Genomic DNA, 69,937 nt, shown 5'->3' on the forward strand with positions numbered 1-69,937 from the left:
GCCATCCCTCATTCTCCTTGAGGGCAGGAACTGATTTTTTTTCCTTTATCTTTCCAGCACCTACCACAGGATCTTGCCCATAATAAGCATTTAATAATGTTTATTGGATTGAATGGAGTCCAACGCTTGCTGAAGGTCAGTAGTGTTAATCAGTGTAAATGAAGTACAGCTCTTATCAAGTCTGGGGGCATTGCTGCCAGCTAGCCAGAAGATTGAGGGGGGCAGGGGGGCTGTCCTGGCCAGTATAAACATTCAGACTATAAACTTCTAGTGGCTTCAGCTGCATTTATCTGTACACAAACTTGCTAGGGCAAGAACTAAACATTCTTTCCCTGTGACCTTTGTGTGAGTTGAGAGCCTTATGAGAATATGAAGCTTAGGCTTTCTCATTGCATGACCTTATTGGCCTTTCCCTAACTACCATGTTTGGGAGTTATTTTTGTTCCTATAACTGGTTTATTAGTTTTCCCTATAGCCTTGAGGCTCTGCTGAACTGGGATAAATGAGTAGAAGGAACCCGCCCTCCAACGCCCTAAGATGACTCCCTACCAAAAAATCAGAGATCTCACACCCAACAAGTTACATCAAGACGGAGCCCAGATAACTGAATGAGCACAAACGATATCCTTGGTTTCGGCCCCTCTGTCCAGTTCCTGAAGTTGCCAGATGCGAGAGATGGGTGGGAAGGACCCTTTTCCAGTTGTGTGGAGGGTAGCAGAGTTGAGTGAGGTGAGAACATTGCCCGCTCTCTGTCAACAGAGACCCATGAGACCCACTGGCCCAAGGATAATGTCAAAGTATCCCTCTCCTATTTGCCAGGCCTGCCACCTTGCCCTGGTAGAGGCCAGTGACCTGACTTAAGTTAATTTCCAGTCCCATAGGATGTGATTTTCAAAGTTTCTCATGTTTTTGCATAGTGATGGTTGTTGGGTAGTAATGGATGCCTTTTCTCTGGAAATTAGTCTAGAAAAACTCTTTTCTGTTAAAATACACCTTTTGTTTTTCTGTACATTGGAAAAGACCTTTTCAAATATTTATTTTTGACTTAAAGTTTTGCAAATCATGTCATTAGAGAGAAAAATAGTTTGATTTCATACTGTACACCTTCATCTCAAAATCTTAGTGATGGACATGTGTGACTCCGTTTGAAGTTTTCTTGTCAAGATCCAGAGGGGCTTGCCATTTCCTTCTCCAGCTCATTTTACAGATAAAGAAACTGAGGCAAAGAGGGTGAAGTAACTTGCCCAGGGTCACACACCTACTAAATAACTGGCATCACATTCAAACTCAGGTCCTCTGGACTTCAGGGCCACCAATAGATAATCTGTCAGGATATGCAACATTCAGCAATCATCATTTTTCCCATCTCTACAGAGAAGTGTGTTTGTCATTTGTCCTTTGGAACTAATACTGCATTTTTTTTTTTTTTTTTTTGCATTTAATCTGAATTCAGCTAGCTTTCAGTATTGTTTCTATTTATGTTACTACAGGTATTATTCTTCTGGTTCTGAGTTCTTCACTTTGCATCCATTTGTATGTCTTCTCAATTTTCTCTAAAATTTAATGACTCTATTTTTGGAGGAGAAAAGATTTTCCCTTAAAATCTTTATATTTTTAGATTTGGCTTTCATTTAGTGTTACTTAATGGCACAAATTGAATTTACATACTATGCTATTTCCTTAGCATAAAAGTAGTACCAGTTTTCAAAGCAATATATCAAATACACTTGCTAGTAGTAACATAATTTAGTCTTTCTTTCTCAATCGCCTTGAGCTTCTTTTAAAAAAATCTATGTTAATGCCTTTTGTTCTAGCATTTCCTGATATGTGACCTTAGCCTCAACCAAACCTTTTATTTTAACAAGATCAGTTAGCAAAACCGGTGGTCAAAAATAACCTTGTCTGACAGCCTGTGTGGCTATCTGCATCTGAATTGAGCAGCTAATGACAGTAAATGATAAGAGTGTTGGGCTTGGAGTCAGGAAGACTCATCTTCTAAAGTTCAAACCTGGCCTCAGTCACTTCCCAGCTGTGACCAGGTCACTTAAACTGCCGGCCTTAATCTCCTAATCTGTAAAGTTAGCATAATAATAGCACTTCCCTCGCAGGGTTGTAGTAAGGATCAAATGAGGTTATTTGTAAATCAGTGTGCAAACCTTCTTATTAGGCTTTTTTACATGTTTGTTGATTGTGAATTAAATGAAGCTTCAGGTCTTAGCTTCCACCTGTGAATTAATGAAATCTTGCTGATTCTTTATGGTCTCTTCTCTCTTTTCTTTTCCTGAGGCAATTGGGGTTAAGTGACTTGCCTGGAGTCACACAGCCAGAAAGTGTTAAGTGTCTGAGATCACATTTGAACTCGGGTCCTCCTGACTTCAGGGCTGGTGCTCTACCCACTGGGCCATAAACCTGCCTCTCACTTCTCCTTTTCTAGATGTTCACTAACCATCCCTTTAGTAACACATTTCAGAGTGTGGCTGGGAATCCAAATCAAGCTCCATGACATATGTTTTGCCAGCTCTATTCTCTTTATTTGCCTTTCTCCAGTTATACAGTAACTTTCCTGTTTCTTTCAGAAATCCCTGACAGGAGCTCAGCAGTCCTATTTGCTGGTTCTCTCAGTACCTCAGGATGTAATTTATTTGGCGCAGGTGACCTGAAGTCATCAAAGGCAAACTAGCTGCTGTCTCGGGTACCCATTTGCTATTAGCCATTTTTGTTCTGTCCTTTCCAGTCCAGTGACCATCATCCTCCTTGGCAGGGAAATGGGGCAAGCTGAACAGCTCTGCATTTTCTCTGTTTTCAGTGAACATTATATAACTCACCAAGAACAGGTACATACACTACTTGTATAACTCCCTGCTTGCTTCCCCCTGACTACGTTAGCTCAGCACTTGGTCATGTGAGAGCTGAAGGAACTCCTTTTTGCTCCCAACTAGCTATGGGTGATTCTGTGCCTTGGGGATGATGAAGCAATTCATTCATTCATCCGGTCATTCATCGAGTTAGAAGAAATGCTAACTCAGTAGAACTTCTAAATCTGCTCTCAGTTGTTTTTTTAATGACCAGCTTTATATCGTGTCAGGTTTATTTGAGCCTCTCCCATGAGAGGATCCCTTCCCCCATCCTGGCCACATTTCAACTATTCCCTCATGACAGCTGGAGTAGATCCTAAGGGCAGGACTTACTAAACTTGGGCTTTGTGGACACCAGCTGCATTTTTTCTCATTTGTGATCTCCTTCCCTGAGAGCAGGTGACCAAACTGTGATTCTGGGATGGATAAGTCCCGTTTTAGAAATAATCTTGTGAGTTCAAGAAGTTGAAGATCTCAGGACCATTGATTGGAGCTTAAGAGCAATAAACAAAATTTTTACCCTTGAAGAAGTTAACTGCCAGCCAGAGAATAAGCCAAATCCCTAGCCTGACTTGCTAGAAAATATGAATTTTGAGGGAATCCATGCAGAGATAAGATGAAATTTAAAATGTCTCATCGGAATCTTTTAAATTACTTTGTATTTCAAAGTTTAAATCTCAACCTCCAGGGAGATCATAACATGATTTAAGTTTCTGTCCATGTGCACGGAATATAATAGTAGTTATAAGTTAATGAATCCTTTAAGTTTGTCAGTGTGCACTTGTGGGGTTTGTGTAAATTATGCATTTCTTTTGTGTAGAGGAAATAAATAAAAGCCTATACCTGATTCATTCTGTACATTGAGTACTTTTGCATTCTACCCTCTCTTTGGAAGTCCTAAAAATGGATTATAGTCTTCAAGCAATTTTTCTGGGGGCACCATGATAATGAATGGGTCTGGAGCAGAAGACCCCTTAGTACAGAGGAAGAGATAAGAGTGCTCTAGCAGCTTCTTGGCTCCAAGTCAAATCAACAAGCATTTATTAATTACTTATCATATGCCTGACACCGTACTGAATGCTGGGACTACAAATACAAGCAAATAGAAAGATAGGTCCTTTCCTCAAGATACTTCAGGTAACACATAAAAGAAAGAGAAAGGGGATGAGGAATGGGAAAGGTACCTAGTGAGCTCATAGTGGAGAAAGAAATCTCCACTTTTGGATTCTTTTGGGGGGTTTCTTTTGAATGGAACCCAGAGAGGAATGAAGGAATGAATGTGGCTGGCCTGTACCCTTCCTTAAAATGGAGGTGCTTAAAATGGGAGGAAGAGATCAATCAGAGGAAAAGGCAAAAGGGGCAGAAGGATCTTCCAGGGGAGAAGGCTTCTGTGACATGGTGGAGAGAGAAGCAGAACCTAGAGAGCAGTGAAGGAATAAGGTCGGAGATGGCAGTTCTAATGGTTCTGCTTGTTTACTCCAAAGTCTGTTGCTACGAGCAGCAAATGGCTTCTGTTCCCAAATTGCTATAGTTTCCAGAACACTTCCTTACACAGGATAGAATAATTTTGATAAATATGTATACATAGATTTTTAGCAGTAATTTTAACTGATTTCTTTATACCTCCCATTTTCCATGTCTTACCATCTGAAGTACTTTGAGGCAGCTGCATCACCACTATTTGGCCTCTAGAATTTGCCAAATTCGTTTAGAACATCTGTATAATTTTAAAGTGTCCAAAGAAAGACAAGGACAGATCCTACTGAGGACAGAGTCCATAATGGATAATGAATATCTGATATCTTTCTACCCAATAATATATAAGCCCGTTGGAACACAACCCAGTTTATCAAACCAGACAAAGGAACACAATGATTTCTTAAACCTCCAGATTAAGTTATCTCCCTTTGCCCCTGGAAGCAAACCTATCATGGAACATGCTAACAAGCATATCAATAACTCTTGGAACTAATTTTATCCTATATTTTATTTCTATATTCCTATATCCCATCATATTTTTCAAGTAATATAAGCTGCAGATCAAAAAGCTTCATCCTATATTTTACAAACTTGTGACTTTATTCCATTTCCCTTCCTTTCTTTTGTTCTTTCCTTCCTGCCTTCCTTCCCTCCTTTCTTTCTGTATGTATAGTTGTGTATATATGTAATATAAAAAGCTATATATTAGATACATAAACAAGTTAGAAGCCAATGCATTTAATAGACAAATGTAGTTTATCCATCCATTCATTTAAGAAATATTTATTGAGCCCCTCTATATTAAAGGCGTTGTGTTAGGTGATATGGACCACTATCTCCATGGAACTCTTTGGATGCCTGCATATGTACAAATGAAGATATAAATATATATAATTTAAATATAAAATTTTAAATTGTAACAAGGTCAAAGACAGGTGGCCTGCTGGTTCAGGGGAAGAAACTACTCTGGCTCAGAAGAAAAATCAAAAGAGAAAAAGTTGAGTGTCCTGGATTCCTCTTTCTGTAGAGCTACATAGTCCTTTAAAGATTACTTATAAATTGAACTGAACCAGCTACACCCAGCGAAAGAACTCTGGGAGATGACTATGAACCACTGCATAGAATTCCCAATCCCTCTGTTTTTCTATTTTTGTCTGCCTGCTTTTTTGATTTCCTTCACAGGTTAATTGTACACTATTTCAGAGTCTGATTCTTTTTGTACAGCAAAATAACTGTATAGACATGTATACATATATTGTATTTAACTTATACTCTTAACATATTTAACATGTATTGGTCCACCTGCCATCTGAGGGAAGGGGTAGGGGGAAGGAGGGGAAAAGTTGGAACAAAAAAAAGGTCTTGCAATTGTCAATGCTGAAAATGTACCCATGCATATATCTTGTAAATAAAAAGCTATAATAAAAAATATATAATAAAAAAGAAACCATATTATTCCAAAAAAAAGATTACTTATTACCAGCAATGTGTAATTGTATAATTTCATTACATAAAGCACCTACCTAATACCATTTGTGCTTTCTAATGGGCTTGGATTGGGGAGAAAAGAAAAGGAAGGGGAGAGGTCAGGTAGGGCAGTTGTTTTGCCACATGGTCACTTTTACAAAGCCAGTCACACACAACCATGTCCACATACTGAGAGTTTCTAAAAGACCTTGGCAACAGCTGCCAGGGCTCCTGGGAAAGTTCTATCTATCCAGGATTCCTGCTGTCTTGGCAGCCCCTCTGTTCCCTAGGGACTTGTTCTTCAAATGGACCCTTGTATCAATCAAGAACAAGAACTTAAAATATAACTTAGCAAACAGCTGGCAAGCTATTATGAGAATCTAATTAAAAATTGCATCTGTGTAAGCCCTGATGGATTTCCCTAGGGAATTCTCCCTCCTGAGTTTAACATTTAATCTTTTTTTTTTTAAATCAAGGTAATTTCTGAGTCCCATCAAGTTAAAGGGCAATGTTACAAGGTGAAGCTGGATTGCTCTTCGGACTTGTGGCTAATCCAAGGAAGGAAACATCGTCTTGATTGTCAGAGTAATTTAGCAGATAATACTGAAAGATTAGGATTTCTAAAATAAGTGTTCAATCTTTCAAAATAATTATAGAAATTTGTGTTGTATCAACACTTTCAGGATGCTGGTCCATTTACTTAAGAAGTGATCAAATGCATGAGCTGTCACTCCTAAGATGGAGGAGTAAAAGCTTTTTGGGGTCACATTCGTACCACTTACCACACCCAGTAGTTATGAGGAAATTGCTTTGTAAATTTTTAAGTGCTATAGAATTATAATTATTGTAAATTTACCCACCCTGACCATAAATTCTGTCTGGACACAGTGTCATCAAATATGTATTTCAATCAGTAGAGAATGTTCTGAAAAATATCAAGTGTTTACAAAATAAGACTAAGAGGGAGCCCTATACTGCATGCAAGATTTGGAATGGGAGGAGGGAAAGAAATGGAACAATGCAGAATTCTATGGAAATAGAAATTTTTAATAATAAGTTCATGAAGTGAAAGGAACACCAGGAATGGGGGACCTTTTGCTTGGACTAGGGAAGAGTCAGAGTGAAAATGAAAGTTTTTGATTATTTGAAGAAATCTCATTAGTTGTCTTCCTTGGTGGGTGGAGGTGGAAGGGTAGAGGGGTAGTTCTGTTAGACCCAGGGCAGAACCAAGACCAATGGACAGAAGTTGCAGGAATATAGATCTCAGCTCAATAGAGAAAGGGGGTGGGGAACCTTCCTAATAGAACCACACAAAAATGAAGTTTGCTGCCTGGGAGTAGTGAGGTCACTTCACTGTTACTATGAGGATCTTTAAATGGATCTTAAAATCCTTTAAATAGGATAAGCATTTGGCAGGATCTTGTAGATGGGATGTGGACTATGGTTGGAGTACAACGAGATGATCTTTAAGGATCTACCTGTAAGGTTTCATAATTCAACCAACTGGGCCTTTTGCCCTCTTCTTCCCTCCTAGAACTGACAACAAAAACATTGTTTATTTACCTGTTACTAACCTATTAACAATGACTCTTTGTTGGGTTGCCGAATGGGCATATATGCAAAAGAGATGTCTAGTGGACCTGTTTTGACACCATGAGAATGGTGAAGGTTTCTTGCTCTTGGGCACTGTGGTGGAACAGAAGGAGGAGTGATTTATCACAGGCAAGCTTTTTAGAGATTCCTCTAGAGGATTCCCCAATTCAGATATATGATATTGACACCAATACCATTATGGGGTTGGATCAAGTCCAATATATTTTGAGTATTCTCAGAAGGAGATAGGAATGGACTGTGCAGTAATCCCATGAGGGTTGAAATAAAAGAAGGTAAAATATCATTGCAGTCACTCACTCTGTAGCAATTTCATTTGCATTATATTGTATTTCATGGAACAGAAGGGCCAGGCATGACACCTACCAAGAGCATAACTGGGAAGGCGATGAAGGTCTTCTCTTCCTTCGCCTTCCTCCCCATCGGGTGCTTATCCTGTGCCATTTTTTGTAGAGCTATTTAAAACCCAGGACAGTTAATTTCTAACAACAGAATTTCAGGCTAGTAGGAACGGTGAAGGGCTATTAGCAATAACCCATCCCATTTAAGTGGTATCTAGTTAGATTGCTACTTGCTTCTAAGGGTAGTCCTGGGGGCAGCAAAACTCTAGAGCAACCCATAGTATCAGGGGGAAATAAACATAGCTTCCTCCTTCCTCTTTTTTCCATAACCTCCATTGTTTCTTCTAAACTATTCTTTACACTCTGGTTGTTATACAGTGGGAACCCCATTACTTTCTGGGATACAATACAGCTAAGGACAAGCCTCAGCTTTTTTCCTAAAAGCTAGCCCCAATTATAATCAAATTCTATATTTCTCTAAGAAATATTTTTTTACACTATCAGCCTTTTTTTTTTTTTTGCTTTGGGTGGTTCAGTAGGTCAAATGCTGGGTCTGGAGTGGGGAAGTCCTAGGTTCAAATGTGTTATTCTAGGCACCTCATTTTACCTTTGTCTGTTTACTATAAAATGGAGATAATGGCACCTCCCTCACAGATGAATCAAACTAAATATAAAACACTTAGCCCAGTGCTTAGCACATAGTAGGTAATGTTAATTATCTCATCATCCCAGACACCATTTCTGACGTCTCCATCGTCAGAAAATCCCAGCGGTAACTGGCACAGCCTGAGGGAGGTCCCAGTACTTGGGAACACAGGTGAACCAATTCTGGGCAGCTCTGTTTCTCTTGTCTCTCTCTTAACCTGGTAACTGATTTTTGCCATTCCTGCTTCCACTATCTTAGTCCCATCACTCTTAACACCTGAATTCTACAAGTCCAGCTTGTTTCCTTTCAACATAGCCATACAACTTCTCCCTCTCCCCTCCCCTCTTTTACTGGCTTGTATGTCAGCCATAGTTACTGTCATTACCTGCTAAGTAGAATTTCTGTAGCTCTTACTTAGCTTGGTCCAGGAGCTCCTCACTACTACCATATTACCCAGTAGCCACTGCTCCTGTCATCACCACCACCACTTACTTCCCCCCCCCCTTTTTTTTTAAACCACTCTATAATGGTTCCTCAAAGCAAGCTCCCTCGAGGACTTCCTATTTCCCTATGCTCTGTATAGTGGAGTTGGCCTTCCACCAGGTCCTACTGCACGTGTCTGTCATTTTCTATAGGGTGATATATTTCCTCTGAGAACATGGTTCCTTACAAGGTTGCATAGTTCCTTGGAGAGATTACATGGGGGCAATTAGATGTCAAAGGGAACAAAGCACTGTTCCCGAAGTCAGGAGGACCCGGGTCCAAATCTGACCTCAGATACTTTTAAAAACTTACTATATGACCCTGAGCAAGTCACTTAATCCCAATTGCCTCGCCAACAAAAGAAAAATTATATGAGTGTTTCAGCCTCTCTTCAGGGACCTAAATCTGTGTGATTTCTCTCCTTCCAGCTCTTCCTAGGTCCTTGCAATGTATCTTAAAGGCCAAGGATTTAAGTGAGGTTCATAAACTAGTCATGGACTTGAATTCAAACCAGAAGGAAGACTCCATCACTGGAGTAAGTCAAGACAAAAATTACTTTGCCTACAGAATTCACAAAGGATAAATTAAGTGTCTTGATAAATGCCAACATTTGGGGTTTAGGGGGACAAAGCATTAAGGAAACAGAAAAAGTTGTCATAGTATTAGGAAGAGAATCACAGAAGAGTTTTCACCAGAACCCTGATGAGGAGTTCTTTCACCTGAAGCAAAATGTTGGGATTAAGAGTGCAATGAGGCAGTCTGACCACAAAGTGATGCTCAGAAAGGAGAGGGAGGATCACCCAGAGTACTGCGCAGCTTTGCATCCACGGGCATAGGGAAGGAGTCACATAGTGCAGGCTGAGGCAGGGAGACCAAAGTCACTAAAGCCTCACTGGGAAACACCTCTCCCAGATACAGGTCCCTTGGGGCAAAGCACTGGTCATCCTGCTCAGCTTATTGTTCTAATTATCAAAATGAAAGAGAGCTTCATGGTCAAAGGGTATCAGCTGTAGAATAGCCGTCAAGGAATAAAGTGCTAAGCAGAAAACACTTAATTTGATTAGTAACAGTTGAAAGAGCAATCACAGTATAGGGTGGTAGGGGCAGAAGTGTCTGAGCAGTGCTAACAGCGTTTATATCATGCTTTAAAGTTTACAGAGCACTTTACATATATTATCTCATTTGATCGGCATAACCAGTTTGGGATGTAGTGCTATTATATCCCCACTTTACAGATGGGTAAATTGAGGCACAGCACTTGCCCAGGGCACACAGCTCAAGCAAGAGTTGAATTCCAGTCTTCTTGACTGGTACTTTACACACTGCACCACCTAGCTGTAATCTTCTTGTCTAAAATGTAATCTTCTCTGGGAGCAGGTTTCTTGGGGGGCTTCTGGGGGCAGCCTTCCTTTCAGTTCAGTAATCACCCCAAGTGCAGGCAAATCCTTTACTGTCTCCTTCAAAGTCTTATCTCCTTCACTTGGGGCTCGGCTTGTTTTCTGGAGGCCTTCCGGATCTTGGTTTCAGTGCTCTCCACAGGACAGCCTGCCACCTCTTCTCTGTCTTCCTTAATTCTGCCCGACTGAATCCTGGTTAAGGCTCCTAGCTTATATATGCTCTCCTAAAGGTGTGAATCTTGCAGAATTATAATAAGTACTAAGTACTTCAGTACTAAGTATTGAACTAGAGAACTGCTAAGCACCATGATAAACAACCATTGTCTCTATCAATTCCACTGGCTTAGCACCTTGTTTCAAGTTCTGGCCCATAACACCTAGCTACCTGGGTTTAGCAGGAATTTGTCCGTTGACAGGTTTAGCACTAGTAGGGTCGATGCAAAAGTGGGGAAAATTCTATCAATCTCACTGATAAAATATAAAATGTGAAACATGCTCATTTGTTGAGATTGAAAGGCAGAAGTAGAACCGGCAGTTTAAGGAAAATGATGAGGGCTGGAAATGCTGCTATATGAAACATATACTTGGCATAGAAAAGGAAGGTCTTAACCCCTAAGGTGCTGTTATCTAGGCCCTGGGACACACTGGAGAGGTGGAGAATATGGGATGTCACTAGAAAAAGTATTCATGATGTGAGGTGTTCAGAATCTACAGGATCTGGATGACAGCTGATTTTCAGTGAGGAAAAGAGGCCTGTCTAGTTCATTAATACGTTATCACTCACCGTATACATCTTGTGCCTAACATGGATTTCAAAGAGTTTCTTATCTTAAATATACATGTAGCTTTATCTGGTAGAGTCATGTACAGTGAAGCCCTCATATAGTGTTCAGGATATGAAAAAAAAAAGTGTCACAAGAAACTCATTAACTGGATTAATTAACTCAATTAACATTTATGTTTACTTAGGGTCCTTTTCAGGGCTACAATCTTGTAGTTTGTAGCCCACGTGAGCAAAACTAACTGTTGACTTACCTGGTTAGATTCTGCCCCTCAATAAAAAGCCTATCAAAATTTTATTATGGAATAATTTCTGACATATCATGCCCATCACTGATGAACAATGTGTGCACCCCACTGGCATTGCAATAACAAAAAAATGCAACTCATAGCATATTGAATGGATCTGCTGTGGTCAACTTATAGGGGGGGAAGGAAGGAACAAAGGATCCACAGGCAAAACAGGCCTGAACGAGCTGCAAACAACCTCGTGGAAATGTAGGGAATTCAAGTCTCTCTCAAGGAGGTCACAGGATCACAGATCCATTAGCACTCAGAACAGCTTCTCATTTCATATGCCAAAATGCATCAGATCAACCTAAAAAACGGTATAGGTTTGGCGGGTGAAAGTTCTCAAATTAAATCTGATTGAAGAAACTGGCCAACCATTTGGTGGATATCTTGCCCTGACTGGGAGCACTGACCAATTCGATAAAGCCTGTCCCATTGTCTTATGAGGAAGAGAGAAATCTATATTACAGGCTGAGGGAGAGAAGAAATAAAACATCTTGGGAAAAGAGGCAAATTCCTATTTTAGTACCATTTAAACTAAGCCTTTCTCCACAAAGTTATTCTTATGGCAGGGTAAAGGGAGTCAGCTAGAGATGAATAAAAGGATTGTTGAGCAAAGAGAGAGGGCCCAGCTGGTTGGATAGCAAGGATTTGTATTGAAAGCAAGCAGTACAAGGATGGGACTTCTCCAGCTGCCAGGGAATGGGAATGGAAAAATGTTGGGTCTTATCCAGGGTCAGATTTTGGTGATTCAGGTATAGCAGGTCACAGGATCCTTTCCCAAAAGCCATATGAATGTTTAATCCAATTTAAAAGGATGTATACATTTTGGCATTTGTCTTTTTAACACAGTTGTTAAAACATATTAACTAGTAAGTGGTCTTCCGTTTCTTGTTTTTCTCTCCTTTACTTTTGTTCATCTCATTTCTCCATTTATCTTCTCTACTCTCAATTCGCACAATTCTTCCTGATGACATTTTTATATCTAAAATCATCTTTCTCCGCCCACCTGCCAGTCAACTATTTCCTTCCCTTGAGGGAAGAAAAAGCCTCATTCCTTTCAGAAAGGCCCCTGGACCACCAGTCTGACAGGGCCCGGCCACAGCCTATCCTTGTTAGCTATGGGGTCTCCCCCTCCCCAGTCAGGAACAGTCTGATACTGCGCGTCTCGTTTTCTGGTTGAGAACAGGAGCCTTTAGCCAGTATCTTTTCTTCTGTTCCCATCATTCGGTATAGGCCAGCACCCACTAAATGTTAAACATGATTACGACCTCTCCCGGATGGCCGCCTGACCTAACAGGCCCCGTGCTAATGAGGTTAGCGAGCTCTGTTTTTCATTTTATGGCTGCCCTATAAGCCAGATCCCAGGGCACATTTTCTGATTGTATTTCAGTCACCCCCTGCCCTTGGCTTTCCACGTAACTTTTTAACCTGCCTTTCTCCTGTTTCTAAAAAATAATTTCCCAATAGCAGTTTCTCCCAACAGATAAAAGCTGTGACGCCTCGACCTCCGTTCCATCTGCACAGTTCTGTCTCGGCACGCAGATGGCCTTTCCCATCCCAAGCCGATTCGCTTGGTCACCGGATCGTTGGAAAAGGCCAAGTCCGTCTCAGGGGACCAGCAAGCGTCACACCCGCCGCCGGGCGTGCTCTCTTTCCGCTCCCTTCTCTCAGGCGCGGCCCGTCTCCGCAGGCCTTCCCCAACCCGCCCTGCCCGCGCTCGTTTGCAGAACAAGGACACCCAGGCTGCACGGGGGGCTCTTCACCTTCCCGGCCCCTGGATCATGTATTCCCGCGGTCCCCAGCCCTCCCACGTTACCGCCGGCGAAAGAACCCCCGAGGCCGGCGCAGATCGCGCGTGAGGCACCCGCGCCTGCCTCGGTTCGGAGCCGTCTCTGGATGACCCAGGCCCACCCTTCGCTTTGTGACGGCCGCGGGCCGGCCCGGAGAGGGAAGGCGGGAAACGCGTCCCCGCCCGGCGCTCCGCACGCTGGCTGAGCCTTCCCCGAGGCCGGGCGCGCCCGCGGAGCTGCCCGCTCCCGCCTCCTCCGGCCTGTCCCGGGAACGGGGCCGCCCCTCCTCGGGCACCTCCCGGCCCCCCGCAGGCCGCCTGGGAGCGGGGCCCCCGGCTTCGGCTCCGCAGCCGCCACCGGCGCAGAGGGGAGGGGCTTCGGTAGCCGCACGAGCCTGAGTAAGTGCGAGAAATGACGCGGCCCAGGCCCGCCGCCTCCCGGGGACCCGCAGCCCAGCTTGCTTCGCGTCCTCGTGCCCCAAACGAGAACCACGAAAGCCCTCTGCCTCATCACAAAGGGGGACCCACGGGGCAGCCTGGTGGGAGGCCGTGCCAAGCAATGCCCGTGCCCTGCCAGGCGGCGGGCACGCGCCGCCAGGGAACCTGCTCAACCGCTTTCTGTCCCTTAGGGAACCCGGGGGCGCGGCTCTGGCCCCTTCCCCCTGAGGCACTCCGTGCCCGGACTGCGATCCCCGCCGTGACCTCCGCGGCTGCTCCCGCGGGGGCACCGGTGCCAGCCCTCCTAGTGACCGGCCGGCGTCCAATGGGCGCCTACTGTATGCGACAGCGCGGGCTCGGGCGCCCGTGAATCGCCGGCCCTTCCTTAACCAGAGGCAGGGGTGAGGGGAGCCCGGACGTTTATGCCCACGCCAGGGCCCGGCCTCATGCATGAATTGTTTAATTAGCCGAGCAAAAGGAAGCGGCGGGGACGGGCCCACGAGGTGTTTCCCCTTCTTTACCGCTACGTCAACCCCTGGAGGCGCGGGCCGGAGGGCGGGGGTCCGGGGCTCTGTTCGCGCAGCCCGGGATGAGCCGGAGGACGCGCGTGACCACGCGCGCCTCGCTCCCCGGGAGCCGGGCCCGGCCCCGGCAAGGGGGCGCGCACGAGGTTTGGACTGAAACGACCCCAGAGAGGACGGACAACGGCGGGGACGACGCTACGCGCCCGGCTCCCGGAGAGCCGCCTGCGTGACGTAACAGGACGCCCGGCCGAGGCAGCCGCGAGGGCTCCGCTAACCGCCAGTGGCGCAGTGGAACTCTTCCGAAGGGGGGAGGAGGCGGCGGCGGGGCGGCTGTCCTTCCCGCCCCTCGCCTCTCCTCCGGAACACTTGGGGCGGTGACAGGCCTTTTACTGTCTGTGCCTCCCCTGGTTCAGCTTGGCGGAGAATAGCTCCCGCGAGCGGGATGGGCGGAAGAGCTCGGGCCCGACTTCCCCACCTCCGTTTCGTCTACTGGTTCGGCCCGCGGCCCCGCTCCCCAGGCCCCGCCCCCCGCGGGTGGTGCATTGGCGCGCGGCGGAAGGAGGCGGGGCCGAGGAGGGGCGCGAGCCGCTGCACGACTATAAATACGGCGAAGCACCGCCTGGCGCCTCGTTCCGCCTGCGCCACGGAGAGGATCCTCTGGTTCGAGTTGTCCGGCTCGCGCTAGCTCGGTCTCTCGCTCGCGTCCTCGCCGCCCTCCGCGCACACTCCGCCTTCTCCGGCTCCCATTGCCTGGCACTTCTTTCTCTCTCGCAGCTATGAACGGGCAACTCAACGGCTTCGACGAGACCTTCATCGAGGAGGGCACTTTTCTCTTTACTTCGGAGTCTGTGGGTGAAGGGCACCCCGGTGAGTTGGGAAGGACGTGGGGGGGGCCTGGGCCCGGGGAACCGGCGGAGTCCGGCCCGGGCAGGGGAGGTCTCGGTTACCGGCGCTGCCCCCGGCTCTGGCGGGAAGCGCCACGGCTGCCGGGGCCAGCGAGCGCGTGGGCGCCCCTCCCCCACCCGCGGCGCCCCTCCCCCCGCCGCCCCGCCCCGCCCCGGCCGCGCGCCCCGGGATCAGGAAAATTCCAGAAACCCCGAGGGAGGGGGGAGGGATGACAGCGGAGGCTCCGCGAGGCGTCGGGACCCAACGACCTCCTTTGGCCGCGGCGCGTCCGGAAAGCCAGGGCGCGGGAGTCCCCGCCCGCCCGCGGTGGAGGCGCGTGCCCACCCCGCGGGGGCGCGCGCCCCGCATTGCAGCCACAACCACGTGCCCACCGCGTGTGGCACGGCGGCCAAGGAGTGGGGGGAGGGAAACCCGGGGGGGGGGGTGGTGAGGCGGCGGCTGACAGCCCCAGCCCGCTGCAGCCCCGCCGGGGAGGCGTCCCCGAAGCGCCGCGGTGCGCGCCCAGACCATCCCGGCCGGCGCTTTGTCCGGACGCCATGATGGGGGAGAAGCCGGCGAAGGAACAAAAGCCCCGTGGACGGGCGGGGACGGGCCCCGGGTGAGCGCGCCTCCCCCCCCCCTGTCACCCGCCCGCCGCGGGGGAGGTTCCCGGGGGCAGCGCGGCGGCCCCCGAGGCCCCGGCTGACCCCGGGTCCGCGCGCTCCCTCTGGCGGGCCCTGGCTCTTGCGCCCGTCTCCGTCTGCCGGGAGGGCGGCCCTGCGAGCCCATGCAGAGCAAGGGTAATTCAGTTAACGAAAAGGAAAGGATTCTTCATAGAATCGCGTCCGAACAACTCCGAGCTTGGACCCGGGCCGCCGGGGAACAAATGGCGCCCCTTTTAAAAGCGCAGCGGGGGCAGCGGGAGGTGGGACTCCGGGAGGGGTTTTCGGAGCGGTCTTTAGGTCGGAGGGCAAGCGGGAAACAAAGAGCTATTGTCTCCGGCAGGAGCCGAGGCTCGGCGTTTTGTGGCACAAGTAGCGGCGCGCCTTCCGAGCCGGCTCCTCGCGCAGGTAGTGCCCCTTTGCTCCCAGAACTTAAGCCCGGGAGCGGAGCTGGCTGCGGCCGCTGCGTTGGCTGCGGGACGGAGACCTCCGAATGGCCCGAAGCACGCCTTGTAAGGGCTTTCGCAGGCCTACAACTAGGTCACGCCGCTGAGGTAGCGCTCCGCTCGGACGCGTCGGCTTGTCAGACGTGAGCGCCAGCCAGTTGGGGCCAGTGGCGCTGGGTAGATCCAGGGTTTAGGCGCAGGTTGTCTCTTCCCCTGCGTGGTGACGGCTTGTGGGTTTTAATGAGCTAAATTCCTTTCTCCAGATAAGATTTGCGACCAGATTAGTGACGCAGTCCTTGATGCCCACCTTCAGCAGGACCCTGACGCCAAAGTCGCTTGTGGTGAGTGAGGGGCCAGTCGCTAACTTAGCTGGAGTGTGGCTCTGCCTGCCGGAGGGATTGATGTCTTGATTTCCCCCCCATTAGAAACGGTTGCTAAGACTGGAATGATACTGCTTGCTGGGGAAATCACATCCAGAGCTGCTGTCGACTATCAGAAAGTGGTTAGGGAAACAATTAAGCACGTAGGCTATGATGATTCTTCTAAAGGTGAGTTTTATGATTTCATGTCTTAAAACCACTGGAACCATTCCCTGTGCCGCCACTCTTCGAGAATTTCCTTTGCTCTTTGTCATTTATATTATAAATATAATGCTTTGTTTTACATTGGGGCATTAACTCCCAAGTATCCTTGAACTTACTTGTCTCCCTCCCACGTATTCCCATCTCTAATAGTTAGTTTTATTACATATACACACTTAATGCTCTTGGATGAATTTGTGTTCTGTTAATCGTGGTAACATCTGCACATGCTTCCATGTACCTCCATTGACTAACTCAACCTGATGAGGGGACCTTTTGGCTACTTTGCTTCTCCTTACTGAGTTTAAACCTGTCTTTAACTGCCTACAGGGTTTGACTACAAGACTTGCAATGTTCTAGTAGCCTTGGAGCAGCAGTCACCAGACATTGCTCAAGGGGTTCATCTAGATCGGAATGAAGAAGATATTGGTGCAGGAGACCAGGTATTTGCTTAGATTTTTTTTTCCTCTTGAAACACGGTTTAATTTTTAAGCAGTTCAGGTTACATGATTTCTCTTCCACACAGGGATTGATGTTTGGTTATGCTACTGATGAAACTGAAGAATGCATGCCTTTAACTATCGTGTTAGCCCACAAGCTCAACGCCAAACTTGCTGAATTGCGGCGCAATGGAACTTTGCCTTGGTTACGTCCAGATTCCAAAACTCAAGTAAGTAATGGTCTGGGTGCCGTGTAGAATTGATGATGAAAAGCAAAAACTGTTAAAAATTAATATTAATAAAAGATATAAAGGGGTGAGTTACCCTGCAATTGGCCAAATGGAAATAATGAGGATAGGTGGTGTTGAGTTAGTTATGCTGAAATTTATTGGTTTACTTGTGCGCTCCGTGCACAGTACTACTCTAGGTAGAAGATAGTGGGAAATCTCGTGTCCTTATGTCTGTCTTTTGTCTCAGGTCACTGTGCAGTATATGCAGGATCGTGGTGCTGTTCTCCCTATAAGGGTCCATACGATTGTGATATCTGTTCAACATGATGAAGATGTATGCGTTGATGAAATGAGGGATGCTCTGAAAGAAAAGGTGATCAAAGCTGTGGTACCTGCAAAATACTTGGATGAAGATACAATTTATCATCTGCAACCTAGTGGCAGATTTGTCATTGGTGGGCCTCAGGTATGACATTTTTGGGATTTTATCTGATAATTGTGTGGTTCTCCAACATAGTAGGTGATTTTCATCGGTATGGGCTCTCTTTCCTCTTATCAGTTGAATAGGGTCTTTGCAGTTTTGTTGACCAAAAATCTAAAAGAAGCTATACTTGCAGGGTGATGCTGGTCTGACTGGAAGGAAGATCATTGTGGATACCTATGGTGGTTGGGGTGCTCATGGAGGTGGTGCTTTCTCAGGAAAAGATTATACTAAGGTGGACCGTTCAGCTGCTTATGCTGCCCGTTGGGTGGCAAAATCCCTGGTTAAAGGTGGTCTGTGTCGCAGGGTGCTTGTTCAGGTAAGTATTCTTGCATCTGAATTGGGTTTTTTCCAGGCCTAATATTTCAAGTGGTTATGGGGATTAAAAAAAAAAAAAATCCATACTCAATCAGGCGCACTGTATAGGTCAGTTTGACCTAGGATTGATAGAACGAGAATTTTGATGGATTATCATCCATGTATTGTTGCTTCTAGGTTTCCTACGCTATTGGTGTATCCCATCCATTGTCCATCTCCATTTTCCATTATGGTACTTCTCAGAAGAGTGAAAGAGAGCTCCTGGATATCGTGAAGAAGAACTTTGACCTCCGCCCTGGGGTCATTGTCAGGTAAAGATGGTAATGCATGTCACTAACCAGAGTTAAATGGGGGGATTTTCACATTCTTAAGCATAAAAACCTAAAGTCTTAAGTATGGAGACAGATGAGGAAAAACACAAGCAGCCTTCCATCCTGATAGCTTTTTTCCTAAGTTGTCATCAGTCATAATCGGTTTCAAAGACTATTAAAGGTTAGAGGTTTCCTCTTTTAATTTCCAAACTGATTACCGATGAAAATGAGTACAGAACCTGGTTGGCTGAATTGAGCCCAAGAAATCCTGGATTTGAGTTGGAGATGGTGTGTGTGCATTTGTAGCTGCCTTCCTCAGCCTTTGGGGGGGAACAAGGCTTAATTAAAGAGCAGAAAACCATTAATGCTTCCAACCAAGTGGAGCGCTGGAATGGTTCCTGTCTGTCCCTTAGGGGGGTGGTAAGTATCGGATTCTCAAATGAGCTTTGACCCTTGAAGTTTCTCAGGATGATGACAAGCTTTCAGATCTGTTGAGCCAGTGACTGGAACAAGATTTGTAGTTATTCTTAATCTGAAAGCTGGAAAGTGCCTGTCCTTAACAAGGTGCGAGGAGATTGGACATCAGGGATGCCACCCTTCTTCCCTACATTTTCTTCCTAGCTTTCCCCAGAGAACTGAACTTCTCATTTGCCAGAACTCTTGAAAATGAGTCTTACTGATTATTTTGCTTTTATTTAATTGAATGCTACATATTAAGTTATGGACTTGTATATTCCAGGGATCTGGATCTGAAGAAGCCCATTTATCAGAGGACTGCAGCCTATGGCCACTTTGGTAGGGACAGCTTCCCATGGGAAGTGCCCAGAAAGCTTAAATATTGAAAGTGTTAGGCTTTTTTCCCCAGACTTGTTGGCGTAGGTTACAGAGAAGCCTTCAAGCTCTGAGGGAAAGGGCCCTTCTCCCTAAACTTCTCCTGTCCTCTTTCAGCTCTTGATCAGTTGCAGTCACTCTTGTCCAATGATCTGATTTTAGTTTTTGTGGGGACTGTAAGTTGGGCTCTGCTATTCTGTCCCTGGTGTATTGCTCACCATTATAATGGATTTTAGTGAGCATAGGTGATCCGTGTAACTGCCTAGAGATGAGCAGACAGCACTGTCTAGTAAATGATGCTTTAAGATTGAACCTTTGTGTCCCACCACCCATCCCCAAATCTTAACTGCATTGACTCTCCCATCAAATGCTGAAAATTGTCCTTGTAATGTGCACGTCAAGTACTTGTAGTTCCATTTATAGCCTCTGTCCAACAATGCCACCGCCCTGTCAGCATGATTTTGTAATGTCTTGAGCTCTATTATGAATGTGAAGCCTTCCCTCATCCTCCCTGTAACCTGACCCACTTCTAATTATGTAGCTTTTTGTCAGGGAGTGTTCCCTATCAGATCAATCTTGCATGTAACGCAAGTTCCAGTTGGAGCTCTAGCCTGACTTCATGAAAAAGGCAGTTACTAGTTGAACCACCTTCTGGTGCTTATGCTCTTAACGACCATCTCTTAAAACGGCACCAAATCTTAATCTCTCCACTCCGGCTGTCTTTTGGAGGACGTACGTAATAAGGTTTTTATTTAGTAAACCAATCCTATGCATGGTTTCAGCACTAGCCAAACCTCACCAACTCCTAGCTCTAGTTAAGCGGGCACTTGGCAGCCTTGTGACGTCATACAGAGAAGTCACAGGGCGGTATCTGAGGGTCTGTAGGTTGCACACTTTGGTACCGGTTAACTTTTTCTTTATAAGAAAGACTGAGTATTCCACACTGCACAAGAACTCCTCCCAGGGTTTTTAACTTTGTTTTATTTTCAAAACCAGGTCCAATGAGCTTTCTGAGCAGCTGGTGTAGATACAGAGAAACCAGCTTCCTTCAGAGAGCAATGCTTTTGGCGGGGAGGAGAAGGAAATCCCTTCATACTTGAACATTTTCTAATTGCTTATTTATTGTATTCTGGGGTGTGGCGTGAGTACAGAGAAGCTATCACCTCAGAGGGCAGCTTTTAAAAAAAAAAAATCCTTGACACCATGATTCCTTTGACCATGTTTCCAGCATTCCCAGGTAGGCCAAGGTGTCCTACAGAAGAACCTTGGGTAACACCTACACGGGGGTCTGGCTGGTGTTAACAGAAGGGAGGGCAGAGCTGGAGCAGCTAGCCATGGAGGAAGCTGACTTGGCTGGTGTGGTACAGAGAAGCCAGCTTGTTTACATGCCTAATCCATGGCTGCTGCCCTAAGCAGAAAGTGCCTTTCAGGATCTATTTTTTGGAGGTTTATTACGTATGTCTGGTTCTCAATTCCAACAGTTTAATGAAGATCTAAATAAAATGCTAGGTTCTACCTTACAATGTGTCCATTCACTCCTGAAAAGATGGGGGTATTCTTTGGTGTCTAGAAGCAGTGCTTAGTCTAGTACACAGCTGATGCACTAAACTGCCCTACTCTGTAGCACATCCTTTCCCTATGAGCAGATGATCTACTTTGTAAGACCAGTTTTACATGAAATTCTAGGGAAGAAAGTGGGTGGCTGGTTTTTTATTAGGTAACTAAGGGCTGAAACTAAGAGATAGAATAAAATAGGAGCTTTGGGAGATAGACACATATTGCAAGGTTGGCCAAGAGAAAAAATTCTAACTTTATTTAGGGGGTTCTGCATTTGCAGAACAGAAGGCCTTTTATTAATTAAAGGCAGGTTATGGAAACAATGTAATCATTCTCCCCTATTCAGGGTGGGATGATCTAGTGGCTACAGGTTTTAAATAAAGCCCCTTTTCACTTACCTATCCAGCCTTAAAACAAAATCATGAGCCAAGGTTGCCACCAGAAAAAAACTCTTGACAATCCTTAAAATAGGGTGAGAACACTAATGCATCCATCACTTAATAGTTGACTGAAGTTTTTAGAGAAGTGGTTGTAGTTGGCAGTTTCTATCCTTGGAGAACATTTTCCCATGTACCTGAAGGAACTGCTCCTTTGCCCCTTTTCAGTAGGTGCCAGATCAACCTGACTAGTAAACCTGAGAACCACATGACGTGTGTTTAGATAAATCAGGAAGAGGCTTTTCTTCCATCTGGCCAAAAGACCAATAGAAGTAGTGGCTCCTTAGTCCCAAGTGCTAGGGAGGGGCAAGGAAGAAAGGCCTGTCCTCAAGGATTACAGCCACCCATCATACTCTGATGTAGACCAGGTTTTTAGTTCCTTGAAGGATGAGGACAGGCTCTTCCAAAGGGCCTTTGCTTTAGTGTCGCATCTTTGTTCCTCTTCTTCAACCCCCCCCCCCCCCCCCCCCCCCCCCGCCGGCGCCGCCGGGCCCCCGAGCCCCGCCGCCCCCCCGGCCGCGGCCCCGGGCGGCGGCTCAGACGGCTGCAGGCAGCGCACGCGGCGCACCAGGCCCTGGCGCAGGAGCAGCGCGGAGGCGCCCGCCTCGGCCTGCGCGCTCAGCGGCCGCAGCTGCACGAAGGGCGCCAGCTCCGGGGCCACGGGCAGGGCATCCTGGGTCTACTCAGCTACATTATTGGGAAAAGTGATCTAGGAAACAAGCACTTACATGGCATCCACTATGTGTACCAGGTTGTTTGCCCCATCCTTTAACAAAGCATCTAATCCTCAAAACTAGGTGAGGATAGGTGTTAGTGTTAATCTGTTTTGAGTCTGCAGAAGCAACAAGTCTAAATGCTCTATGTGGTCCATCTCCCAACTATGTCTAGGTATCAGATTACTGGGGAGCACGATATTCCCAAGTACTGGGCTTTTTAACTGCAATGCTAGTCCTAGTCAACTACTGGCCTTTTTCCAAGGTACCTCAAAAGAAGGTAGCAGTAAGGCTCCTGTGGGGGTTTCTCTGAATGGCAAGAGTGCCAGAAAACTCGGCAGAGCAGGGAGGCTTGTTCTTTGGTTTGGGGTAAAGACAGACACTGACCAAGTAGGGCTGGGCCTATCTAGAACTAGAAGGTGGATTAGCCAGTTTAGTGATTCAGAGACTGGCTCCAACTGTCAATAGAGCTGTTAACACTGCTGCCTTATGAATTCATCCTGATGAAGCAAAAAAGAAAAATGGACGCAGTGACACTTTGCTTGGGACTGTTTGTGATTGTGATTTGAGTAAAGAGGCGTGGGCAAGGGACTTTTTTTAAAAATGACTTCAAAAACGTTATTCTATACAAATACGTAACTTGGTTCTCATAAAATGCAGGGGCCCTGACAACTCAGAGCTCTGAGTGTGTATGTGTATAACTTGACTCTGGATCAGTATTGGCATCCAAGTTAACCGCCCGAGAAGGGGTGGATTCTGCAGGTGACTCGAACGGCCGCAGGTTTGCATAGGTCACCTCCTGGGCCAGCTGTTCCAAGGAGGGGCGACCCAGGATTAGATTGCGCAGAGAGATATAAGTCATCAGGAAGCTGAGGAGATAGTAAGAGTCACTACTCACAGGAAGTCCGGGGCACATCTAAAATTTCCAAGAATCCTCTCCCTGAGTGGAAAAGCTTGGACCACATTATCCTCAGGAAACTCCCCCAGGAGCAGGTTGGGGATAATTTTGAAGAGTAGTGAGACCCTCTTGACACTTGATCTTACTTTCAGTGGGGAAAGAAAGGACTCTGCTCCTCCCCTTCCATGGGAGCATCATCCCATGGTTGCTTAATCACTGCAATACAGTAATCTTGGGGCAGAAACTCAGAACTAAGGTGAGATAATGGGGCTGCACTGACCTTCGGCGGAAGATGTAGAGCTTTCGAAGCAAGAAGCGATAGAACCTTTCATAGGAAGGGGAACTGCGCCGCCTCTGGATTTCCTGGAGACGCTGTTGTCGACGCAAGAAGGTCTGGAGCACAGGAGTTAACTCGGGTCCACCTTTCACTTCCCCCTCCAGCAAGGGGCGAAGCTCTGGAGGCAGTGGTCCGGATTCTGTCCGGGGAACAAGAAACAGTCACTGGGGCATACAGGTCTTCCGGCAGATGTAACCAAAACCAGAACCTCTGACAGCCAGAGTTAGGATCACCCTGTCATGGAGCACCGCTCTCCAGTCTGGGCTACTGAATACAGGCCTTAGGTCACATCCGGGCTGTGTGAGTCTGGCAGGGTCACCTTGCTGCCTGTTTTCTCAAGTGTGCTGAGGGTCAGATGAGACAGAATCTGCTTAGCACAGCATCTGGCACCCTATCAAAATGCTGCATTATCCTTGCCAGGTACTTGCTGTGCGAGGGGCTAGCAATTACAAGAAGCACCCCCAAAAGCCCCTACTTGACCTTCTCAGGGCTCACCATCCAATACTGTCGTGCTTAAAGAGTAAACATGCCAAGAAGGGACCTCTTTGCTGCAGATCCCAGAACACCAGAAAGCCCTGGCAGTTTTATACCTGAAGGGGGCACCAATGGGCTGGTGCCTTCCATTCCAATGTAGTCTAATTACTCACCAGTCCCATTCTCTATTTTCTCCTTGAGTTCCTGTAACTTCACTAACTCTTCCTCCAACTTCAGCTCTGTGGTGTTCACAAAGAGGTACATGTAACAGGAAGGGCCCGATGATACCGTATACACTTTGTGATATTCCCCAGCTGGTAACTGCCAAGGAGGAAGGGCAAGCAGTGGGGCATTGCCCATCTCCCCAACCCCACCAGCCCTGAAGAAGGGCAGAGTTTCTGCTTGAAGGAAGCCTGGCCACCCAAGGCACCTCCAGGGGTTTCCTGCCACAGCGCGGTCGGTTTGACACAACACTGGCATGCACACTTTTCCCTAAGGTCCGAGCTCCCCGTTGCCATTTTGGTTCACGGTGCCTACCTGAACCCTGTCCCCTTTCTGAAGGGAGAGATTCCTCTGCTGCTCCACCAGCTCTATGATCACTTCCCCTTTAAGTAGGTGGATACTAGTGTTGCCCAAGTCTTCACTCACAAAATTCTCCAGGTGCAAGCCTGTCGGAGGCAAAGAGCTTTATCAGCCCACCCCGTCAACTCTGCTCCCCTGGCTTGGCCATTTTCTCCACATACCCTGCCCTCCCACACAAAAGCAGCACAAAACCATCCCTATTCCCCCCGACCCCCCTTGCTTTTCCATACCAGGAAAGTCGGCAATGAACACCACCTCAGTGTGGTTGTCTAGGCTGCTCTCAATCTCCTGAAACTTCTCCCTCCAAGGAGATAAATCCAGCAACAAGGGCTGTAGCCAGGGGGTTGGACGGAAGGGAGACCAAGCAGCCTGCACAATGTCCACTCGAGGGTCAAAAAGCCTTTGGGCAGAAAGGGTGATGTTCCAGAAGGGTCTCTTGTTCTGAAAACCTCGCCCCCACTGAATAGCTCTGCCTCCGTGTACTTCATGGCTCAGGTGGGGAGGGAGGTCATGGGCCACCTGGCCAGGGGCCAGCTCTTCTGGGGATGCTCAATTTCTCCCTAGGTTGTAGTGCCCCCTGCAGGCGACACTATGACTCTCGGAGGAAAGCATGCTAACAGAGGTGAGCACATGGAGCCCTGGCCTTTTCCTCCCCTCCCTCTACATCTGCTTGCTGGGAGCTGCCTCCGGTACCTCTGCTGGAAGCGGTCGTTGATGGAGACCCAGACGTCGAAGTAGATCTGGGGGTCTGAGACATTGTAGTTGGGCAGCAGGCGGTTCAGGCACACGGCGTATTGTTTCAGCATGTCTGCGTGGTCCTTCCACCGCCGACTCTGTGTAAACACCTGCCCCCCGCCCCCACCTTAATCCGGCATCCGCTTGGCTTAGCCAAAGGGCCACATCGTGGGATGGAATATGAACGCTAAAAAGAAAGGGTCTAGAGGCTATCCTAATTGAACTTGAACCTGAAATAGGAATTCCCCTCTTTTAAGGTACCCAGCCCTGTAGGTTCAAGCATCTGCTGAACAACTCTGATGAGAATTCACCACCTCACAAAGTAGTCCCCGTCACTTCTGGGCAGCTCTGTTCACTAGGAAAGTCATTCTGAGCCAAAATCTACCTCCCCATAATGTCTCTGTATTCTACATCTGCTCTTTGGGGACAAGATTAAGCCTGATCCCTTCTGCCACATAAAAGGCCTTAAAATAACTGAGAATGCTGATTATATCTCACCTAAATCTTCTCTTTTATGGGCTGAACCTCCCCAGTTCCCTCACAACTGATGATCCCATAACATGACTTCATGTTCCCTCTTCCTCCTTCTGGACTGCTGCCCGTGATCAATACCTTTCTACAATGTAGCATTTCACTTTCCCATCACTCCAGGAGAATACTCTGGGATGTGCATTTCCTTGGAAATAATCGGGACACTCACTTAACAGATGTGAATGAAGTTTCTACTGCATTAGCTCTAGTTTGTGTCCACATCCCACTACTGGCTCACAGTGAGCTTGTGATTCACTAGCCCCATAGGTAGGTCCTCTCAATGATGTTTTCCAGCCACATCTCTCTGCTCCGCCCTCTTCCTCCCATCATCCCCACACCTTAATCCTGAGCAATCTCAAGGTTTCAAATAATTTTCTTTCATAAGGGGGAGGATGGAGGGGCCAGACCAGGAAGTTCAAAGGGAAGAATCTTAGGATTCGGGGGCTGTCTCTCACCCCAGGGTTAAGGTATCCCAACTCTCCGGTGCGGCCGTCTCGATAGGTGATCTTGACATGCTGGTGGGAGCGAGAGTGCACCATCATGTCCCAGGAGTACCCATAGAGCCCATTGGTCCAATTGTTATAGCCCTGGAAAAGCAGTAGAGGGAAATTCATTCCTGTAGTAGGATTTTTATGACACAAACCACTCTCCCAAGCTGAGGAGGGATCCAGGAGGAGGGAGCCAGGCTGACCGAGCCAAACAGCCCAGACTGCTTAGCGCATACGACCTTCTCTGACGGAGCAAAGAAAAGCTGCCCCTGTGATTCTTCCTAACTTAGCACCACCCATTTTCCCCAGTTTCACCCGCCAGCGTCCATCTCTGCCTCATACCTGGGTAATAAAGTGGGAGTAGGGCAGGAAGAGCTGCTCCAGCAGATAGAACACTGTGAAGATGGCTCCCAGCCGATGTCGCAGCCGGGTCCCGGAGCTGCCTTTGGCCCGGCCTCTCTTATACACACAGGACAAACTGGGCTGGGCGTCAGCCGTGGTCGGCAGCAGGCCTCGGAGCCACTGAGGACAGCGGGTAACTAACCTCCGGGGCCAGTCAGGGGAGCAGAAGAGGGGGCTGCTGGCCAACATGACGAAGGGAAACATACCTAGCAGAAAAGGAAGGCGTTCTACCCGACACCTCTCCCCGCCAGCAGCCAGATCATTCCCCACAAAGCTCTGCACCCAGGAGACCTTCGTGTCCTCACTGCCAGTTCAGTCCCTCTCCATCTCTTCTGCATTTTGTCCTTGCTCCCAGCACCGCCCTTCCATGCCCAATGCGCCCTGGCTTCCTTCAGACCCCAAGCACTAACCAATGTTGAAGAGCTGGGAGTTCATACAATGGAAGTAGGAGACAAAGATAAGGCCAATAAGTCTGGAAGCATCAAAAAAGAGCAGGAAGCCGGCCGACAGGTCCAACAGCAGCCCACACCAGTGTACCACGAGCAGGCTGGTCATTCCCTCAGAGAGCACCAGCCTGTCAACACAGAGGGCAGGCTCCAGGTTGTGGCGGGCACAAGGGGTCTCTGCCTTCTACCCTTCTAAGGATAAATGGTATGTCGTTAAGTTCCCGGGGACGGGCAGAGGTCCACCCAGCAAGACAGCCTCTGGGCCCGCTTTAGGAGCTCCTCTCAGCCTGTCCAAGTGCTCCAGGATGTGGAGCACTATGTGTCTATGTCCTCCATAGACATGTGGGATGGCAAAATCAGAATGTAGGGTCTTCTGGAGGCTGGGAGGGAAAAAGAAGGGCCTATGGAAGGTAAAGGACATTGAAAGACACAGAAAACGGAGTGAGAAAAATGACTTTAGCAAACAATGGAGCCAGGAACAAAATGCAGAAGGAAAAATATGGAGGAATTACAGACTCTATAAAGACGAATAGCTCATGGTGAAGTGATAGCGTGGAATTGCTGTGGAATACAACAAAGCCTCTGAGAAACAGGAGGCCATTGTTTGGGACTTGCCTCTCTTTCTTCGTTTTTCCCTCTCTTCTCCCTCCTTCTCTGTCCCTCTTTTCTCCTTCTTCCCTCGCCCCCCCCCTTTTCTTTTCCTTTTTCTCCCTTTCTTTATTCCTCCCCTCCCTCTCCTATCTCCCTCTCTCCTTTCATTCTTGTCATCTCTCTCTCTTGCTTCTTTACCATTTCTTTCCTTCTGCCCCTGCCAGTAGTGATCACAGTCATGTCTGGTGGTTATACCAAAGATCCTTGGGAGTAGAGAAGGCTGATTCTTGCCCTAGAGTGATTTCAGTGTCACAAAGGAGAGGAAGAAGAGACAAGGAAACAGAAGCCAATGTAGAGGGCAGCAACTCTCCCTGAGTGGAGGGAAGCCAACATGCCCCTGCCTCCCTCCATGCCCATGGCCCCTCCACACAGCCCCCACTCACTTGAAGGGGTTGAAGAGCCAGTGCCGGGACAGGGAGCCCATGGAATAGCCTCCAATCCAATCTGCATCAAGCTTCTTCACTCCCGCAATGAAGTACACAATGAATATCTGCATGGGTGAGATCCAAGAACAAATGAGGCCCACGAATGAGACAGCCATTCTTCAGATACACAAAACCATCTCTTCTCCATGTGAAGGAAGGAAAATTTCAAAGATGAGTAAGCTGACTGACCTATGTTGGATCCCCCTTCCCTGTAAGAGAGAAAAGAAAGTCTCCCAATTCATCTTCCACAGAACTGCCAAGCAGAGAAAACAAGCACGTCTGTCCCATCACCTAGCTTCCCGGCTCAAAGGATCTTGGTGGCTCCCTTCTGCCTCCAAGGGGAAAGGCTGACTGCTTCAAATCTGAGCCCAACTGACTTCCTGTCCAGTCCAACTTGCCTGCCTGCTGCTCCCATCCCACACTTGTGCTCCATAAACCCAGTGCACTCCCTCTCCGCCTCTGCCTCCAGATTAAAGCCTCGGGTCCTCTCCTATAGGAAGGTGACCCTTGGAAATGACTTTGTACATTCCTAGTTAATTTCTCTGTGTACATACATTCCCATGAAATGGAGCTCCTAGAGTAGTTTGGAACTATGCTCAAAAAGTTATCAAACTGTGCATACCCTTTGATCCAGCAGTGTTACTACTGGGATTATATCCCAAAGAGATTATAAAGAAGGGAAAGGGACCTGTATGTGCACGAATGTTTGTGGCAGCCCTTTTTGTAGTGGCTAAAAACTGGAAACTGAATGGATGTCCATCAGTTGGAGAATGGCTGAATAAATTGTGGTATATGAATATTATGGAATATTACTGTTCTGTAAGAAATGACCAACAGGATGATTTCAGAAAGGCCTGGAGAGACTTACACGAACTGATGCTGAGTGAAATGAGCAGGACCAGGAGATCATTATATACTTCAACAACAATACTATATAATGACCAGTTCTGATGGACCTGACCATCCTCAGCAACGAGATCAACCAAATCATTTCTAATGGAGCAGTAATGAACTGAAGCAGCTATGCCCAGAAAAAGAACTCTGGGAGATGACTAAAAACCATTACATTGAATTCCCAATCCCTATATTTATGCACACCTGCATTTTTGATTTCCTTCACAAGCTAATTGTACAATAATTCAGAGTCTGATTCTTTTTGTACAGCAAAATAATGTTTTGGTCATGTATACTTATTGTGTATCTAAGTTATATTTTAATATATTTAACATCTACTGGTCATCCTGCCATCTAGGGGGAGGGGGTGGGGGGGGTAAGAGGTGAAAAATTGGAACAAGAGGTTTGGCAATTGTTAATGCTGTAAAGTTACCCATGTATATATATCCTGTAAATAAAAGGCTATTAAATAAAAAAAAAAGAAAAAAAAGAAATGGAGCTCCTAGAGGAAAGGGGCTACTTTATGTCTTTGTACCAATCAATAAGCACCTATTATGCTACTACTGGGCTTATATCCCAAGGAGATACTAAAGAAGGGAATGGGGCCTGCATGTGCCAAAATGTTTGTGGCGGCCCTATTTGTAGTGGCCAGAAACTGGTAACTGAGTGGATGTCCATCGGCTAGAGAATGATTGGGTAAGTTGTGGTATATGAATGTTATGGAATACTATTGTTCTGTAAGAAATGACCAGCAGGATGATTTCAGAAAGGCCTGGAGAGACTTAAATGAACTGATGCTAAGTGAAATGAGCAGAACCAGGAGATCATTATATACGTCAACAATGATACTGTATGAGGATGTATTCTGATGGAAGTGGATTTCTTCGACAAAGAGAAGATCTAACTTAGTTTCAATTGATCAAGGATGGACAGAAGCAGCTACACCCAAGGAAAGAACACTAAGAAATGAATGTAAACTGTTTGCATTTTTGTTCTTCTTCCCTGGTTATTTATTTATTTATTTTAAATTTAATAGCCTTTTATTTACAGGATATATACATGGGTAACTTTACAGCATTAACAATTGCCAAACCTCTTGTTCCAATTTTTCACCTCTTACCCCCCCCCACCCCCTCCCCCAGATGGCAGGATGACCAGTAGATGTTAAATATATTAAAATATAAATTAGATACACAATAAGTATACATGACCAAAACGTTATTTTGCTGTACAAAAAGAATCACTCTGAAATATTGTACAATTAGCTTGTGAAGGAAATCAAAAATGCAGGTGTGCATAAATATAGGGATTGCTTCCCCGGTTATTTCTACTTTCTGAATCCAATTCTCCCTGTGCAATAAGAGAACTGTTCGGTCCTGCACACATATATTGTATCTAGGATATACTGTGACATATTTAACATGTATAGGACTACTTGCCATCTAGGGGAGGGGGTGGAGGGAGGGAGGGAAAAAGTCGGAACAGAAGTGAGTGTAAGGGATAATGTTGTAAAAAATGACCTAGGCATGGGCTCTGTCAATAAAAAGTTATAATTATTTAAAAAAGAAAAGAAAAAAAAAGAAGCACCTACTAATGCCAGGCCTTGTGACAAATGCTGCAGATACCAGTCCAAAGAATGAAAGAATCGCTGTTTGTTAAGCGCTTATACTCCAATTTGTCTTTACAAATCTGAGTATAACCCATACCTATTAAGAACACTAGAGTACATAGGAATAAATGAAGTTTTCCTTAAAATGATCTATCTCATCAGCAAGCATTCCCAGTTAGATTGGGGTGAAACAAGGTTGCCCACTGTCACCACTGCTACTCAATATTGTATTAGAAATGTTAGCTTTAGCAATAAGAGAAAAAAAAAGAAATGAAAGGAATTAAAAGTAGGTAATGAGGAAACCAAATAATCCCTCTTTGCAGATGAATTAAAACTACTAGAAACAATTACTTAAATGATCACTCTTTGTAGACGATATGATGGTATACTTGGAAACAATTCACAACTTTAGCAAAGTTGTAGGATACAAAATAAATCCACATAAATCATCAGCATTTATATATAGAAATTCCATTCAAAATAACTGTAGATAATATAAAATATTTGGGAATCTACCCGTCAAGACAAAGTCAGGAAGTATATGAACACAATTACAAAACACTTTCCACACAAATAAAGTCAGATCTAAACTCGGTAGGCTGAGTTAATATAATAAAAGATGACCGTACTACCTAAATTAATCTACTTATTCAGTGCCGTACCAATCAAACTCCCAAGAAATTATTTTACAGATCTAGAAAAAAATAACAACAGAGCTCATCTGGCGGAACAAAAGGTCAAGAATTTCAAGTTAATTACAAATCTGAGTATAGAAGTATAGAATATAAAAACACATTGAACTTCTCTCCTACCCACCCACAAATCCGCTTCCATATAGATATATACCTAGAATTAGGTGTGCATGGGTGGGGGTAGCTTGTTAGGGGAGGGCCTAGCATGTGGAGGGACAGAGAAGGCAGGCAATGAGAAGGGAGACTTAGGGAAGGGGAGAAAAAGAGAGGCTCGGAGAGAGAAAAAGAGGGAGGGGAAGAGAGAGAAGAGACAGTCTAAGAAGCAGAGATGAGCCAGGCAGTACAAAAGCAGAGAGGCCCGAGGACCAGAGAGCAACCACTGCTTCCTGACCCCATGGGGCTCTGAATGCTATCCCAGGAGCCTCAGGAAACCACTGGCCATGACCAAGCTGCAGAGTCACATCCCCACTGAAGTTCCTCGGGCAGCAGCATGTACAGCAGCTGGAGCAGTGAGATACGGGGTAGGGGGGTAGGGAGAGGGCAGGGAGCGACACTCGCAGTGAAGGGTTAGGAAAGCAGAAGCTTTGGAGGGTGGGAGGAGGGCAAGTAGTCCAGGATAACTGGGATTATGAACCTGGGAAAAGAGGACAGGGGAGCCTGTGAAAGACACGGGCAAATGTGAAAGGAGAGAGGGAGAAAGAGGTCAATCCTAGACTCCATTTTATGGAGTTTAAGATGTCTCTAAAACGCCTGGTTTGAAACGCCCAGCTGATGACACAAGACTGAAGCTCAGGAGACGGGGCTGGATGGACAGCCTGGGCGTGATCTGCCTAGAAAGGAGAGTTAAACCCATGGGAGGGACGGGGTCAGAGATAAATGGACAGAGAGAGACAGGGAGACAGAGAGAAGAGGAGGAATGAGAATGGCGGCAAGCCGACAGGTCCAAGATGGTGCAAGGAGCAAGAACACCAGCCATGTCGACCCCGCTGAATCCTACGCACCTGTCCACGCAGGACCGTGTAGTTCCAAAGCGGGACGTGGGCGTTCTTCTTAGAGCGATTTCTCAAGCCGTCCAGGGACCTGTGCTCAGAGAAGGAAATCAATAAAGATTAGGGGATGCATGTTCTGCCAGGCTCTACATCTAGGATTTAATTCTCTCCCTTTCTTTCTCCTGCTTATTCCAAGGATGCTCTCATTTCCCTGGTTTTTCTACTCTTGGGATCCCAGTAACCAAAGCCTCTTTATCATAAAATCTTAGACCTGGTCTCATCTGGCAAATCAGTATCTTTGACAAAAGGTCATCTGGCCTCTTGAAGACTTCCAGGGACAGGGAGCTCTACCTATCCAAAGACCTCATTCAATTGCTGAACAACAGTTAGTAGAAGTTCTCTCATGCTGAGCTGAAATCTGTTTCTTCCGCACTCTAGAACAGCTCTTCAAATATCTGAAGAAAGCAATCCTTTCTACCCTCAGCTTCCTCTTGAGAAAGGCTCCAAAAAGTAACTACTTCAATGTCCCTGTGTAGCCCAGGGGGCAACTAGAGGAAATGGAGTCTTTCCCTCAGTGGGCCCTCTCCATGTCAAGGCACCATCTTCAGAATCCATGGGAAATGAAGCCTGAATTTAAGTCCATTCTGCAAAGCAGAGTTTGCTTGAGAGAGCCCTTCCACTCACCTGCCATCCCCTCCCCATCCAGCCCCGGAGCACCTCGTACCAGTAGCGGTTCGCATCCATGAAGGACAGCTGGAAAGCCAACAGTCCATACAGGTAGGAATGGTTGTTCCAGGAGGTCTTGTCCAGCAGAAACACATACCAGTAGGGCAGCAGGAACAATAGGCAGCTCAGGCGGTACCACAGCCCCAGCGTCATGCCCAGTGCTCCTGGGATTAAGTTGTGGGGAGGGGGATGTGGGGGCAGTCATGGTACCAGCAGAGCCGTGGTCCGCTCCGCCCCCAGCATCAGCCCTCAGCACTGCCAGGGAGCCCAGGCAAGGACTCCGGAGGCCCAGCCGCTTCCCGGCAGGCTGCCGGGGCCCTAACTCCGCCCACGCTATCGAATGCTGCTTTTCATCCCCTGGTCCTCACCCAGAAACATGACGGTGTAGACGAGGTACATCCAGTCGAGGGGCAGCGGACGCAGGGCTTCTATCAAGGGGAAGCGGCACACCTCGAGCCCATCGAGGTACCTGTGGTCCAAGAAGCTAAGCCCTCGCTCCTGGGGAATGTCCAGCACCATGAGCAGTCCTGGAAAGGGGTGATCAGAAGGCTCAGGCACAACGGCTGACGTTTATATAACACCTACCGTCATGGGCCAGAACTTGAAACAAGTCCCTTGGCGGAATGGAGGAGACAGTGGTTAAATCTGGTTTAGCACTGATTTAATCCTACAACAAACAATGGTTTCCTACTGATATGTGTGGAGCATCTAAGCTAGGAGCCCTCAGGCCAGGAAGGACAAGCCCACTCGAAGCTCTCCGAGGGTGAGGCAGATTCATTCCATCTCCCACCTTTGCGGTGCCGGAGGCTGAAGCACAAACCCTTGGAAGTCGGGGAGATTCAGAAGCCAGAGCTCAAGCTCTAGGAACCCAAGACTACAGAAGGCCTCTAAGAAAGCTAACCGGGCCCCAGGAAAGGAGACAAGACTTGGAAAGAGCCGATAAAGGATTTGGACTTTAACCCCTGGCTCCACTTGTGGCGATTAATGAACTGAAAGGAAGGCTGCTCCCAGAAGCCACCTCGCAGAGAAGATTACGTTTCAGAGAAGAATATTACAACCTCCTCGGTGCTAAGGGGCAGCTCGCTGGTGTGGTGGGTAGTGCCAGGCCCAGTCGGGAAGACCCGAGCCCAATCCAGCCTCAGATGCTTACTAGTTTGCCTCAGTTTCCTCATCTGTAAAATGAGCAAACGGCCGACCAGCCACTGCGCCGGGGGGCAGAGGGCCGGCGACAGGCTCCATGTATTTTTACAAGGGGGACAAGTCACGGCTTGATGTCTCTGGAAAACTTTCCTGGAAAGCAGTGGGCCATCCTTTTGCTTTTAAGGAATGATGCAAAGGATGTCTGAAGCCGGGCGGGCTGGGATGAACAAAACGACATGACGAAGAAAAAGAGCTCAGAAAGCCCGGGACCTCTCCTCAGCGCCATGGCCGTGGTGTACTCCCGGGCAGCCAAGAAACAGAGTCAACGTACAGAAGTCACGTTCTGGGGCAAATACAAGGGTATATATTATGCTGGAATGCGCAAATTTGCGCAAATGGTTTAATGTTTTTAATAGGGGAGACGGAAGGAGGAGGCTTAGGGAGCTAAGGTGAAGGCTGCCAAAAAAGGAAGAGAAGGAAGGCCAGGGATAGAAGGGGTGCAAGGGAAGGATGGAAGGGAAGAGCAAAGGCGGGGGAGGGGGAAGGGGCCCAGGGCTAAATCCCGCCAGGAAGTTGATGGAACCGAGGGACGCCTTCTGTTGGGGAACCCATCTGTGTTTAAAGCACCTCCCCCCGCCCACTAGCCCTGTTCCAGAGCGTTCGCTGCCCTTGAGGTCAGAGATCTCTGGGCCAGCCCCCCCGGCCGGCACACCAAGGGGTCAGGGCGGGGGGGGTCCCGGCCCCGGGCGCCCCACCCCCCTCCCGGGGGCCGGGCCCCCGGCCCGCGGGGGGGGGGTTCAATAATTGAGGGAAGTGGGCCGGGGCCAAGGCGGCTCCCGGGGGTTCCCTCCCCCCGCCCCCGGGCCCCTCTGCCCCCGGGCCCGGGGGGGGGGGGGGGGGGGGGGGGGGGGGCCCCCTACCCCCCTTGGGACCAAGGCCGCCTTTTAACACACTTTTCTCTTTCCCCCCGAGCAGGCTCCCCCTCGAACCACCGGCCCCTCCAAAGCGGGTGGGACCCCCCGACCGCTGCCCCTTTTCCCAGGGTTCCCCAACCACGGCTTCCCCTCCTTCTGGGGCTCCCTCCTTTCTTAGCCCTCCTCTTCCCCTAAAACTTCCCCCCGCCCCTGGCCTCCCCTCCTCTGGGGGTCCCTCAAGTCCCTCTCCCCTTTTTTCCAGGGGCTCCCCCAGCCATCGTCCCCGTCTCCCCCGGGCGGGCAGGGGGCGCCACCTCCGGCGGGACGGGCTCCCGCTGCAGACGCCTCAGACTCCATGCTCCCCCGCCGCTGCCGCCACTCTAGCCTCCGGCCGAGTCTCTCTGGTCCCCCCGGGGGATCAGGCTCAGCAGCCGCCACCTGCGTCAGCCCAGCCGCCGCACCGGGAGCCGCGCATGCGCAGACGCAGGGTTAAAGCTCGGGAACCCCGCCTCCCCGTCGAGATTCTAGCCACGCCACGCCGAGGAGCCGCAAAGCGAGAAGCACCGGGAATGTCGCAAAGAGCCCCCAGGAGCGGGCTCCGCCTCCCCCGCCGGAGCTCGCCCTCCGCTTTACGACCTCCGGCAACCCCGCCCTCATCCCCCACCCCGGCTCCCCGCAGCCACGCCCCTCATTATACAGAAGGGCCTGAAAGAAGCTGGCCGGCCTCGCGGGTTCTGCGCAGGGCCGGGAGTCAGCTCCCCCTGGTGGCCAGGAGATTAGGTTAGGTTAGGGGGCGACTACTAAATCATTCCCCCGCTCGGGAAGATTCCGTGGCTCCCCAGTGCCGCCGTCTGCCTTTGCTTGAAGTTATCGCCGGCTTTTCCGGAGTAGCTGCACACTTGTCCCTGCGGCTGCTCGCCGGGGTCCGCCACGCCCCACAGAACGTTCTCTGTCCTTTCCCAGGCGCCGTGGGCAGCGGGCGCTGTGACAGCGGGGGAGTCTTGGAGGCAGCTCCGCCTGGCGCTCAGTTAACCTCAGGCAGCCTCGGCCCCATCAGTCACAGGGGGAGAACGCGGTCGCCCGACCCCCAGGGCTGCGAGGATCAAACTGGGTTGTAAACTGAGGGCGGGGGCTGGCTTTTGCCTCTTCTTGTAGCCTGGGTGTTTAGCACGGAGTCTGACACACAGTAGGCGCTTCCTGAGTGTCTGTTGAAGGAAGGAAGGAAAGATGATCGATTTTGTAAAGCTCTTTGCGAGGGCAGCGCGGTGGCGCAGCGCATAGAGCGCCACCCCTGAAGTCGGGAGGACCCGAGTTCAAGTCCGACCTCAGACACTTAGCGCTTCCTGGCTGTGTGAGCCTGGGCAAGTCACTTACCCCCCAACTGTCTCAGGGAAAAAAAGAGAGAGCCTTCCTGTTCTGTTCCTAAACCCCTCCAGCCCCTCCCCCCGGGCTGTCACCAGTCACCAGGAAACAGCCCTTCCTGGCCCCAGGACCCAAATCCGGCCTTACTGTTCTCTGCCTCCTCCACACTCCCGGTCTGTAACCGACAGATCAATAACCAAACTAACAGAAACCACGTGAAAAAATGGCAAAATCCAACCCCCGTTCCCAAGAAAAACACTAGAAAGCTTAATGGAGTCTTCCTTAAAATGATCTGCAAGTGTCTTATCTAATAACAGAAATTTATCTAATGGAGATAAGCAAGAATCACTAGGTGGCGCAGTGGATAGAGAGCCAGCATCGAGGTCAATCTGGTCTGTGTGACCTTGGGCAAGTCACTTAACCCCAATTGCCTCAAGGGGAAAGAATATGTGTGTGTGGGGGGGTTATATCCAATATTATAAAATTTTTACAAATTTATTCTCCCAGAGCCATGCCTTTTAACAAAGAAATTTTTAACATCTTTTAAAAGAAAATTTTTAAAAGAAATTTTTCACATTTGCTATCTAATTTCGAGTGGGCCCTCACTGCAGCAAGGCAATCTTTTTACTAGTCGATTCTTTGTTCCACTCTCTTAAAGTCTCCCCTGCTGCCGTCACCTCCCCCAAAATTCTCGAAAAGTTTTCAGCTAAACAGCTTTCCTCACACTTCCCCGAAACTTTAGTCATTTCCCATAAGCTCCCTCTCCTCCCTTCTGCCTGGTCTCCTGATGCCTTGACCTCACCCACGCATGAATATACCACCTCCGCTTATGGGTCTCCACTTCCTCTGGGTTTCTCCCAAATCCTCTGCAAGCTGCCCTTCCACTTCCTCCCTCAGCTGAAAAGCCCTTTTGTGAAGATACCCATGATCCCTTAGGGCCACATCCAAGGAGCAGTTCTCAGTCCCTCTCCTTCTGAACCTCTCAGAACCGTGACACAAGATGACATTCTCCTCTTTGGCTTTTCATGGCCCTGCTCTCCTGGTCCTTCTTCTACCAGCCCCGTTCCTCCTTTTCTGGATCTTTAGCCATGATTAACAGTAGGCAGAAGTGAGCTCCTGTGTTAGTCTCTCTTCTCATTTCGATCTACAAACTCTTCTTTGGATGTGACCTCCAATTATCATCTCTATAGGTATGATTCCAAAATCTAGGTAGAAACAGCATGAATTATGTGCTTACTGTTTGCCAGGCACTACTTTGCATCATATAATATGCAAATATAAACAAGCGAGCCAATCCCTGCTCTCAAGAAGCTTACATTCTAATGAGGGAAAACTATAAATAGGGGAAGGTGGAAAAAAAACTCCTGATTTGGAGTTAATGGGAAGTGAGGTAAAAGGAAAGTAGGAAACAAGCATTTATTAAATACCTACTAAGCTTATTGAAGGAAGGAATGAAATATGATCATTTTTGTAAAGCTCTTTGCAAACCTTAGCAATATATAATTTTTTAAATCAATGAGTAGGCAGCTGGGTGGTGCAGTGGATGGAACACCAGCCCTGAAGTCAGGAGGACCTGAGTTCAAATCTGCTCTCAGACATTTAACATTCCTAGCTGTGTGAGCCTGGGCAAGTCACTTAACACCAATTGACTCAGCAAAAAAAAAAAAAAAAAAAAAATCAATGAGTTCACTAGGTTTATAAGGATCAATATTGAAAACTATCTTTGTGTGATTTTTGAACATAGAAAGCTGTTATTATTTTTAAAAATCCAATGAGTTCAGTGTTTGGTTCAAAGGCTATTAGGTTTAATCATTGTGTTGAGTGCTTTACAAATATTGAATCCCTTAACAACTCTAGGAAATAGGTATTCTTGTTATTCCCATTTCACAACTGAAGTAACTGAGGCAGACACCAGCTAGGATCAGCTAATAAGCATCTGAAGAGGATTAGAACCAAGATTTTTCTGATTCTAGGCCCAGCACACAATAATACACTGAACCACCTAGCTGCCTCAAGGTGGAGGCCTGGTGTGGGCCCAGAGGAGGCAAAAGCTCACCTGTCAGAGCCCAAGAGGGTTCCAGGGACCCAGCCTTTGTAGCCTCAGGGCTTAAAACAGTCTCATTGAGTCAGATTGACAGTGAGAGTCCCCAGGGATCCCTGTCCTGCATAATGGTGTTGGAGGACAACATCCGGACTGTGCTGTCCCTCACTCTGCACTTTGGCAAATAAAATGACTTGGAAACCCCTTAAATAGCAACATGTGAGCACACAGAGCAAGAGGTGAACAAAGCGAGCAGGACCAATCATGAGTGAATTCACGGAGAAGGGTCTTGGAGGCAAATTTTAATGAACAAAGAGAAGATGAGCATCTCAGGTGAAAAGAAAGAAGCAGTGCAAGAATAAGAGCCTGTTCCTTAAGCTTTACAAAGCACTTTACCTGCATTGTCCCATTTCATCCTCACTTTGGCCCTGAGAGAGGGATGCTGTTATTCCCATTTGACAGATGAGGAAACTGAGGCTTGATACCCACAGCCACATAGCTAAGTGTATGGGATTTGAACTCAGATCTTCCTGAGTTTGAGTCCAGCAGACTAACCACAGTGTCACCTAGCTGTCTAAAATGTAGAGGCTATTATTACCCGCATTTTACAGGTGTGTAAGCAGATGTGAGACAGACTCAGTTAAGTGGCAAGCCAGAATCGCACAGCTCATAAGTATCTGATGTGGTATTTGAGCTTGGGGCTCCCGGATGCCAGGTCCAGCACACCTCCACCCCCAGCTGCTTATAAACCCACAACGGCAGAAAAGGGGTTCGAGACAAGGAGTTCTGAATTCAGTCAGGTTTGTATCCCCGCTCTGCCACTCTGTCCAATCCATTTCATTCCAACAGACATTCGCTAAGTCCTGGAGTTTGCAGGTTCTGAAGATACAAAGAATTAAATTTAAAAATTAAAAATTTAAATTTAAATTTTTAAATTAAAATTAAATTAAAAAATTAAAAATTAAATTAAAAAAATTTAAAAAGCACCAGTTCCTCACCTTCAAGAAGTTTATGTTCTGCTAGGGGGATATAACCAGTAAACTAATCAATATTTATGTTCCATATGGAGAAGAAAACACTGACAACTGGGGACTGACAGCTTGTCTCTGAATTTAACCCCTTGAAACCTCTGGTTTGCAGTCCCAGAAAGGGAAGAGCACAGTTGCTCAAATGAAGCGGGAGTAAGGGGAAAATAGGGCAGGGAAGGGAGAGGGGCTCCATAGAGAGCTGGAGCTAAGCCCAGAGAGAACAACCGGGCTTGTTTAGGGTGTGAGAAGCAGATCTGTGCTGGAGCCAGCTCTAATCTGCTTAAGAGTCAATTATTCAATTTTCAATGCCAGCATCTATGCTGGAAATAGGCAGTTACAAAGCCAGGCTTAACTGGTTGTCATAGAGATTGTCTAGACTTGAGAAAGTGATGGAGAACCATTCTGGAGAGCAGAACTCTACCCTATTTGGAGCCATGCCCAAAGGGCTATCAAATTGTGCACACCCTTTGATCCAGCTGTGTCTCTGCTAGGTCTAGATCACCAAGAGATCATACAGGAGGGAAAGGGAGCCACATGTGCAGAAACCTTTGTGGCAGCCCTTTTTGTAGTGGCCAGAAACTGGAAACTGGGTGGATGCCCATCAACTGGAGAATGGCTGAATAAATTATGGTATATGAATATTATGGAATATTATTGTTCTGTTAAGAAATGATCAGCAGGAGGATTTCAGAGAGGCCTGGAGAGACTTACAGGAACTGATGCTGAGTGAAGTGAGTAACCAAGAAAACATTATACATGGCAACAAGAAGATTGTGTGATCATCAACTGGGATAGACTTGGTTCTTCTCAACAATATGGTGATTCAAGGCAATTCCAGTAGACTTGGGATGGAAAATGCCATCCACATCCCACAAGGGAATTAGGGACACTGAATACAGATCGAAGCAGAGTATTTTCATCTTTTTTGTTGGTTTCTTTCTTTCTCATAGTTTTTTTTCCTTTTAGTCTGATTATTCTTGTACAACACGACAACCATGGAAATGTGTTTTTTTTTTTTTTCTTTTTTTTTTTATGACCTGAAAACAAAATTATTTTATTGTTTGTTGTATATACACTTAGGGACAAATCTAAACAATGAAAACCAGGTTTCCTAAGAAGAAAAATTAAAAGCAGAAGAGGAGCTCCATGGACCCTGCAATGGAGCCAAGATCAGGCCAGAGGAAATCTGGCAGGGCCCATCCTTTCCTTGGGCCACCGTTTTTTTTATTTTTTTTATTTTTTTTTTTATTTAATAGCCTTTTATTTACAGGATATATACATGGGTAACTTTACAGCATTAACAATTGCCAAACCTCTTGTTCCAATTTTTCACCTCTTATCCCCCCACCCCCTCCCCTAGATGGCAGGATGACCAGTAGATGTTAAATATATTAAAATATAAATTAGATTGTGTGTTTTTTTTTTAATGTGATGAAGTGATAATAACGCAAATTAATATAAAAGTATGTTATGTTTACATTTTTTTTCTTTTTTCAGGAGGTGGATGTTAAACCTTTACCCACTCATTCCTGGATGTAATCAGTCACCAAGTCCAGTCCAGTGAACAAGCAATTATTAAACACCTACTTTGTACCAGACACTCTGCTGAGGATACAAATGAAAAGCAAAAACATACTTCCTGTCTTTGAGGAGCTTATATTTCAATGAGAGAAATAACATGAAAATAAGTAGGTAAATCCAAGATGTACAAGAGTATATGGAAAGGAAGACACTAACAACTGGAAGGACAGGGAAAGGCCGCCTGCTGATTTGAGCTGAGTCTGGAAGGAAGTCAGAGTGACTAAGAGGTAGATGTGAAGGTGGACAGTGCACGCCAGGGGTGAGGCACAGAATAATATTATTTGAATGTAAAATATTTAGAGAAGAGTCAAAGGTAATGAATTTTGGGCAAAGCAAAGGTGCTTATATTTGATCCTGAAGCTCATTGAACAGGGTGGATAATGGGGACAACCCCGTACTTTAGAAAAATCATCTCAGCAAATGGTGAAGGATGGATTGTTTTGGGCAGAGGGTGCAGAAAAGCTAATGAGAATGCTATTTACTATACAGAGGGAAGAGCTGAAAAGAGAGAGAATAAGATCATGAGGATATTCAACAAGGACAAGCACCTGGAGTTCATTTGGCTGAATGACACTCCCATCAAGATCCACCAGTCAGGGACAGCTAAATGGTCAGTGGATGGAGCACTAGCCCTGAAGTCAGGAGGACCTGAGTTCAAATCTGGTCTCAGACACTAAACACTTCCTATCTGTGTGACCCTGGGCAAGTCACTTAACCCCAATTATCTCTGCAAAAAAAAAAAAAAATTCCATCAGCCAAGCATCTGAGTGCCTTCTCAGATCTACCTGATTGCTTTGTACTCAGGGGATGACAGTCTGAGCCCTTAATCCCCTGAGCCCCTCCGTTTCAAGCAATGTCTCAATAATTTTAAAGAAAAACTTAGCTATGTTTAAAAGTATTGTTCATGTACAACCTTTGGCAGATTGCTTACTATCCTGGGGAAGGGAAGTGAGGGAGGGAGAAAAATTTGGAACACAAAATCTTAGAAAAATGACTGCTGAAAACTACCTTTCCATGTATTTGGACAAACAAAATACTATTGAGGAAAAAAAAATTAGCCTATGCTTCATGGAAGAAGGGATTAAACTATTACTCCCACCACATTCCACCCCTTGGTGGTAAGGTACTTAATAGTAGTGTCTAGCTCAAACAGAAACCACTAATTAGTACCTGAGGATCCCCGTAGGCTGTATGTGGACTTTTATTTTAAACTGTAATATTTGCCCAGGTTTTATGTAGTTTTAATTTATTTTGTTAAATATTTTCCCATTTTAATCTGCTTTGGAACCCACTTGGGAGTATGGAGGCCCACCTGCGGTGCTTGAGTCACTTGTTTGATAAATCTATTCTAGAGTACTTATCTATCACTTAAGTAACCCTAGGGCTATTTACTGGTCTACTCTGATTTCAGGGATTCAAAAAAAGCCTTGAGACATGCAGGATTATGAAGGAAGAGAAAAACTACAACAGAACCTTGACAAAAACTCAGCAAACAACATAACCATCCCCTGAGAGAATGATTGAATCTGGGAGGAAGAACCAGGTCTAAATGGGCCATTTGGTGATTAATGACAAAACTTTGTAGCTCATAGGAACTCTCTCAGTGTTAAAATATGAGCAGAAATAGTATCAGACCATCAGGACAACAGGAAAGTTGAGGATGCTTCCCCGACAGTCATTGATTCAAATCATAGGTCAGGGAGAATTGCCCTATAATCAAACTCTCTTAATGTACTGGGACTTACTTCCTCCTCTCTGAGATCCCAGAGGAGAAAGGGGAAGGGATGGGACATAACAAAACCTTTGCCCCATAACAGGCCCCTGTGGGATTGCCCGCTTTTATCTGTAGGGGCCAATTAGATATTTTGGGCTCTCCTTGTGGCCCAGGCAATGGAAGTTCCCTTCCCACAATGCCATCCCTTGTCCTCTGGCCCTTCCTAAGGAGGAGTTGTCCCAGAAACAAAAGGGAGGAGCATTATATTATAGTAATTAGTGGGCTATCGCAGACCTGGCTTTTGGCATTGCCCATGCCAGTGCCCACTCATCTGCCACAAGACTGCTCCTGCTGAGAATGGCTCTGCCATCTGCCCAGGCTGGGATCCATGTTTTGCCCGATGCCATCTCTGCCAAGGTTGCCATGCCGGGCAAGTCAACTGCTAATAGGCCCAGAGGCCTCAACTGGCACTGAGGTGTCATGGGTCTGGGGCCCACCACACTGCCGGGCCCACCTCCCCATACAAAGTCCAAATTGCCCCTAACTGAGCTCTGTTTCTGAGTCTTGACTCTGCCTTCCTGGGCCGGGGCAGAGACACAAAAGTTCACCAGCTCCAGATCCTGCTCTGGGCCAGCAGAGCTCTATTTCTCTTACAACTCAGCAGCAGCTGTTTCTGCTGGGGTCAGGGAAATATTCCTGAGACTTCTGCTCCCTGGAGGGAGTGACCATTAGGGCTCAAGGGTGAAAGGGGAATCTTTTTCAACTGACTCAGCTCCCCTGCCCCTTGCCAGCAAATTCAATGTGGAGCAACTGGCTCATGTGTCCTTTTGCCCAATTCCAGAAAACCCCAGACCTGGGGAGGATTTAGCATTGTTCTTTCAAATGCCCCTTCCATAGAAGAACCAGAACCGAACCTTGTAGCCAAATTGGGATTCTGAATTTACAAGAAAAGCCTCAAGTGGTTTCTTCAGGACACTGATCAATAATCTTCAAATTCTGGGGAATCTGCTTTGGCTTTCATTCTCTCCCTGGTGGGATTCCAAGAACTGTTAGTTTATCATTTCCAAGCCATCCAAAACCAAATATTTACACAGATAGGAAGCTTAAAAGCTAAAAGGGTCTAAGGGAGGGAGAAGGGAGAGGAGGGAGGGAGAACAATTTGGAACTCAAAATCTTACCAAAATGAATGTTGCAAACTACATATGTAATTAGGAATAAATAAATGAATATTATTAAGTTTTGAAAAAGCTAAAAGGGGCCTTTTACCAGTGTAATGCCAAAAGAAACTGAGCAAGACAGAGATTAGAGACCAATTCAATAGTTTATTAAATGGAGAGAAATACTGGGACCACTGGATCCCAGGGCTAGATGAGACTATCATCTCAAAGAGTCTAGCCCCGAGTATGGGGATAGCAAGCCTTTTATGGAATAACAAGAACAATGACATAATGAAGGGATCTAGGTGGGGATAGCCTCATAGATGGAGGTTATTGATATTCTAATGACATTAAGGAATGTCTATAACACCTTTATCTCAACCATTAAGAGGGGACGGTCATGACCTTAAGGCAGAATACGAAATAGGACAATTGTAGGGACTGGTCACCCCATTAAAAGTGTACTTTGGAATTACACCCGGAGGCCTTCATCAAGCAGCTGGGTAAGGACCATCACTAAACAAAGAAAGACATGTATCCCAGCAAGAGAACACTACAGATTGTTTTGAATTTGTTCTTTTCTAATGTAGAGAACCTTTCATTCTACATCCCATAAAATCCAATCTTTCCCGGCTACTTTGAAGAAAAGCTGAGTTTTTAAGAGAATACTAAGTAGAACTTGGAGAAGGCTTAAATTTCCAGATTGAAAAACTCTGCAGTCAACTGTGATTTTCTGCAAGGTTCAGTTTTTAAGGACACAGGACATATGAACAGAGTTCTTGCTGAATGACCACAGGCAGTTACCCCCAATCTCGCAGGAGAGGGGAGCACAAGACGGAAATCACCTTTTCTAGGAGTATGACTAAGAGAAGGTCAATCTGCCTTCATCTTCCTCTGCACCACCAGTCTCCAATTTCAATGAACTCATTATGCTCCAATCCTACAAGATTGCACCAGTTGTCTTGGGCTGGGCCTGACTCTGGCCGAAACCTTATAGTTTAGGCTGAAAATTGGAACAGAATGAGATCATTATGGCCACTCTAGTGGTTTCTTATACATCAACTCAGGAATATCCCATCATGCCCTTCAGGAGTTTGTGGGCTTCAGGGGAAGGCAAATGTAAAGGGTTGCCAGGGATGGGGGCTGGTGGGGTGCCGGCACCCTAACTTTAAGTTGGGGGAGGGGGCAGGGTAAAGAATAGTAAAGAAACTCTGGAGATTCAAGTCTTGAGCCTGGAGAGGTTTGGTGACATAACTGGCTTAGCCATCCTCCTCCTAATAAAGGTGCCGGGAGGAATAAGCCAAAGGGAGAGAAACTGTGGGCAGAAAGTACTTCCAGTGTGATGAATCCAGAAGGAGAGTGAGTTTCCAGAGGGAAGAGGTTTCTCTGGCATGGTAGAGAAAGTTCAGAGAGTCAGAAGCACAGCCTGATGCCTCAGTTTCTTCATTTGTAAAATGGAAGAGAGGATGAGATGAACTTGAAGGTCTTTCCCAGCTATAAATATGTAATCTTATAAAGCCGTTCATGAAGAAGAGAACTGACTGGGGGGAGGAAGAGTGAATCCTACTAAAGCAAGTACTTCACTGGTCCATCTTGAAAGGTCTCTGTCTCATCCCAAGAAAGGAAGGAGGATGGCTACTTGGGGAGTAGTGAGAAGTGTGGATTCTTTCCTGTGAGTGACCTGGGATCCTATACTAAAGGCCATGATTAATCTGGGCCATTAGAAGGCCCTGGGGTCTTAGAAGACCAAGTCAGAGGGACATCTTAGGGTCAGAATCTACCAGCAGGACAATTAACAATTTAAAAAACACTCTTAAGACAAACAATGTTGAAAAATATTAGATCTCTCATCAACACAACAACCAGTCCAAGGATAAGGGATGTAGCATTACCTTCCTCCTGATTCTCAATGGAGAGAGTTAGGAAAAAACATTTTCAGATGTCAATGTGGAAATCTGTTTGCATGTTTGTTACAAAGAGTTTTTTCTTTTCTTTCTTTTTCCGGTTTCTTGGGGGGGAAATACGTGGGAAGAAAGGAAATAGAGAAGAAGAGAGAGGGTGGGGCTAGAGTTTAGGGGAAAAAAATATTTCCTGAGCTTCTCCTTTGTGTTCCTGGGAATCAAACCCACTATTTACCCAGAATCCTCCTGGATGCTTCTCTGTGTTGTTATGCTATACTGCTTTTTTCTCCCTGACTTCACTCTGAGTTACCCTCCCTCCTCCCCCATCCATCAGGAGTCTTTATTTCCTTTCTCAAATGTCCTAAAGTGATCTTTCTTTTAGAGGGAGGCCCTCTTTTTGACTGTGAGAAATGAGCTGCAGATTTTCATGTTCAATATGCACACTGTCCCAGAATTCTTGGACTCCAAAAGTATCTTGGCCCTCTTTGCAATTAGTCTAGCCAAGCCTATGGCCTCCTTCTCAAGGCAACATTCTTAAATGCATCTTTGCTTCTTTGTTTCTTTCCTTCTCTTTCCTTCCTTCCTTCTTTTCTTTCCTTCTTTCTTCCTTCCTTCCTCCTTCCCTTTCTTTCTCTTTCTTTTTTTCTTTCTTTCTTTTTCTTCCTTTCTCTTTCTCTTTCTTTCTTTCTTTTTCTTCCTTTCTCTTTCTCTTTCTTTCTTTCTTTTTCTTCCTTTCTCTTTCTCTTTCTTTTTCTTCCTTTCTCTTTTTCTTTCTTTCTTTTTCTTCCTTTCTCTTTCTTTCTTTCTTTCTTTTTCTTCCTTTCTCTTTCTCTTTCTCTTTCTTTCTTTCTTTCTTTTTCTTCCTTTCTCTTTCTCTTTCTTTTTTTCTTTCTTTTTCTCTTTCTCTTTCTTTCTTTCTTTCTTTCTTTTTCTTCCTTTCTCTTTCTTTCTTTCTTTCTTTTTCTTCCTTTCTCTTTCCTTCCTTCCTTCCTTCCTTCCTTCCTTCCTTCCTTCCTCCCTCCCTCTCTCTTTCTTAAAATAAAAGTTTTTTTATTGTCAAAATATAACCAAAGATAGTTTTCAATATTCAGTTTTGAGATCCAAATTTTTCTCCCTCCCTTCCCCCCACTCCCCTCCCCTAGGCAGCAAACAATCCAATAGATGTCAAGCTTGGGCAGCTCTATACCTATTTCCACATTTATCAAATGCATCCTTTTTTCAAAATAACATTATAACGAATCTGATTCTATTAAAAGACAGTTGTGAAAATATTGTTCTTAAGACCAAGCTCAGTAGGCCTTGAGTTAACAACCCTCCGAAGCCAAGAAAACTTTTTCCTCCCTCTCACCGGCCCCTGCCCGTTGTGCTGAGGTTGCTGTACGTTTAGTTAGCAGGTGTTTCTTCTGGCTGGGGTCAGTGTCATTGTCATCTGCTTTAGCACTACAGTCTCTGAGGGGCCCAGGGCCATAATCACATTTGCACAGGGCCTGTCTGGGGGAAGATGGATGATAATGCAGTCAGGACAGGGCCTGGGCGCAGGGCGTTTTGGGAGGCGGCCAGGAGTCCTCCCTCGGAGCCGGGCCGCGTGCCAGAGCGTCTCCGGCCTCCGCTCACAAGCTGGAGGGAACATTCCTGCTCCGGTATGTGCGGCATTCTCCCACCTCTGGCTTGCTGGCTCTCCTGCTGGGAAAGGCCACCATTTCCTGCCCCCCCCTCCCCCCGGCCCCCCTGCTTCAAACTGAGCCCCCCTCGTCCCGCAGGGTGTGATGGGAGGCAGGCTGGCACATCCAGCCGTTCCCTTCCCGGGTCGGGTGTCCTGGCAACCACAAAAGTAAAACTCCAGCGCCGAGCCGGAATGAATTTTCTAGTCATCCCCGGGCTCTTCTCCTCTGAGACGGGACAGGCTGCTTCCCCTTCTGGGCCTCCGGGCCATTGCTCTCCCACCTAGATCAACTCTAGAAAGACCAGCACGTACTTTTCCCTTGGCAGGGAGTCAGGGACGGAGGGAAAGCAAATCCTTCCCTTGGGGCCACTGAGCGCAGGCTGAAGGTGTTTCTGACGGGATTTCTTGTCACCCGGTGCGATCCGGGAGTGGGGCACAGAATGACTGGCATCTGTAACAGAGAGAAAAGAGAGAGGAGACAGGGAGACAGAGGGGAAGAGACTTGGCCTGTCGGACAGAGCACACGCACGCTCCCCTGTCCCATTCTCAGCTCCATCAGGCCGGCTGTGGGGGCAGCTGCCCACCACATTCCTGCTCTCCAGCCCTTGCCGTCGCGTGTGCCCGTGAGCATCCTTTGCCTCTGCAGCTGCCCCCTCTCACAGGGCATCCCCCCTCCGCCGGTGCGTCCCCAACTGAGGCTCCTTACTCTTAGCTCCCAGAAACACCCACCCACACTCGCGCTACTGCTCTCCCTCATAACCCCTCCTTCTTCTCTCTCCTCTGCTAGCTCTGTGTGTCCATGTCCGCCTCGGGAACGCAAACTTCCAGAGGGCAAGCTCCGTTTCCTTGTCCGTGTATCCGAGTGTCAGGTGCATAATAAAGGCTTAGGCGCAGGGAAGGCCTTCATCAATGTTGAATTTCAAGCCAGTTCCGATGACTTGTGACGGGGAGCGCCGTCTGCATCCCCAGAGAGGACTGAGGGGGCTGAGCCGGATCCCAACATAGCGCTTTCACCTTTTTAGCTCATTGTTTGCTTGCTTTTTCTTTCTTTCTCGTTTTTTCCCATCTGACTTTTCTTGTGCGCCGTGATGCATGAGGAAGTGTGTTTAGAAGAAATGCAGGTGTTTGACCTGTACCGGATTACTCCCTGTCTAGGGGAGAGGGGAGGGAGGAAGATTCGGAACACAAGGTTCTGCAAGTGATTGTTGAAAACTCTCTGTATGTATTTGGAAATAAAAGGCTATTGTTAAAATTTTAAGCATCAACGTATATAAATACGTAATAAATAATTATTAGAAAAAACATATTTTAATAAATTCATCAGAACGTGCGCACTCGCGTCCCGGGCGCAGAAGAGCGCCTCGCGCAAGCATCCTTCGTTTGCGGGTGCCCCGATCCCGCCTCATGTGGGTGAAAACCGTGGCTCCCTTCTCAGAAGCAAGGTTTTGATTTTTTGGAGGAAGCGCCGGCTTTGGTCTGCGGCGAGGAGAAGAAGGCGATCGAGCTTTTCCCATCCAGCTCCGGGGGCCCCGGAGGCAGCCAGCGGCGGTCAGGGGTCCCCCCGGAACCCAGGGCCCCGTTCCGGCTCCCCCGCCGGCCCTCGTCCCCTCGGCCCGGGGACGGTCCGCGGCCGCCCGCCTCCCACTCGGGCCGGCGCCTTTTTCCGGGGGGGCGGAGGGGGCTGCGAGGCCGCCGGGCTGGGGGAGGCCCCAGGCGGCGGCGGCCCCTCCTCCTGCTCCGCGCTGCCACCTGCGGCTCCAGGTGCGCGCCGCCCAGTCCGGACGGGGCGTAGAGCGGCGGAGCCGGGCTCGGCCCTCGGGGCGGGCTAAAAGTTGGAGCAAGCAGGAAGTCGGCCGAGCGCAGCCGGGACCAGAGTCCCCGGGCCAGTTCCTCGCTGCTGCTGCTGCTGCGGCGCTCCCAGCTGTTGTCGGGCCCCGGCGGGACGCGCGCCGAGATGGTGAGCGCCCGAGGCCTCGCGCGGGGGCAGGGGGGGGGGACTGGCGACCGGTCGCCCGGAGGGCTGGGGGCGGGGAGGCCGGGAAGGCCCCGTCCCCCGACGGACGCTTGGCTCTGAGGGAGCCCGCGCGGCCCCCGGGGGGGCGGCCAGTCCCTTCTCTGGTCGCCCCCCTCCCCCCGCCGGCCCCGAAGGCCGGCGATTGTTCCAGGAATGGCTGGCCGAGTCCCCGGGGGGCCACGGGCCCGCCTGGCTGCCCCCCTCCCCGGGCCGGCTCAGCCAGGCAGAGGCCCCGAGGGGCCGGGGCCGGGCCGCCTCCGGGGGGTTCAGGCTGGGAGGAGCCGGGACGGGCCCGGAGGGGGTGCGGGACTTTCTGCCCGGGCTTCCCCCACGGGGAGCTGGCCTTCGCGGGGCCCGGAGAAGAGGGAGGAGGCGGCGGAGTTGTGGCCTTCTCGGGGGGCAGAGGGCTCCCCTCGCCCTTCCTGGCGCCTGCGCCGCGTCCTCCGCCTCCCAGGGCCCGGCCGGCCCCAGACCGCCCTTGTTTCCCCGGGCAGGGGGCCTTGCCCGGCTCCCGCGGGCCCGTCTCCTCAGCAGGGAGAAGGGCCGGCCAGGCCGCTCCGGAGAGCGGTATGGGTCAGCGGGCCCCTCCTCGTGTGTCCCGCTTGCCCCCCAGCCGCCCGAGTCCGCGCCTCCTGAGGTGGCTTGGCGGGGCCCGGCCCCCGAGCCCCCGGCGCAGGGTGTCCCGGCAGAGACGCGGAGGGGCGGCCACGCCCTTCTCCGCCTCCTTTCACGGGCGGGGAAACTGAGGCCAGCTGGCCTGCCCGGGCCACACAGCCGGCCGGGAGTGAGACCCCTCCGGCTAGGGCCAGCACTGCCCCTCGCCCCTTACCCACTTGGGAACCAAAACAGGCTGGCCCGGGATCCCAGGGAGGTCCACCCTTGGCTGAGTGACCCTGGTAAATTAACTGCCTGCCTTGGTTTCCTCCGCCGTAAAAAAGAGGCGTGAGAGTAGCGCGGGCCGTTGTGAGGGTCACCTGGAAGTCTGTTGGTGCCAGGCCTGGGATTTGAACTCGGGGCCCTTGGCTCTCATGCCTTGGTTGGTTCCACACCGTGAGGGGCGTCCCGAAGCCGCGGGCGGCATTCAGGAACTGCCCCCTCTTCTCCCCACCCTCCCTGGTTGGACTGATAGATCCTCGATGGCCCCGATGGCCCCCAGCCCCTGGGCCTGGGCCGCTGGGGGCAGGTGCAGAAAAAGCAGAAGTTTGTGGCTCAACGGCTGAAGGGGGGCGTGGAGGTGGGGGGAAGGAGGGTGGTAACTCTGAGGGGCCGCTCGGCCCAGCTGAAGGATAACAATGGCCCACTTCTATCAAGGCCCTTGGGTTTCCTCTTCCTGCGTCCCCTTCTTCCCGCCGTTTGAGATTTCCTTGGCGGAGATAGCGACCCTTTTTCCTCCCCAGCTCCAACAGAGGAAACGAGGCCACACAGGGTAAAGGTCTGACAGCTATAATTCTGAGGCGGTTTGAACTCAGATGAACTTAATAGATGGTGATTGATCCCTGCTTAAGCTCTGGGGGAAGAACCAAAGATGCTCCTTCCTTGAGGGAATGTCGTCTAAAATGGGTTTGAAGTCGGGGTTTCTGAGATGGAGAGAGGATGTCTCCCTCTTTCCCTGATTCCCCACCTTCTCCCGAAAATCCCCCAGTTTTCCCCGGCTCCTTTTGAAGTAATTCTTCATCGGTCCTTATTTATTCTACTTAAAGGCTTTGCATTTGTCTCCCCTCCCTTCCCTCCACTGGGAATTCCTTAAGGATAAGAAGTACTACGTCCTTTTAAAAAACTTTTTTTGTGCGTGACTAGCACACAGTAGGCATGTAAACTTTGCAATGATTTTTATGAAAATCTACAAGAGAAGTGAGGTGTATTTTTTATCCCCATTTCACAGAAGGGAAAACCTAGATTTTGAGAAATTAGGAGCCTCATCTACAATCACACAGTTAACATTTATGATAAATATTTGATTATGTAATTTTGATTAAGTAGTTAATCAAAGTAGTCAATAAGGAAATATGATATATTTTCTGTTCTATCTAGGACAAGTTGCCCGTGAGCTGAAACCATTCTCCGCTCTCTTTAATTGTAGCTATTGAAAGGAAAAGTCAGATGAGAAAGAGGCAAGGTGACCCCATCCGTCCCTCACCACTCTCCCAGCATGCCTCAGTCCTTCGCCACTGATTCCCCTACAGGATTTGGGGAAACTGACCCGCTCTGGACAGAGTCTGGTTTCCACTTCAGAGACTTTCTACATGATCTCTTTAACTCTTTATGTCCTTTACCAGGAGGAAGCCAGTGGCGGAGGGGGCAGCGACCGGGTGAGGAGCCTCCAGAATGAGGTGGAAGGGGTGAAGAACATCATGACCCAAAACGTGGAGCGCATCCTGGCTCGGGGAGAAAACCTGGACCATCTTCGGAACAAGACGGAAGACCTGGAGGCCACGGTGAGATGGGCTGGGAGCACTGGAGGGAGAGGGACAGAAGGAGGCAGTACTGGAGGGGGAAACAGAGATGGAGAAGGAGGGGAGAGAGAGACAGAGAGCGCTCCCCTATTGGGGGAGATAGTGCGTGTGTCCCTCTGCTGTCAGACTCCTCTCTCTGGGCCAGCTCCATGTCCTCCCAGGAGGAGCTCCCTGGGTTCCCGGGAATGAGGGTGGTCACCTCCGAGGCAGTTGTCAGGTAATGACTCAGGGAGGCCGCCCACAGCTGACGGCAAGGAGTGGCTTTATTGGTTGGTGCCGTGGCAACCCAGGACTCTCCTACAGTCACCCCATGAACCCTGCCCTCCCTCCCAAGGGGCTGGAGTCTGCTGGCCTCTTTCCCCACTTCCACAAGGAAATCTTGTACGTTGTCCTTCTGGGACACTTTCCTCCTCTTCAGGAGGAGCTTGAATGTTTATTTGAACCCAACTTCATATAAAACCTCAGCGGTGGGTTAGGGCCAGTCTCACCATGTTCCCCATCTCTTGAGAACCCTTTACAGGAGGCTTTCTGTACCAGCCCAAACCCTGTGCCTTTAAAAACAACAACAACAATAGTGTTTTATTTTTTTCCCCAATTACATGTAAAGATAATTCTCAGCACTTTTGTAAGATTTTAAGTTCCATTTTTCCCCTCCCTCCTCAAGACAGTGAGCAATCTGATGTAGATTATACACGTACAATAATTTTAAACATATTCCACATTAGTCATGTTGTGAAAGAAAAATTAAACCAAAGGGAAGAGCTTTGAGAAAGGAAAAAAACCCCTCAAAAAAGTGATTTGTATTCAGTCTCCATAATTCTCTTTCTGGATTCCACTTTGGAATTGTCTTGGATCCCTGTATTGCTGAGAAGAGCCGAGTCTATCAGAGCTCTTGTGATCTCATCTTGCCGTTACTGTGTACATTGTTCTCCTGGTTCTGCTCTCTTCTCCGGTATCAGTTCATGTGGGTCTTTCCAAGCCTTTCTGAGATCCTTTCTGATAGAACGATGGCAGCCTGCCCCTCTGGGGGCCTTTCCAGCCCTGCTGATGGGCAGGGGGCCCGGAGGCTTAGCTGAGATGCCCTGAAAGGGAACCAGGAGAAGACAAAACTGGTCCTTGTGCCTCGTTGAGAGCTGAGCGTGTCACTGGACCTCAGCTGGATCTCTTTTCTCCCAGCTGTTTAAAGTAAATCCCTCACGGAACAAAGTCCAGTGAGGCGCTGGACCTTGAACTGTGTGGCCTAGAGGGAAGGCACCGACCCGAGAGCCTGGCCTTTCGCTGATCGTCAAGTCCCTGAACACGGGCAAGGCAGTGGGCAGTTTGGGCCTCCCGGGGCCCTTCCCAGACAGCGGTGTGGGAATTGGAAGTCCCAGGGAGCCCTTTGGGGTGGCAGTAAGGCAGGGCACTGCCTGCCCACTCCCCTGGCTTCTGGAGGTCCCAGGAAACCCCATTTATTTTTGTTCTGTCTCCCCCGACAGTCAGAACACTTCAAGACCACATCCCAGAAGGTGGCTCGGAAATTCTGGTGGAAAAATGTGAAAATGATCATTCTCATCTGCGTGATCGTGGGCGTCATCCTCCTTCTGATCATCCTCTTTGCCACTGGCGTGATCTAGAGGCTCTCCTTCCGTCTCCCTCCTCTGCAGCACCGATATCTGCCCCCTCCTCCTCTGTGCTGTCTGGGGAAGCCTCCTTTCCTCCTCTGTCCCTCCCCTAAGTGGAATGCTGCCCGGCCACCCCATGGGCCCTTATCTGTGGGCCTCTGTCCCGCTCAGCCCGCGCCCTGTACCAGGTGTGGGGGGGAGGAAAGGCGAGGGCGGGCCCGCCCGGTCCGATGCACTAGACTGTGGCTGAGTTTCAGGGGGCTCTGCCTGGGCCTGTGTCCCTTGGAATGCTGCTGGTGACCTGTGGGTAATAAAGACCTTCCAGTGTCCACTCCTGTGTAGACAGTCTCCTCCCTGCCTCAAGGCCCTTTTTTGTCCCCTTTGATTTGGGGCATTCCTGAGCTCCTTCTCCAGCCCCCACAATTTTCTGCCTTAGGGATCAGGGTGGGACCAAGCTGACCACTGGGACAGCTTCTAAGTTAGGTGAGTCCTAGTGGACAGGAACCAGGAAGGCCCAGGTCCAACATCCTGGGGATCGCACCCTGAGCAAGAAGACTGGATTTTTCCACTCTCTAGGCAACCGTGGCTATACATTACAAAGTGCCAGCCTGCACTGGGGAAAGGACTTCCCTCACCTGGGAGTTCCCTCTTCCAGAGATATCACAGGTTCAGTCCCCATCCCCTCTCCTTGATTCAGAAATAATAACTCCCTTTTATATTCTATTTCCACAGGGTTTTGCTTACACAAAGTTTGTGATCTGGTAGAGTCAATTCCATTAGCATTGACTTGGTACCTGTTAGGGAGGCTGAGAGAGGACTTGGGACTGGCTTTCTTCCTGCCTCCCCTTTCCCCATCAAGGCAGATCAACTGCAGTTTTCCCTGAACTTTGGATCTTTGAGAGTCTGGGAAAGGCCAGGTGACTTGTCCAGGGTCACCCGGCTAATATACACCCGGTCTTATGTGTCACTAGTTATTTGCATGTTGTCTCCCTGTTAGAATGGGTATTCTTTGAAGGCCAGGGACTCTTTTTGCCTTTCTTTGTATCCCGGTACTTTGCCTGGTATATAGTAAGGGCTTAATAAATGCACGTTATTAATTGACTACGGCCAGCTCTCTCTCCACTCCTCCAGGATGTGTTCAGGGAGGGCAAAGATATAAAAAAATAAGATTTCTTTGCCCTCAAAAACCTTGCATTCTACTGGCTGAGGAAACGGAACCCAACCCTAACCCTATCTTCCCTTCTTGTATGATGTGGGCTCCTTGAAGGCAGGAACTGGAGTTTTGTGTCCCCTTGTACTATAGTTGACTGACTAACTAACCATCCATGCCTTTACATCAGAAAATCCCATTGTGAACAACTCTCTATGCCTTCAAGATGCCAGGGGGCTCTTCCCGTCTGCCCAGCTTAACCCTCACCAGTCCCCATCTCCCCAGGTTCACCCCCAGCCCACCCTGAGTCTCCCCGTGGTCTAATCTGATCGGCTCCAGTCAAAGACACTTGGTCCCTTTGAGGGGCCGACCCAAAGGTCCCAACTGAAGGGGGATCCTGGGCACCCGAATGCCGCTTTCTTGCAGGGCACTGACGCACTTACAGGACATAATGGCCAAGGTACCAGAGCCAGTTCTGTCTGGTTTGGAGAAGGGTTCAGGGCCGGTGTTCTGGTGCTCCCGGATACTCCTCCTACTTGCCACTGACCCCGGATCTTAAGGGTGGGGCCTGCTCTCACTGGTATGAGAACACATTGGTGGGGAGCCTCCCTTCTCCAATGTAGGTCGCCACTTTCTCTGTAACTTATCACCTAAAAACGAGTCCTTAACGAGGACGGGCCGTCAGAATGGCAACAACCGGGAGGCATCGGCTCCCATGATCACCCTCTTCTAGAACCAAATGCCCCAAATGAACACAGCTGGAAAATGGTTCAACGATAATATGGATATTGTTAAATCTGTTCCTCCCGAGCCTGAGACTCAGGTGAGTTCCTGTCTCAGGAGTGGCCACTAACCTCAGCCATCCCCCCCAGCAGGGAGCAGGAGGCCCCGGGTTCTTCCTCCCATGCTGGAGTAAGCATTCCTCCCCATTCATCCCGGGACAAGGCCCGGCCTCCCTTGTGGCGGACAGTGGGCCTCTGTCCTTCGGCCACGGTCAGCTCGGGCCCCCTGCATGACGCTGCGTCCTGTGAGCGGCTCTGACCCAGGCCCTGGCTTTCCTGCGCTGGAGCGAGCTGCCTTCTTTCTTCCCCCGGGACAGTCAGTGTCACAGGACGGGCCCCCTGCCTCCTTCCCTCCTCCGTCTTACAAGGGGAGGTTTGGTCCCTAAGCATCTTATAAGATAAGAGGGGAACCTTCTTCCTCAAATAAGAGCTGCTTTTTTACCTTCCTCTCTTCCCTATGTGGGATTAATCCTTCCTCAGAAAAGGGCAGCTGGGTGGCTCGGACGGAAGTGGAGCCCTGGGCTGCAGTCAGGGGAATCCCAGGCTGAATTTGGTCTCTGACACTTAATGGACAAGTCACTTAACCCCAGTTGCTTTATTGATGGTCTGAGGTTCAAGCAATAGAATACTGGGCCCCGGGTCAGAAGACAGGAGTTTGAAAACTGGCTTATGTACTTCCTGTGTGACCTTGGCAAGTGCCTTAACCTGGGCCAGTCGTTCTTCAAATATAAAAAGGGGCTAATAAGAGCAACTGAGGCAGCAAATAGGACTCAGGCCCTGGAGTCAGGAGGCCCTGAATTCAAATCCAGCTTCAGTTGCTTGACACATTAGCTGTATGACCCTGAGCAAATGATTTAACCACCTCTAAATAATAATGAGAGCTGCCTTACAGCAGTATTATGAGAATGATAACATAAGGGGCAGCTAGGTGGGGCAGTGAGTAGAGCACCAGCCCCAAAGTCAGGAGAACCTGAATTCAAATCTGGCCTCAGACACTTAACACTTCCCCGCTGTGTGACCCTAGGCAAGTCACTTGACCCTAATTGCCTCAACAACAACAACAAAAAAAAGGATGACAAGCTATTAATATTATTAAGAGGGAAGCTAGAAGATACAGTAGATAGAGTAATAGGTTGGGAGTCAGGAAGACTCCTCTTCCCAAGTTCAAATCTGCCTGCAAACATTTATTAGTTGTGTGGTCCTGGGCAAGCGACACTTAACTTGGATTGTTTCACCCCCTAAAAAAATTAGTATCTGCCTTGTAATATCTATTTATCTATCTATATCTATATCTATATATATATATATATAGAGAGAGAGAGAGAGAGGGAGAGAGAGAGAGAGAGTATAGTTTAGAGTATAGTTAGTATAAAATACAAGAAATAACATTAGCTATTTAATATTAAGAGAGAAGCGAGATGACAGTGATGGGTCAAATCTGGCCACAGACACTTCCTAGCTATGGGAGCTTGGATAAATCACTTAACCTGGATTATTCCCCCCCCCCAAAGTTATGCATGTATATTCTAAGTAATATAAGAATCAATAATCATATCTTAATATTAATATTTTTATTAATAGGGTTTTAATATTAAAATCAACATTTTAATATTAATAGGGAAGCAAGGAAACATAGTAGGTTGAGTACTGGGTCTAGGTCAGGAAGACTGGCCTTCCCAAATTCAAATCTGCCTCAAACACTTATTAGCTGCATGATCCTGGACTGGCCGCTTAACCTGGATTGTTACACACACACACACACAAAATCATAGTACCTGTCTTGTAGTAATATATATATACATATATATCAATATTCTAAGAATCAAATGATAACATTAGCTATTAATATTATTAAAAGAGAAGCTAGGAGACCAGTAGGTAGAGTAATGGGTCTGGGTTAGGAAGATGAATGCTTCCAAGTTCGAATCTGCCTGCAAACACTTATTCACTGTGTGACCCTGGATAAGTCACTTAAACCTGTCTGCCTCAGTTTCCTCACCTGTCAAATGAGCTGGAGAAGGAACTAGCAAACCACTTCAGTATCTTTGCCGAGAAAACCCCAAATGGACACAGCTGGAAAATGGTTCAACAATATTGATATTATTTGTATTCCTCCCAGGCCTGAGACTCGGGTGAGTTCCTGTCCCAGGAGTGGCCACTAACCTCAGCCGTCCCCCTCAGCAGGGAGCAGGAGGCCCCGGGTTCTTCCTCCCATGCTGGAGTAAGCATTCCTCCCCATTCATCCCGGGACAAGGCCCGGCCTCCCTTGCGGCAGACAATAGGCCTCTGTCCTCTGGCCACGGTCAGCTCGGGCCCCCTGCATGACGCTGCGTCCTGTGAGCGGCTCTGACTCAGGGGCCCTGGTTTTCCTGCGCTGGAGCGAGCTGCCTTCTTTCTTCACCCCGGGACAGTCAGTGTCACAGGACGGGCCCCCTGCCTCCTTCCCTCCGGGACAATGGCCCCTGTGTCTTGGCCTCCTCTCCTCCCCGCCCTCCCCGCCCCAGGTTTCCTTGCTCATTGTTACATCCCCTGGGCCCACCCTGCATAAGGTCTTGCTTTCTCAGCTCTCCCTTACAATGGTGGTTTTAGGGATAAATATAGATTTTTTTTGTTTTCTTTTGGAGGCTGAGAAGCCGAGAGTGGTGGAGACAGTCATAGCCCGGAGGCTGGGGCAAAGGCCTCCCCCTCAGCCCCCTGCAGGCTTCCGCTCTAACACGGGTCTTTGGGTGTAATTGCCCCCTCCCCCACCCCCCCATACTAACTGCTGCACTTTTCCGGCTTACAAAGCCTTAACTTCACAATTGTCCAGGGCAGTTGGAGGGGAGGGGAAGAGGTGGAAGAATGGGGCTTTTTAGTGGACCAGCTCAGTCAGAGGCTGCCCTGGACACCGTCCTGCTCCAATCACACAAGGAAAACAGTTCTGGGAAATACTTTTAAAGTGTGTGACTCTGAGCAAGTCACTTAAGCCTGTCTGCCTCAGTTTCCCTATCTGTCAAACGAGCTGGAAAAGGAAATGGACAACCATTCTGTCAGCCCCCAAGAAAACCCTAAATCAGGTCACAAAGAGTCAGACACAGCTGAAGCGTCTCAACAACAACAACCACTTAAAAAAAAAAAAAAATCCAAACTTTTGTTTTTATAGCTGTTTGTTATTCAGCCCTGTCTGATTCTCCAGGACCTCCTGGACTACAGCATGTCATGTGCAGGGTTTCTTGGTGGATTAAGTGAACAGAAGTTAAGGGACTTGCCCAGGATCCCACGGCTAGTGTCTGAGGCCAGATTTAGTTCCTCCTGACCCCACGTCCAGCCCTCTGACCACTGAGTCACTGGTGATCATTTCAATCATGCCTTTGGGACCCCATTTGGGGTTTTTATGGCAAAGATATTGTAGTGATGGATCTGCCATTTCCTTCTCCCATTTATTTTTACAAATGAGGAAACTGAGGTACACAGGGTCAAGTGACTTACCCAGGTAATTGGTGTCTGGGGCTGAATTTGAATTCAGACCTTCCTAACACCAGCCCCGGGCTCTATCTACCGTGACATGTCACATACACACACACATTCACACACACAGAGTGAGCCCTTATGTCAACAAAGGAAAAAAAAAACCCAGTTCAGCAAAACCAAGGAATCCACAGTCTTACAGTGCACGCGATACTCCACACCTGGAGCACCCCATCTCTCCAGCAGAGGGAGGGAGGCGGCAGCTTCTGGACAGGAGCACCGGCTTCTACGGCTCACCCATTGTTGCTAGTGACGGTAGCAAGTCCCAGGCTTTTCTTTGAAGACTTATCGCCGAAAGGTCAATCTGCCTCCATGGGAATGTGTCCTGGGTGTCCCTGTCCCGACAAAATCCCGAGACGTTCTCAGAAAACATCCTCATGTTTGTGAGGAGCTCATGCTTACGAACACTGAAGTACATGGTGATTCCAGCCTGGAGAAGAGACTGCTCACTGAGACCCTTCCCCAAGCCCACATCCAGCACCCTCTGTGTCATGTCCCTGTTGCACAGGCAGAAACATGGAGTCGTAGCTTGAGTTCTGCTCCGGCAGTGCAGGATGGGTGGCGGCCTAGACAGCCTGAGTCAGCCACCTGCCCTCACTACCTTCCTGATACCCCCCTCTCTCCATGGCCAGGCCCATGGCTCACCCATTCTATTTGGACCCTTCCTGTCCTAGGGAGCTCACTGCCTCCCACCCAGGGAGAGAGGCCATCCCATGATCAGTGTGTGTTCTCACCTGCTCTCCAATCCATATTCTTGTTCAGGAGCGGGTGTCGGCACACGGACCTTTGACCTGAGACTTTCTGACCACAGCTGTTCTGTCTCCAATGCCTCCGGTTCCTGCCACTTTTCCTCAAATGACAGGCTTTGCCGAGCTCCCTTCTCACCCCCGCGGAACTAATCCATCCACAAGCATTTAGCAAATACCTGTTCCATGACTAGTACCAGGGACCGAGAGACACCCAAACTTTCCCTGCAAGGAGCTTATCAGAAGAAAGGGCAGATACACCCATCTGTAAATGTAAAGTAAACAACCCATTGTTGCCTCTGCTTTTGGAAGATCATTACTCTGTTCTGGTGCCAGATGTACGCTTGCCAAAAATAAATTATTTTATGGAGAACTCACACAGGGCAAGGGCCCTCAGAGGGATACAAGGATACTCTTTTTTTTTTTTTTTTTTTTTTTTTTGGCATTTTTTTTTATAGCTTTTTATTTACAAGTTACATGCATGGGTAATTTTTCAGCATTGACAGTCGCCAAACCTTTTGTTCCAACTTTTCCCCTCCTTCTTCCCCCCCCTTCTCCAGATGGCAGGTTGACCAATACATGCAAAATATGTTAAAGTATAAATTAAATACAATATATGTATATGTGTCCAAACAGTTATGTTGCTGTACAAAAAGACTCAGACTTTGAAATAGTGGACTAGTGAAATAGCCTGTGAAGGAAATCAGATATGTAGGTGGACAAAAATAGAGGGATTGGGAATTCTACGTAGTGGTTCATAGTCATCCCCCAGAGTTCTTTCTTTGGGCATAGCTGGTTCAGTTCATTCCTGCTCCATTGGAACTGATTTGGTTGATCTCCTTGCTGAGGATGGCCTGATCCATCAGAGCTGGTCATCATAGAGTATTGTTGTTGAAGTATATAATGATCTCCTGGCCCTGCTCGTTTCCCTCAGCATCAGTTCGGGTCAGTCTCTCCAGGCCTCTCTGAAATCCTCCTGCTGTACAAGGATACTCTTGAGGCATCGCTTAAGAGCCTTAGGATGGATTGTGGGCCCCGGGAGATGCAGGCACAGGCCGGCCGGCCCGCGGGCTCGCACGAAGTAAGCGAAGGGTGGCTGCCGAGACTTGGGAGGAAGATTCCCCAGAGCCTGGAGGTGAGGAGGAGTCCAGGTAAAGAGGGACAGCCTCCGGCTCCCCAGGCCCGGACGGAGAGGTGAGCTGGCGGCCGGGGCCGCGGAACCTCAGCGCGCTGGAGAGAGGGTGACCTGACCCGTGGGATGGATGGGCCGGACTGGAAGGCTTTAGCTGTCAAACAGAAGAGTGTTTGTCTCTGATCCCGTGGCCGGAGGGAGGCGGCCCCGGTCCGGTCCGGCCGCCAAGATGCAGAAGCGCGTCCGGTTCGGTCCCCCGCGCGGGGGACAATGGACCCCGCTCTCGCCCTCCACCCAACAAAGCCCAAGCGTCCCGTGGCGTCACCGGCCCGGCGGCCCTTTTTTCCCTTCTTGCAAGGAGGCTGCGATGGAGGCCGGGAGGCTGAAGTCCGTCGGGGGGAGGGGGCGGGGGAGGGTCACCAATGCTGGGCGCACTCTCCGCACCTCGCAGGGGACTTTCGATTTCACTTTCCCGGCCTCACCGGCTCCGGGTCTCACCTCCTCGCCAGCCCCGGGGCTGTCATGCTCCGCTGAGCCCCGCCGGCCGCCCGGCCCCCCTCTCCGACCCTGGCTCCGCCTCTTCCCTCCTTCCTCTCAGTGTGTGTCTCCCCCCACTCCCGCCCCCCAAGCCCGCTGCCCCAGGCACCTCCCGGGCGGCCCAGACGCAGAGCGGGGAGAGCCGGGAGCCGCGACAGCATGGTGAGAGGGGCTCGGCTGGGGGGCTGCGCGGGAGGGGCGGGGGAGGGGGGCCCCCGCAGGGGCAAGCCCCGGGCCGGACCCCAGCCCGCCCCCGCGCTGGCCCGACCGGGCTGGTGGGTCCGGCGCAGGTGAGCCCGCGCTGGCGGGCTCCCTCCGGGCATCGGGGGGGGGCGGAAGAAGGGGAAACGGCAAGAATCACTTTTCAAGAGGAACCTGGGCACTTTCCCAGACCCTCGCGGAGCCTAACGGGACCCAGGTGTCCCGCGCGGAGATCGTACTCCCGGGCCCCCCAGCCTTCTCCGGAGCCTCCCGGGTCCGGGACGCAGCTCCCGCCGCAGCTAATCGGGGACCCAGTGACTCGGGGGGACCACGGGGGCGGGACCCTTCTGAGAGCCAGGCAGACTTGAGGGGAACGGGGTGATGTTGGGGGGTGGGAATAGGGCGGAGGAGCCGGGAAGGCACTGGGGAGTGGGACCTAGCCAGAGGGTAGTTCCAGGGGCTTAGAAACTGCAGGCGCCGGAGACTCCGAGCCCGGTCCCCGATTATTCGGATCGATCGGCAGCCAAGGCAAGCAAGGCTCCCAACTTTTACTGAGCGATATTGCGTAATTATTAAAGCACCAGGCTGAGCGCCAGATGGGGATGCGGGTTCTGGCCTCTACATTCAGTCCTGGGGGATAAACGGGGAGACACCGACCTCTCTGAGCATCAGACCATCCTCTAAAACCACGTTAGAGCCGGCTGCTCTTTGCCCCAAGAGGAGGGAGTTGGTCGGACTCCGGAGCCAGAAAGGTGGGGATGCGGGTTCTGGCCTCTGACTTTTAGTCCTGTGCGATAAACAGGGAAACACGAACCTCTCTGAGCATCAGGCCATTCTAAGATTATACATTCATTAGAGCCGGCTGCTCTTTGCCCAGGTGGTAGTGGAGGACTTTGCCTCGGTCGGCATCTAATCCCGCTTCCCTACAGAATAAATAACCAGGGCCAAAGAGGGTTTTAAGTGACTTGTCCAAAGTCTCCCAGCGTGCAAAGCGGAACCGCACCAAAACTACTGTAGTGTGCTTCCTCGCCGAGGGAATTACAGCTGCCATAATTTATATTTGTATTGTATTCTTATACTTCCATCACTTAACCTCTATCTGCCCCAGTCTCCTTAACTGTAAAATGGGGCTAAGATAGAACCTGTTATTGTGGGGATCAAATGAGATCCTGTTTTAAAGGGCTTAGCGCACAGTGCCCGGCACATAGTAGGCACTTGAACAGTGCTTGTTTCCTTCCTTCCATCTGATGTTCACCATAATCCTGTGGGACCGGGAGGGAGTGGAGGCAGTAACAGCATCCCCCTCATCTTAGCAAATAAGGAAACCCAGGTTCAGGGAGGCTAAGTAGTTTACTTGTTCAAGGTCACTCGCGTACTAAGGGCTTTTGGCTCAGTCTTGCGCCCTTCCCCGCTCCCCACCCCTAACCCTCTTGTGGGAGGAGGGAGCTGCCGCTTAGAAGGGGTTTGTCCAGTGGAGGAGGGTCGAGGGGGGAATGAAGAGATCCCCCTGGGGTTGCTGAGATACTGAAAACATTTCCAAGTCCCAAACGCTTTGTTGAAATGTCCCTCCACTTTGACCCCAAATTCCCCGGACCGAGTTCTTGGCTTGGGCTCTCCAGCTGAAACTCTTTCTGAGCCGCTGACAGTTCTCCGCAGCATCCACCCTTCCCTCCCTCCTCCCCCCCCCTCCCCAAAGAGTGCTTCGTGGGGAGAGTATTGTGCCTGCCAGGAAATCATCTGGACTTTTAAAAGCCGCTGCCGAGGCCAGAATGGGCAGAGAGATGGATGTGATAGTGGTTCCGAGGTTCAGAGGGCTCGGACGACTCCTTCTCTAGGGACAAGGAGGCAGGAAGAGGAAATAGAGCAGGAAGATAGTGCTGGAGATGGGAGGCTGGGGCAGGAAACGGGGGGTTCGGAGAAGGAGGTAGAGGTTGGGACCCTGGAACGAAGTCAGGCTGGCCCAGCAACTGGGGAAGGGAGTTGGGGGTGGGGGGCCCCGGGCAAAGGAAGAGTACTCGATATGCGAGGAGCCAGAGGGAGAATCAAGGATATTAGCCCTGACAAAGTCGGAATCCTACCGGAAGAGTGACTTCCTTTGCTTCTAGTCCAGTGGAATAGTCAGGCAAACGGTCAGCCAGCGCTTATTAAGGACTTCCTTTGGGCCAGACCTTGTGCTTGTCCTTGGTATACAGAGAAAGAAAGAAAAAAGTACTTCTTGCCTTCAGGGAACCTTCTTCTAACGTGAAAGACAAACGTGAATAACTAGGTACTTACAGGATATATATGTGAGGTAATGGTAAGCACCTGTAGTAAAAAAAAAAAAAAAAAAAAAAAAGACCTACTATGTGCCAGACACTGGACTAAGAGCTGGGGATACAGAGAAAGCAAAAACTACCCTCAAGGAACTCAGTCTAATGGAGAGTGGGAGACCAGCGGTGCGCAAATAGCTGTGAGAAACAAAGTATATAAAGGATAAATTGCACTAATCTCAGAGAGAAGGAACTAATGTTAAGGAGGCTGAGAAAGATTTTTTGCAAAAGGTGGGACTTTAGTTGAAATCGGAAGGAAGCTAGAGAGTTCTAGAGGCAGAGGCAGAAGGGAGACATTTACAGGTGGGGGAAATGCAGAGGAAGTAGAATATTTTATCTGGGGACCATCAAGGAAGCAAGCATCATTTAGAGCAAACATTATGTAAAGAGATAAGGTACAGATAAGACTGGAAAAGTAGGAAAAGGACAGGTTGCGAAGGGCTTTGGAAGCCAAACAAAGCTTTGTATTTGATCCTAGAGATAATAAGGGCGGGATGGAATTTACTGAAGGGGAGAATGACAGTTGAACTTGGACTTTTGATAGCTGAGGAGAGGGTGAGTTGGAGATGGAGGAGACTTGGAGTAGGTGATCAACCAGAGCCATGGTGATGGCAGGGGCAGAGGAAAGGGCAATAGTCGCATATAAGGGTGATGTTGGGCAGGTAGAATGGACAGGGCTTGGCAGAAGCTGAGAGGAGAGAAAGAACGAGGAGTTTGGGGTGACATATGGGATATCTCCGAGGGGAAGGTGCTGCTCCTATCCAGGAGTGGGTCAGAATCTTATTCATTTTCTCATAAGAAGAGTCGAATGTCATTAATGAATTTGTGATGACTTGTGGAGCAATAGAAAGTGTCAGGAGACTCCTTTCTTCATATCCCACCTCTGACCTTTCTAGTTGCACAAAAAGACAACTCTCTGAATATCCTTTCTATCTGTAAAATATCTGTAGTATCCACCTTCTAGGTTTAATTCTGAGGCTCCAGTGACATAGGGTAAATTTAAAAAATTTTGAAGAACTTTGTAAATGTCATCCCATATTATTCTTTAAATGTTTTCTTCATACTCCTCTTCCCTTGAAAAGCATTCAAAGTCTCCCTCTTCCTCCCACTTCCAGCCTAAACTCCTTTCTGGCTTTCAAATACCTCAAAAATTGGCCCTCCTCTACCTTCTGGTTTCATCTCATTCCTGGACAGCTCCTCCCTTTTCAAGGCTACTCCTCAGAGCTGCCTGGGAAATTGACTCCAACCACTGAGCCTTCCCACATATGGATGCCCTTGCTGGAATGTCCTTGCTTCTCCGCCCTGCCTATCCATTTTTTAGTTTAGTCAACATTATAATTGTTATTATATTAGCACAGCCCAAACAGAAGCAATTAACTTTTCTCCATTTCTTCTTCCGTAAAACCTGTATTTATAAAGTTCCTTTGTGTTATTGATTAAAAGTCGATTAGATTTTTCCTTTTCTTTTTTAAATTTATTTATCAGTTTTTGACTTTTATTTTTATATATTTTTTCTCCCTTTTCCTTCCTTCCCTCCCTTCTCACTCCCCTTCCCAAGACCCGGCGATCCACTCTTTCCATTTAAATCGAGTCCCACCCAACTGTCAAGCCCGGTTCTCATCAATCTGGAAACTCCCCCTACATTCTCCTGCTTTCACCACACAATTTAGCACTTAATTAATTCTTTATTGCTTTGCATTCAGGTTAGCTGGTTCCTATGTGCTTGTCTGACTTTCCTAATTTAATTGTGCTTGGTTTGGGAAGGCAGGCTCTTACGCTTTCTCTCTTTTCACCATATTACCCAGCACAGTGAAGGGATGAATTCAACTCAATAAACAGTAAAATGCTTAATTGGCGATTGCCAAGTTGTTGAGCTAGCTGATGATGAAATAAAGACACAACTGAAAGTTCTTGCCTTCAGGGAGTTGACATTCTCCTGAGAGTTACACTAGAGTATTAAGTACAAAATGTTTACTAAGTTATTTCTTTTGAAAAAAAAGTCTTTATTGCAATCTGTTTGTTTTATATCACCTGAGCTCAAAATATAGACCTTCCTCTTCCCTTCCCAGAGAGTTAGATTCTTATCCTTTTGATTCAAAAACAGTATTGAAGGGAAACTGAGGCACAGAGGAGGGGAGAAGGGGCAGCAAGACAGGAACTGAACCTGGGACCTTTCTCTTGGCTGCCTTACAGGTGGGTGAGAGTTCTCTTATCATCCAAGCCACCGTCACTTCCCAGGCAATCCCTACGGAGTCTGCTTCTTAAATCAGGCATTGATTTGACCCCAGAGGCTCATAAAAGAGGAAGGAGAATAATAGAAAGCCTCATTTAAGGGAAAGAGTGTCAGGTTTGGAGTCAGGAGACCTCTTTGCCTGCTTAGGAACTTTGTGATCACTTTAAACAAGCCTCTTCCCCTTTCTAAGACTCCTTTTTTCACTTATAAGAAAAAATAAAAGGATCGAACTGAGGTGATCTGTAGGGTCTCTTCCAGGCCTAATCCTATAAACCTGGCATGGGTTTGTAGGAGGGAAAGTGAGCTGGGAAAACAGCTGTGGGTCATAAAAATAGCCCCTTCTAAATTACAGGCAGAGTCAAGTTTTAGCTATGTGGGACAAGCACAGGGAGCAGGGATGGGAACAGCTAACACTATATAGAAAGGGCAAATGTTAAGCAGGAAGAGGTCCAGAGCAGGACCACCAGGTTGATGAAGGGCCTTGGCTACGCGCTATATCAGGATCATTGGAAGGAAACGGCTCCATTTTGAGTCAGAGAAAAGAGCGAGGGAGGAACCCCACAGCTGACCACTATTTAAAGGATTTTTAAGTGGCAGACAGAAGAGACTTGTTCTTTCTCACCCCAGAGAACAGACTTAGGAACAATGGGTGGAAGTGGAAAAGAGGCAGATTTAGTCTTGATGTAAGGAGAGACTTCCTAACAATCAGAGCTGTCCAAAAATGGAATTGGCTGTTCTGAGAGGTGAGGGGTTTCAATTTACCGGTTCCCTTAAAGGGAAAGCTGGATGGCCACTTGTTGGATACCATGTAAAAGAAGATTCTGGGTTAGTTAGGGGTGAGATTCTATGGCTTTCCATCTCTCAAATTCAGCGTCCCCCTCTGAGAATGAGGTTGGATGAGATCTTCTCTAAGGTTCCTCGAAACTTTTCCAAGTCAAAAGAGCATAGAAGGGACCTCAGAGGACAATTAATCCAATGCACTCATTTTATCGCTGAGGAAACTGAGACCCAATCAAATTAAGTAACTTGCCATACAAGTTATACAGCTCAGGTAGAAAGCATCAGAACTGACATTTGAACCCAAGTTTTTTTTTTAATTTATCCTTAAATTTGATATAAATAGGTTAAAAAAAAAACCCAAGTTTTTTTTATTTATCCTTAACTTTGATATAAATAAGTAAAAAAAAAAAACCTAGATTCTAAAAATGAATAATGAGATTACAATAATAAATTACTACTAAGCTCTTCCTTCAGGAATAATGAAATTACAATAATAAATTGTGATAAAGCTCTTTCTTCAGTAGAAAATGGTTCTACTTTCCCATTCTGCCCTTTGCTCTTCCCTATCCTCTGTCCTGTTGCTCACCCTAAATCTGCCCTGACCGCAAATCCATTCCCCAGTTCTAAAATTTGGAATAATACCTCAGAAAACTGTACCAAAATTTAAAAATAGCTTAGACTTTAATATTAAATTACTTTTCAATATTTCCAAAGATCTTTACAAATAGTTTCTCACGAGTTGGAGAAACCGAGATAATAAAGCTTCTAGGATCTATTTTTTAGACTCTTAAATAATCTGGTTCTATAAATTTATGGATATAGGGAACTCCAGATATAGGAATTCCCTCTACCGATGCAGCTTGACAAATTTGTCTCTAACTCAAAGTCTTTATTATTCTGGTTTCTGATTGTACTGATGCTATAGGCAAGACTTGAACTCGGGCCATCTAACTTCAAAGCAGGGGGCAAGATTATCTGTCTAATACACATATATTTTGTTGTTTAGTCTTTTCAATCATTTATGATTCTCCATGACTCCATTTAGGGTTTACTTGGCAGAGATTGGCTATTTCCTTTTCTAGTTCATTTTATAGATGAAGAAATTGAGATAAGTAGGGTTAAGTAACTTGCCCAGGGTCACACAGCTAGAAAGTATTTGAGGCTGGATTTGAACTCATAATATATAAATATATATATATATATATATATATATATATATATATATATATATATATATATCCTGTATATAAATCCTATATCAAGAGAGAGAGAGAGAGAGAGAGAGAGAGAGAGAGAATATATATATATATATATATATATATATATAATATGTATATATATATATATATATATATATATAAAATAACTATTACATAAAGAGAGAAGGGCTTAATAAATGCTTGGGTTGAGTTATAAGCTAAAGGAAGGAAATAAGTATTAAGTGCTCAGTGTGTGCCAAGCCCTTTGCTATCACTTTACGAATATTACCTCATGTAATCCTCACAATTGCTCTGACAGGTAGGTGCTATTATCATCTCCATTTGTAATTAAAGAAACTAGAGCAAAAAGAAGTTAAATGACTTGGCCAAGGTCTTACCAGGTCAGATTTTAATTCAGGTATTCCTGACTCTCAATGCAGTGTTCTATTTATTTCACCACCTAGATACTTCTACATGTCCTCAGAGCATATCCCTGGTCTCAAGGAGCTTGAAATCCCATCAGCACAATAGTGGCCAATAGTATATATTCATTGGATATTTTTAAAGTTTTAAAGTCCTTTGTCTCCCCTTCTCCTTTCCCTTCATCTCTCACATGACATTCAATGAAGGAGGCAGTGCAGGAATGATCCCCAAGTTGGAGAAGAGTGAGTTGACTCAGAGTTACTTGCTCAAGGTCCCACAGCCAGTAAGTTCAGAGCTATCACCCAAACTCAGAACTTCTTTTCACTTTTTTCTTCCACACCATTGGACTTCCCACCTGTGACACCATAGAGTTCAGAAGAGAAGCATGGTTCAAGAGAAAGAGAAACAGATTGGATCTGAAGTCAGGAAGACCTGAGGTGAAATCTAACCTCTGGCCTTTCTAGCTGACATTTAACCTGCCTCAGTTTCCTCATCTGTAAAATGAGGATAACCACAGGACCGGTCGTTGGTTCCTGTGAAGCTCAAAGGAAATTTTTTTTCCTCCCAGAGTCAAGGCAGCACATATTTTTAATCGCTTAAAAAACTAAATTTGTAGATCACTTTAGGAAGAACTTTTCCTTAGAGAAAATAGAAATTAAACTTTGTTTTCTTTCTGTTAATAACACACTTGTTCCTTAGAGAAAATAGAAATTAAACTTTGGTTTTCTTTGTTATAACACACATTTTCCAGAGAAAATAGAAATTAAACTTTGGTTTTCTTTCTGTTACAACATACTTTTTTTCCCCTCATGAATTAGGTAGCTTGCAGATATTAATAAATGACATCTATACATCACTTTAACATTTGCAGAGTGCTTCACATACATTAGCTCATTTGAGTCTTGAGCTGGTACTACTGGTATTATTAAAATGAGCGACTTTTTCAAGGGCTTTGCGATCCTAAAACACTCTGCAAATGCATTATTCTCCCCTAAGAGAGGAAGTTGGACAAGTCACTTTCCTTCCTTTTCTTAATGAAGATGGAATTTCTCCTGGGTGAAATTGAGGGGGAGAAGGGACGACTAAAGCTTGGAACCTTCCAGTTCTAGAATTATAGGAATGGGTCACACTTGAATCGAATTGGAAATAAATCAGAAGTAAACTGCATAGCCCAGCAGAGTAACGTTAAGGATGGTCAGTCAGGAAGGGGAAGAGTTAGTGGTCCTCTTGGGAAGGTAGAATTTTAAAAATCTTTTCTCCAGGAGATCCTTATATACTTCAACAACAATATATGATCAGGTGATCAGTCCTGATGGACCTGGCCATCTTCAACAATGAGATGAACCAAATCAGTTCCAATAGAGAGCAGGAATGAACTGAACCAACTACTCCCAGCAAAAGGACTCTGGGAGATGACTATGAACCACTACATTGAATTCCCAATCCCTCTATTTTTGTCCACCTGCATTTTTTATTTCCTTCACAGGCTAA

The 69,937-nt window shown here is 47.9% G+C and overlaps 4 protein-coding genes across 4 annotated transcripts in view; 3 read left to right on the plus strand and 1 right to left on the minus strand.

Annotated features, from left to right (window-relative positions):
• The first annotated feature begins 14,736 nt into the window (after window positions 1-14,736).
• MAT2A (methionine adenosyltransferase 2A) lies at window positions 14,737-21,278 on the plus strand. Its single transcript, XM_031949779.1, has 9 exons — window positions 14,737-14,971; window positions 16,361-16,438; window positions 16,523-16,645; window positions 17,009-17,121; window positions 17,205-17,348; window positions 17,596-17,814; window positions 17,966-18,148; window positions 18,325-18,458; window positions 19,198-21,278. Exons 1-9 carry the CDS (start codon window positions 14,881-14,883, stop codon window positions 19,298-19,300), a joined length of 1,188 nt encoding a protein of 395 aa, XP_031805639.1. The 5' UTR covers window positions 14,737-14,880; the 3' UTR covers window positions 19,301-21,278.
• A 1,310-nt stretch (window positions 21,279-22,588) lies between these two features.
• Window positions 22,589-33,474, minus strand: GGCX (gamma-glutamyl carboxylase). Its single transcript, XM_031949778.1, has 13 exons — window positions 33,244-33,474; window positions 32,874-33,039; window positions 32,162-32,240; window positions 27,924-28,030; window positions 26,854-27,017; window positions 26,384-26,649; window positions 26,009-26,140; window positions 24,981-25,132; window positions 24,518-24,687; window positions 24,243-24,373; window positions 23,879-24,026; window positions 23,175-23,370; window positions 22,589-22,865 (listed from the first exon to the last, which is right to left on the minus strand). The coding sequence occupies exons 1-13, from the start codon at window positions 33,392-33,394 to the stop codon at window positions 22,670-22,672; spliced, it is 2,058 nt and encodes a 685-aa protein (XP_031805638.1). The 5' UTR covers window positions 33,395-33,474; the 3' UTR covers window positions 22,589-22,669.
• Window positions 33,475-49,106: 15,632 nt separating this feature from the next.
• Window positions 49,107-53,778, plus strand: VAMP8 (vesicle associated membrane protein 8). The gene is made up of 3 exons (XM_031949780.1): window positions 49,107-49,333; window positions 51,667-51,825; window positions 53,322-53,778. Exons 1-3 carry the CDS (start codon window positions 49,331-49,333, stop codon window positions 53,457-53,459), a joined length of 300 nt encoding a protein of 99 aa, XP_031805640.1. The 5' UTR covers window positions 49,107-49,330; the 3' UTR covers window positions 53,460-53,778.
• A 7,034-nt stretch (window positions 53,779-60,812) lies between these two features.
• VAMP5 (vesicle associated membrane protein 5) overlaps window positions 60,813-69,937 on the plus strand; it is an 18,466-nt gene continuing 9,341 nt past the window's right edge. Inside the window, exon 1 of the mRNA XM_031949781.1 lies at window positions 60,813-61,463. Coding sequence (XP_031805641.1) covers window positions 61,461-61,463 — 3 coding nt within the window. The 5' untranslated portion in view covers window positions 60,813-61,460. The remainder of the gene's footprint in view (window positions 61,464-69,937) is intronic.

The sequence above is a fragment of the Sarcophilus harrisii genome, chromosome 2 (genome assembly GCF_902635505.1).
Source record: "Sarcophilus harrisii chromosome 2, mSarHar1.11, whole genome shotgun sequence".
Lineage (NCBI taxonomy): Eukaryota > Metazoa > Chordata > Mammalia > Dasyuromorphia > Dasyuridae > Sarcophilus > Sarcophilus harrisii.

Excerpts from the sequence above, each read along its gene's own strand:
- MAT2A (XM_031949779.1), top strand. The coding sequence starts at position 14,881 with ATGAACGGGCAACTCAACGGCTTCGACGAGACCTTCATCGAGGAGGGC. Across the intron at positions 17,815-17,965 it reads TTGTCATTGGTGGGCCTCAG|GGTGATGCTGGTCTGACTGG; the intron begins GTATGACATTTT and ends CTATACTTGCAG. Across the intron at positions 18,149-18,324 it reads GTCGCAGGGTGCTTGTTCAG|GTTTCCTACGCTATTGGTGT; the intron begins GTAAGTATTCTT and ends TGTTGCTTCTAG.
- GGCX (XM_031949778.1), bottom strand. The coding sequence starts at position 33,394 with ATGGTGCTGGACATTCCCCAGGAGCGAGGGCTTAGCTTCTTGGACCAC. Across the intron at positions 33,040-33,243 it reads CTACACCGTCATGTTTCTGG|GAGCACTGGGCATGACGCTG; the intron begins GTGAGGACCAGG and ends ACTTAATCCCAG. Across the intron at positions 28,031-32,161 it reads ACACGGTCCTGCGTGGACAG|ATATTCATTGTGTACTTCAT; the intron begins GTGCGTAGGATT and ends TCACCCATGCAG.
- VAMP8 (XM_031949780.1), top strand. Across the intron at positions 51,826-53,321 it reads CGGAAGACCTGGAGGCCACG|TCAGAACACTTCAAGACCAC; the intron begins GTGAGATGGGCT and ends CTCCCCCGACAG.